Here is a 72,089-nt window from a genome sequence, read left to right on the forward strand (position 1 = left end):
TTGCTACAGTAAAGTGAAAAGATTTTACGTTGTGGTGAATAGTGATATAGAAAATTCAACATACAAACAGATAATGATACATAAATACTAGAATTTTTATGTGAAAACCCATGAAAAAGGAAAAAAATCACGAGATCTTGCTAGGTTGAAATGATTCAATAGTGTTTGAACAAATTACAATGTGCAACACCTAGAATCAAATTTGGAAGAATTGTCTATTTATCATTTTAAAAATATACCAGAGCTTCTAAAATCATCAATATAAATAATAACCAACGAAAATAACTAATAATTATATACCTTAAAATATTGCATTATATATTTATTCTCCCAAAAATCGATATACAATAGTCATGATATTAGTACAATCATTAATCTATCACAAACTCCTGATTGCAAAAAATAAAGAAAAATATAAAAAAAAATTAAAAAAAATGAGGATATCTGTCAACCTCACTCCAATTGGTCCTGACTCCTTCAATAAACTGAAATCATTAAAATCAACATAATGAGCTAAAAAGCCCAGTAGTAATCTAAAACTCACTAAAGCTTTCAATATAATGACTAAATAATCAATATGATATGCTCAGTCTAATATAATCAATATAAGTCAATATAATTAATGACCAAATATTACCAATAAAACTTAAAATGATTAATAATAAATACAGAGAATCATTATATTGAATTTAAAAATCAATAACTGATATAAAATTCAATAAATCGGTGAAATAATGATGCAAAAATCATTCATAAATCTTTAAAAGAATATATCTTATCTATTTTATATTATCAATGTATCTAATACTGTCAATGACATAAATATATTTGTCAATGTCATCTATGCTATCAATGTAAGATTTAGTAAGGCAAGACATCCAGCTTTAATGTGGTATTTTCAACATATTTTACCACAACTGATTCTCAGTTGGTCATCAATCATATTAATTATCACTAATCTAATTAATTATCACTAATCTAATTAATTAATTATCATTATTGAAATTACTAGATAGACAAGAGGGGGGGTGAATTGTGAAATTTTTAATGCAATAATTAAAACCTAAGCAAGAGTTCTAATTTTTTTGATGTTTTTTAAATTTTTAACATGAAAATTTAAACTACTACGAAGGCAAATAATTGAACTCAACGTGCAACAATATAATCCTTTTTCTTTCACAAGTTTTCACCAAGAAAGTATTATGAAAATAAAATGTACGTACGAATAAAAAGCGATAAGAAAAAAGCACACCATAATTTTTATAGTGGTTCGGTCAAACCATGACCTACGTCCACTCCCCGGAGTCCTCCGCTCCGGGAATTTCACTACAAACTATAGCTCTCCTTTTGCCCCCCTCGGCAAGGCGGAGAAGCCCTTACAATACTCTCTTTCACCAACCCGGCGTGGCGGAGTGCCAAGCGCTATTTTCACCCTCTTGGTGATGTCAGATAACCTTCTCTTTTCTCCCTCCTGGAGAAGGTAGAGTACCTTGGAGGTCACGGATGAAGAAGAGTCTCCCCCTTAGAGAGCCTCCCTCAAGTTCTTACTAGGCCACAAGAGGAGCAAGAGGCAGCAAGATCAGAGCAACCGTGTGATCTCCCTCACACCTCTTCTCCCTCACCAAGCTCACCTTCTCCTTCCTCTCTCAACCCCTCAAAACTTCTCAAGAGCTCTCTCCCAAGGATTTCCTCTCTAGTCACGTTCCCCTCTTTTTGTCTCTCTCTCCAAAAACATAACAATTTTGACACATAAAACAGGCTCCAAAACCCCTGAAATTTTCAAAGTAGCTGTTACAATCGTACAGTACAATTTCACATCGTACAGTACGACATGTATAAACAGGCTTCGTCCTGATACAAAGTTGTACGAACAGTTCAAAATCAATTCGTATGGTATGATACTAAATCGTACGGTACGATCCTCAACACTACTGCTCGTACAGGGTGATAGCGGGGACGATCAAATGTCGTCTCTATTCATCGTATGGTATGATATACATCGTACAGTACGAATGGTCAAAATCAAGGCATCATCCAGGACGAATTCCGAGACGATCAAATGTCATCTATGTTCATCATATGGTATGATAGACATCGTACAGTCGTACAGTACGATGAGACAAAAATAAGGGATCGTCCAAGACGATCTTCGGGACAATCAGAATTCGTCTCTGTTCATCGTATTGCACGAATGTGTTCGTACAGTACGATTTTCAATTTGTAATTAAGTCTTGATTTCTTGCACTAAGCACGGGTTAAATTAAGTAAGTATTTAAAATAGATCGTACAGTACGAAGGTTGTCGTACAGTACGAACGGCGGAGAATAACTTACTTAAGTTAATGTGACGGCTAGGGTTTTGGATTTGAAACACATCGTACATTACGATAGTAGTCGTACCGTACGATTTGTTCACAGAACACGTTTTACAATATAAGATCGTACAGTACGATTACTAGTGAAAGAAAAAATATATTTTTTACTTTTAAAACCCTCTCCCCCTGTGTGTGTGCATGGTTGCTCAAACTTATATGTAATTTGTGGCCAGACTCAAGAAAATAAAAAATAAAAAAAATAACAAATTATATTGTCAGACTCATAATCTTAATCTAACTAGACTTGAGTCTTCCCGTTGTCCTGAGTGGCTTGTGGTCTTCCTGAAATATTAGTACTCATGGACAATAGCAAAACATAAATGATATTTAATGAAAAGTAGTTCATGCGACATTATTTGTCATCATCAAAATCTCAAACTCGGGGTCATGAGTCGCAACAATTATAGATGGCTTCATTAAATCAATAAAGAGTCATTACTCTTTTACTGTCGGCGTAATCAGTCATATGTTACAGGCTACAACACGGATAACACCACAAACCATCTTTAAAGAAAATCATATCGGGCCACCCTCTTACATAGAGCATTATGTTATAGCATTCAACTCATTTTATAGAGTTAATAACCTGTCTTTCTTATTTATGCAAATGTCACAATAAAAATATTGTAGGAAATAGTTAATTATGTTCAATACAAGGAAATCTATATAATACTCAAAATCATTGACAAATAAAATGAGATTTGGATTACTTTCAATAAATAGAAGGAATTTATAAACAAATTAATGAATGTAAAAGCCCTTAATAACCTTCTCTCTATTCCATCTTTCTTCTTTGGCAAGGCACGATGTTGAAATTCAGATTATTATACAAAGGTTAACTTGTCTCTTAACTCAAGGATGATGATAATACAATATATTGGATAATTTATCGAACTTCAAACAAGTACTATTGATCTTGATTTAATAATAAATATTAGAAATCTAGTGGCAACAATCGAGAGAATGTTTTGTAGAGAGTTGGAGAGAGTTGGAGATCTAATGATAATCAATAAATGGGCGAAAGTCCTATGATGTTTAGAGATATGTTGATAATCAATAGACAAATGAAAGTCTGGAGATGTTTGGAGATCCGGCGATAGCCAACAAATAGACAAAAGTTCGGCGACGGTCGGTTGTTGGGAAGAGATCTAGCGGCTGGGGGTGCTGACTAGAATGCAAGAGAGCTCCTTAGCTTTCTCCTCCATTCCTCCTCCTTCGTATGAAGAATGAGGGTCTATTTATAATTTTTTTAAAGTGTCATGCCTAATAAATATGAAAAAGATCTAGGACAAATTAGGAGTGTTTCATTGGACAACGGATATTAATTCCCTCGATCAAGAAGCATTCTTCGAAATTTTATATGCCATAGCAAAGTTGGAATGAAGCGATCTTAAGCTCGTTAGATTTTTCTAGTCGAGCTGCTCAATTTGGCAATAAACATGTCATATTTGGATATCTTTTGGACATCCAATTAAAGCTTTGATGCTTTTAGGTAGCATTTGGTCCTTTGATTTGGGCTTATATGAGCTCGAATTGGAATGAATTGGTGTTATTAGGTTTGTCTCCCTGAGATTTTTAATTTAGATATAAGTTTGTTGAAATCAAAGTTTGGATGGCTCCAAATTTAATTGTATAAGCCTCTTAGTCATATTTGCATCGATAATTATGCCCGATTAAAATAATTTCTTGGTGTCATATTAGTCGCCAGAAATTACAGTGGTCAAGCACAAATCTTAAAGCTCATCTGAGTTGGCAACTGATAAAATTAAATTTGGGGTCATTCAAACTCTAATTTCAGTAAACTTATAATTCAATTGAACGTTTCAGTGAGACAAACTCAACGACACTAAAATCGATCAAATCCAAGCCCAAATGGGCTAATATCAAGGGCTTAAAGCATACTTGGAATCTCCAAAGCATTAAATGAATGACCAAATGATATTCAAATATGACATGATTACAAATCGAGCGGCTCGATGAGATGAATCCAATAAACATAAGATTGCTTAATTCTAACATCATTAAGGCACCTAAATATTGAACAAATGTTTTATAATCGAGGGAATCATTTTGGATTGTCTAATGGAGCTCTTTGAATTTACCATGAATCTTATCCATATTTAATTATTTATAAGACATGACACTCTCAAAATTTATAGATAAACCCACTCTTTGTATATAAAAAGGGGCTTGGACTTTTGGAGGCTTAGACCTTGGGCTTGAGACTCGAGTGAGCTCTGAGGCTTGAAGCATCCTGGAGCTCTACCCCGACACCACAACTAACGAATCTTAGCCACCAGCCACCTCTATTAAACCTCTGCCAAACCATCTCCATTAAACATTCATTTAGTAACCATCATCGAGCCTTCATTCAACCGCAGTCTCTCGCTGACCATCTCCCACCGACTACGGTCATTACGACCTTCATCTCTACGATCTCTTTAACCAATATTGCCCTAGATTGTAGTCCCTCTAACCCCCATCACTACCGACCAAGGTCCCTCCGATGTCCATAGCCCATCAACCACTTCCCCTCTAACCTCCATCGCCTATCGATAATGGTTTCTTCGACCTCTGTCTTACTTTGACTACGATCCCGGGGCCCCTGACCATCTTTGCCCAATGACTACGATCCCTCTGACCACCGTCACCCATCAATTATGGTCTTTCCAACCACCGTGGCTCGCTGACTATGATCCCTCTGACCATCATCACTTGCTGACTATGGCCCCTCTGGCCACCATCGCCATCCGACAATGGTCCCTCCAACCTGTCACCCACAAGTAAACTCTCTCAATCTTACGAAACTTTTTAATATTATTTTACAAACTTGAAAGATGCAAGATAAGTGGAGAAGGAGTGCGTTGATTTCTATTTTTAAGAACAAAGGTGATGCACAAAAGTGTGTGAATTGTAGAGGAATTAAGTTAATGTGTCATACTTTAAAACTATGGAAGAGAGTTATTGAGTATATGTTACGATGTGATACTAATATTTTTCAAAATAAATTTGGATTCATGCTGGGTAGGTCTATTTTGGAAGCTATACATTTATTGAGAGATTTGATGGAGAAATATAAAGAGAATAAGAAGGATTTACATATGATATTTATTTATTTAGAGAAATCTTATCAGAAAGTTTCAAGAGAAGTGTTGTGGAGAGTTTTAGAAAAGAAAGGGGTTAATAATGCTTATATTTAAGTCATTAAGGATATGTATGCATAAGCTATTACTTGTGCTCAAACACAATGTAGTTTAACCAAGTATTTTCCTATTTCAGTTGGATTACATTAAGGATTAGCTTTAAGTTTATGTTTCTACTTTAGTCATGGATGCTCTTATTAGACATTTGCAAGAGGATGTACACTGGTGTATGCTTTTTGCTGATGATATTCCTCTTGTGGATAAGATTAGAGAGAGAGTTGAAGGTAAACTTGAATTATGGAGTTCAACCTTTGAGTCTAAAGATTTTAGTTTGAGTATAATAAAATCAAATACTTATAGTGTAATTTTAGTAGTAATAGATTTAATGGGGGATTGTGACTTTGGCTGATCAAATCATTAATAAGAATATACGTTTTACATATCTCGGGTCTATTGTAGAGAGTGATGGTAAAATAAATGGTAATATTATTAGTAGAATTCAATTTGGATGGTTTAAATGGAAGAATGCATCAGGCTTGTTGTGTGATAGAAAAGTACTCCTCAAATTTAAAGGAATATTCTATAAGACACTGGTGAGACCTGCAATGCTTTATCGCACAGAATGTTAGTCATTAAAAGTGAAGCATAAAATTAAGTTTAGTGTTGCAGAGATGAGGATGCTTAGGTTGATGAGTGGCTTTACTCTTAAAGATAGATTGCAAAACAAGTATATACGTGAAAAGGATTGGAGTAGCTCTAGTGGCATATAATATTATAAATAATCACCTTAGATGATTTGGTCACATAAAACATCAGTCTTTTGATGACCTGATTAGAACAACAGAAGTATTAGATTTGACCTATGTTAAGAAAGGCAGAGGTATACCTAAAAAGACTTAGCTATAAAATATCAGAAATGACATTTTTTTTAGATTTAAATAAGAATTTGACTCTTGACATAACACAATGCAGAAAAAGGATTCATGTTGTCGAGCTCATGTACTTGGATAAAAGGCTTGATATTGTTGTTGTTGTTTTAGATATATCGAGTCTAATGTTCAAAGCAATGGTGACATAAATGAGGATATTATTAGCATAATTCAAGTTGGATGGTTGAAGTGGAGGAAATGTATTGAGCCTATTGTGTGATAGAAAAATACCTCTCAAATTTAAGGGAAAATTTTATAAGATAATGATAGACATGTAATGCTTTATAATGCAAAATGTTTACAATTAAAAGAGAAGCAAAAAAATTAAGTATTGCACAGATGATGATGATGTTTAGGTGGAGCAGCGGCTTTGCACTTAGAGTTAGAATGCAAAATAAGTTTATATATGAAAAGGTTGGAATAGTTCTAGTGGCAAAATAAGACTAGATATTCATCTTAGTCAATTTTTCATATTTAAATATATAAACCACATTTCCTCATCATTAAATTCAATTAAATTTTTCCAAAAAAATTGTACTTCATTCTAATTTTCGTAATTCCATTTCGGTTCCATTTGAGACAATTTTTTTACTGATTTCTAAAATAAAATTTTTAGTATATATATTTTTTGAATTAAACAAATATGTACTAAAAAATAATTTTAAAAAATTATAAAAAAAATATCACAAACTAAATCTTAAAGTAAAATATACCACATATACTTTTGTTAAGAGTAGCATCAAAATAAAATTTATTCATAATTAGAAAATGCCTATGGCTGAGGGCCAATGCTGAGGAACAAAAATTTCCGACCACTAACAAATATAATTATTTTTAAATATTTAATAACACATGAACGGACATCATTCTATATTTTAAATATATTTTCAGTCTATTTTAATAAAATTTTAAGCAAAATATTCTGATAGAAATTATTTTAAAAAAAGTAGAGAAATATTAGGTTTAATATTTATATCGATATTTAATTAGAATGTTGTAATTTTTTAATTTATTTTAAAAACCTATTATATATGATTAATTGTTATAGATTTATCTTATATTTATTTTGAGTAAAAATGGTGAATAAATTTTATTAAAAAGTATTTTTAATATATAACATTTACTTTAAAATTAGTGCTATATCTGTTATAATTTTTTAATTTAAAATTTGATTAGGATATTTTATATAAATTATATTATGATAGGTTCGAAAATTATTAAATTTATTTTAAATTAATAAAATAATTATTTATATATAATATTGATCTTAAATAAATATTATTTAGGTAAATTATTTCCAAATATCGTAAGTCGTAACATAATTTTTTTCCTTACTTTTAAAAATGGCAATTTAAGTTTCACGGTTTGGTGTTCCTCAGGAGCGCTTTAGGCCGTGGAAAACAGCTACTTGATTTTTCACCTTCGCAGTACGGAGGTCGGCGATGGAAATGGAGACCGAACATGTTAACTTCTACACGCAACACTAATAATAATTAGATTTGTCAATATTGAACAACGACAACATCAAGTCTTTGTCCCACTACATGGGGTCGGCTACATGAATCTTTTTCGTGTCCCACGTCCCGTGTCGACCTCGCGCGCGCACTGCGTCTCGGCCACGCCCTCGCTAGCCCCGCGTCCCACGTCAAGCACCAATTCCTCTACCCGGTTCAGGCACCAATTCCGCTACGCGTGGCTAGTTCTGCGTCAAGCCATCGCTTCTCCGTGGGTCGGGTCAGGTTCGGGTCCAGAAAATCGACCCGTTTATAAAAAATGGGTCAGGTCGACCCGAACCCGAATAATGCCGGATCAATTTCGGATTTGACCCGAACCCGACCCGTGACCAGAAATTGACAGCCCTATATTTTATGTTAAAATATTCTCATAAAAAATTAATTAAAGAAGATTTTTAAATTTTTAAAAATTAGTATAATACCTAAATAATTAATATGATGCTCATCTGAGAGCAGATTTATGAGCTTTAAAGCTCATCCAAATAAGAAATTTGATTAGGATATCATGACAGAATTTTTTTTTCTATTTAAAATTGAATTTAAAAGAATTAACAAGAAAATTTTAAAAATTAACAATATTTTCTATTAACATTAAAATTGGTTCATACACATTCTCAAAATTATTTTAAATAACTTGACTATCAAAATTTATATCTGTCAAATTATTTGGATTGACGAAATTAAGAGCTTAAAGATGGTACTCTGCCCTCTCTAATCGAATACTGCTAATTGTCTCTAATTTTTTGCTATGTCAGACTTCTCATATGTCTCCTTGGTAGCCCCCTATCTTATTAGGATAATGATCGAGTTGACCAACATTCATTGGACGGCTATAAACGTACAACGTCTCTAATTGTCTGACACTTTATTATTGGCTATCAACCAATGTTTGATGATTTCTATTCATCATCTGATCTTCAATGTTGTTGGATAAAGGCTTGATGTTGTTGTATCCGACCCCACGTAGTGGGATAAAGGCTTGATGTTGTTTTTGTATCTGATCTTCAATGTTCATTATCTGATGTCCACCATTGAATAATGATCATCATCTATCATAAACTTTATCATCCTTGTGCACCTTCTACCACCACTAGAGATATTCCTATAATATGAGTATTCTCTATTGTATTTATGCCTTCTCCATAAATGAGATAGAGTGAGTTTTTTTTTTTTAATTTTTGACTTAAACTAATGGAACTATTTAAGATTACTTAGGCCTTTGTTTTTACCTTATCTCAAATTTTCACATAAAAAATTCACTCCCTTGCATTTTGTGCAACTCTTATGTTTGAATGCATTATCTTCATATAATGTTAATGCAATAATTATCCCTTTAACATGCTAAATATTCTAACACGTGATAATGATAATAATCTTGAGTATCTCTTTCCTAGACGCTTCTCTCACTTTTGCTGATTAGGAATTGTTAATAGGAAACTACGTAGTCTCCTTACACAACTAAACATTTTATTGCCTCTATCAAGCAAACCCATCCATGCATTTTATTGTAAAATGCTTCCCCAATCTTGAAATTAAATAGCTATTCTTTGCTTCTCACTTGAATCCTCTTAAATTCCTTTTTATCTTATTTCTCAAAGTCCTTATCATATACTTCCTATAACTTTATTAGATTTCTTCTTGATTTCATTCTTGGTGCAAAGTGCATAGTCTTCTTATGGCACTTATGTTGAAGCCAGACATTGTTTATCCTTATTGTCAGCTTTTTTATCTTTTTAAAGAAAATTCATCAAAATCATTTCCTCTACATATGCACATTATTACAACTCCTTTAACATGTCTTATATTTAACATCTCCAACACAACACGTTCCCAACCTTTTTAATAGGCGGTGTATTTTCATAGTAGGTCTCTAGGAACATGTGCTCTTATTAAGCATCATTTATGGCACTCTCAAAGGGGATTCCCTTCCTTCTTCTTTTTGGGAGACTTTTCCTTTTTTTTCAAGAAGCACAATGCTTCATTTCTTCTTTTGACTTTAACACAATTAACTTTCATAAAAAAAAACATAGTTCTCCTTTCACGACATATTTCTCTTCATTTTTACTTGAAAACTCTATATATAATCATATGCATGTCTCAGCGTATAGTGATTATCCTCCTCTATTTGAAAAGAACATTAGAATCAATTGACAAATGGCTTTAGATTTTGATGTTTTATATTGTGCTTTTTTTTTTTCTTCTCTCCACTCTCAATATAAATACTTATCGTGATTGCTTTCAGAGTAAGGCTATTTTGGAGTCATTTTTAGACTTTTTCGTGAACTTGAATATTAGTCTTAATACTTCTCATACTATCCTTTTTTTTTCAAAAAATGGGGTAAAAATTATTGTTCATGAAAACAAGTGTAGCATTCAGTATAGTCAACATGCATGCAAGGAAGTACAAAATGGGCTTGATTGTTAGTTGATGAGCATCTCACTATGATGGTGCTGGAATGTGACATGGAAGACTATATATGTTAGTATATAATAGATAATGATTCATCATATGAAAGATATTTTAACATTGATATGAATTTTTATTTTCATAAATGAATGAAGTATGATAATGTTAAAGTGCATTTTGTGTTACATGTGATATAATGTAAATAACATATTTCAATTTAGCACCCTAATTCCTATCATAACATATATTATAATGAACATCAAGATATAATGTTACAAATTAATATTTATATAAATTATTATGAACATATAAAAGAAACATAACCACCTTTATGTTGATTTATAATTACTATGGCATGCACTATGCATTAATAGTAATGATTGACATATAACATATAATTAAATTTTAATGCATGTTCATGCATATTATTCTTCTAATCATCATGGAGTAATCTATTGGCTTTATTATTCTTTTACATATTTATCAATGCATATTTTTAGATAAAGATAAAATTAAGATGATATATGGACTGATTAATGTTTCAATTATATTATAATGAGGTTTTGAAGAGCATGAATTACAAGTTTTGGCTATGTCATAAGTTATGATATATTATAAGATTGATTTTTAGGGAAATCATAATTAGGAAGTCATGTCAATTTAATTCTTGAAGTATTTTTTTTTAATCTCAATTTATTAAATAAATAATAAAAATTATGCGAGAATATTATGATGTAAACACATTATGATAGGCTTTAAAATCATTCGATTTACGTTAAGATTAGTGCAATTTATGATATCATATAAAATACTAACCTTAATGCAAAGCTCATAATTTTGAAGCCGGCTTTAGCATATGAATATATTGATATTATTTTTTTCCTTAAATAAATCATTAAAAAATTTAAGAAGTAAAAAAAAAACTTTAATATTACAAGAATCAAATGAAATTTTAAGGTGTTCAAAATGGGTTGACGGGTTAGGCTCAGGCTGGACTAAAAATTAACCTGACTTGAATCCAGTCAATCTAAACTCAACTCGGTGAATAAATGGGTCAAAAATATTAAATTGAACCTGACCTGCTAGTAACCTGAATTATCCACCCAAACCTAGCCCATTACTTGTTTTGATTGTAAAAAAAACTTATAACTTATTAAGGTATTGTTTAGTTTGCTAAAAAAGGAATGCAATATAAAGAAGTAAAGAAAATACTTTGGACTTTGATAAGTGTAAAGTAAATTCATCTGAATAATGTTTTTTATTTGGTTTGAAGTAAAATCAATTTAGTGTAAAGTTCAACAATACCGGACATGAGTAGGCAGTTACCATCTTAGGGTGGTGGCGGTTGTCAAGCGGTAGCCAACGGTGGTGGCCTGAGGCTAGTGGAGTTGGACGACGACTGTCAAGCGAGTTTGCTTGAGGTAAAAAGCGTTCTCGCTCAAAACTGTCCGAACTTACTTTACCTCAAAAATAAATTCGAATGATTTACTCTATATTTACTTTACTTTAAATTCCTTTTTGATCTAACCAAATTCCAAAATTATTAAAATCACTGCATTTGAAATACTTTACTCTGTAAACTATTTCAATCAAACAACCCCTAAATAGAAAGTTTAAAATATTTGATAAAAAATAAGAAAATTATACCCATAAGTAAAAAAAAAAAGAAAAAAGAAAAATAATATTAAAGTAAAAAAAAATGAAAAATAATCTCAACTCTAACCCGTTCATTATTGACAAGCCCATTGAATTCCCATTCATAATTGCCATTGGACAGATGCAGATCGGGAGAGCGAGCAAACGTAGTCCGGCGGAGCACCCGAAGCGCTCAAATCTACCAATTTATTAATATAATATATTACCAGAAATTACTGGTTTAAACCCATGAGAAGCTAAAATATATAAGCATGGCGCAGTCATGCAAGAGAGAGAGAGAGTCAGGCAAGAGAGAGAGAAGAGAGATATAGATAGAGATATGTATTGGGACTGGAGAACCGGAGGAAGGAGAGAAAGGAGAGGACGAAGGGAAAAAAGATGGGAATTTGGATGTATGGGCTTTGAATCGGTTTAATCGGAAAGTAACGTAAACCATTGAACAGTCAGGTCTGCTGCTTCGATCGCTCCCCTTCATCGGTGGGTTGAGCGTAATCCGTCTTGGTTTTCTGTTTCGATTACTTGTTGCTGGTTTTGCGGTTGATTTCTGTGGGGGAAAGGGTTGGTTCTTGGTGGGAATGTGTGCCGTGGACGGAACTTCTTGAGTTATGTTGTTGGGATTGTTTGGTTTGGGAGAGATGGGTTTCTTCTTTTTTGCTTTTTATTGTTCTGATTTTTTTCCTGGGAGTTGATGAATCCCACTTTCCCTTTTCCTTATTTCTGGTGGAGTCGCGTTTGACTGATTTGGTTTTTTTTTTTTTTTTTTTGTCGATTTGAGCTGAAATGCTTTGATTGGCTTCTCTTAAAGATCAATCGGAAGTGGCGATGGTGCAGTTTTGTTTTGATTTTAAATTTGCAACGTTTTTTTTTTTTTTTTTGAAGGTTGAAGAATTTTAGGAGTTATTACGTTGTTTCTAAAATTATCCTCCTTTATGCTGGTGCTGCTTCTATTTTCTCCATACTTTTTTCCGCATCTGTCCATAGCAGGCTTCATGCGCTATGGATTTTACCGGCTTTAAAAAGATCTCTTTACTTTAATTTTTCTTTGTTTTCGCTTGTTATCTCTGGCATGGCAGTTATTTTTAGTAGCTCTTGATCGCAGTTGTACTGTTAAAATTATTCTATTTTGGGGCTATGCAAGTAGGTTTCCATAAATCTGGATTTGTATAACGCCACTGATCCTTTAATTGATCGAAACAACTAAAATATTGAGGTTTCTGTTCAACGACTGACGTGGTTCTTGGTCCAATCCATAATTTTTATATATTTTTTTTTCTGCTGTGCTTGCGATCAGATAATTTCCTAGCCATTACCGCTGGTCAAAACCGCAGATTGTCACATATTGTAACTTTTTTTCTTTTCAGTGTTGTAATTTGCTTTATGGAAAAACAAGGAGTTTCTGATGCCGCTTGCGACCATGCAATTGAAGCTTTGTTTGTGTCACAGCATTTGGATTTGATGAAGGCTTTGTGGCCAATCATATGGATACTTGATGGCCATGGCGCTTTATGAACAGGGCGATGTTCAGCTTTTAGAAAATTGAACCTAGGGGTGATTATATTTAGATTTGATCTGAGTTCATTCTACACTTCTGATTAAATAATTGAGCTGGACATTAGTGAATTGCATTTCCTATGGAGACATACAGTATAATTGAAGAGCACCCATATTTTCTTTAGGTTTTGGTACAGAAAGGGAACTTATAACTGCAGATAGTGTTCCATATATTTGTGATTGGGGATTCTCTACAATGGGGTTGCCTCAAATATCTCCTAGTACATCTGATGAAGTGGTGACATCACTGAGCACCTTAGTGTCAGTCCCATCTAGGTTAGGTGGTATTGATAGCTTTAATTTAGAAGGTTTGCTTGTAGGTTGCACAAGTAGTCGGCCATCAAGTGATTTTCCTTGCTCTTCTATCGGCGATTTCCATAATAAAACTACGTTGGAACTCCCAAAAGGAGCAGATGGACCATTCAAGTGTAAGAATGCCATTGATGGAACTACTGGCTTTCAAGGTCTTAAGATTGAGTGCAAGGATAAGAGAGGTTGGATAATGCCTAAAGTTGGACAGGATGCCCAAAGACCAGTGACGAGGATTGTTGGTTTTGAATCTGGCCATCAAGACTCTATCCCTCGGTTGGAAAAAGTTGTATCAGATGAGATTAATTGTGTCAATTCTTTTGACAATTTAGCTGGATCAAATGAGTCACAAGCGAGAAAACGGTTGTTATCGTCGCTGAATAACATGCTTCAAAAGCATTTACATGGTGAGCTCTTAGATATTGGTGAGAATGGTGATGTTTGTGTTCAATACAATGATAAAGTTGGTCGACATATGCTTCGATCAGAGGATTGTAAGAAAGCTAATTTTAGAAATGTCAGTGACTCTGATGCTTTGGTTTGTCCAAATTCACAGGGTCCACATTGGACTAGTATGTGTAAAAATAATAGGTTCAGTTCAGATGTATTTACTGATGGACCTTTGCTTCACAATAGGGATTCCTATTCTTTGTTACATCAGTCAGCTACTCATGGTGTCAGTAAAATCAATTGTACAACTGTGGCAAGGAAATCTGACACAATTGCCATATCACCTAAGCTGGTTAACTCCCCACCACTCTTTTTATCTCCTCTTGGTCCTAAATGGTCCGAAAGAATGAATATCGTGGGAGCATCGAAAAATATATGTGGCGAAATTGATAATGAATTTTTTATTTTAGAAGATAGCGCAGATTCTAGAAAAGCAACTGCGGCTGGCAACACATTATCATCAGACATCCTTGACTTCAGGACAAAGAATGCATTCGAAAATGACATTATGCTGCATGATGAATCTTATATGTCTACACCATATGGTTATCATTCAGGGAGGAATTGGGAGGGTCAAGAGTTGGCTGCATCACATTGCACTAAATCAGTAAGAAATTTAAATGTTCTTCCTGTCCGGCGGTCTCTAGTTGGTTCATTTGAGGAGTCCCTTTTGTCTGGTCGATTTTCATCTGGAAAAGTCAGTCAGGTGTGTGTGAATCCTTGGCCATTTTTTGTAAGCTTGGCATGCTTTTGATTCATAATTCCTATTAGATGAGTATCACATGCTTTATTGATTTTCCTGTTATGTTTGGAATCTTGTAGCAGAGGATTGATGGTTTTCTGGCTGTTCTGAATATTAGTTGTGGCAGTTTTTCACCACAGACTCAGAAACTTCCTTTTGCTGTAACGAGTATTCATGGGGACAGCTCATTGTTATACTATGCAGCTATTGACCTTGCGGATAGCTCATCTTCTAATAAGAACAAAAGCCAAAAGTTGAAAAGAAGCCTCAGCATTGATGATTCCCAAGCTGTCAAGACTCGCTTGCGCATTCCTATGAAAGGACGCATACAACTGGTACTTTGCCTCTTAGCTCTCAATTTTAGTTGTGTAAAAGTTAGGCTTGTTCTCTTAAGTAGTTATTCTTTGTTATCTCTATGAAATATTTCTATTTTGAGTTAGTTTAGTCACTTATGTCTCTTTAAAGGTTCAACTATAGCTATGCGGTTATTGGTGTCCATTTTTCAAACCCCATTTTTAAATAATATTTTTGATCTTATGTTCAAGTTCAGCTGCACATGGCATGAAAGTGCGAAGTGACTGTCAAAAACCCAATTGGCATAAAATTACAACACAGGTTTTAGCTTTAGTATTGTGCAAATTAGATATGAATATTGTCTAAGTTATTCACTACATCCATATTACCTAATAAGCAATATAGCAGATCACTGTTGGCTTGTGCAGTTGAAAATATGTTAAACCAAACATGTTTCTTGTTATCTTTGTTGTATGAATCGGAGAGTGAGATAGTAATTAAGGGATTGATGAGCAGGTTGAGCGTGGTTATATTTTGAATGATACATCTAAAAAAAATATATTAAAGGGTCATTGAAGCGACATCTATTAAATGTAATTTAGTGTAAAATAAATTTAGATGGTTTGAACATGTACAACAAAGAGTAGGAGATGCATCAATAAATAGATTGATCAAATTAATATTAAATAATTAGAAATGAAAATGAATAGATTAAGGTAAATTGAATAGCAGTTGCATAAAGAAATTTCTGTAAGATGGATTTCAAACCTTATGCAACACCTAATGAGGATGAATGACAAATAAAAATTGGTTTAGATGTAAAAATTCTGAAATTGGGAAAAATATAAAGTTGCCCTTAAGAAGTCTAAAAAAATAATATGCGATGCTAAGACTATATCTTTTAATGATTTATATAATAGATTAGATACTAAAGAGGGTGAAAGATATATATGTATAAGCTAGCCAAACAAAGATATAGGAGTAGTAAAGATTTAATTCAAGTGAAGTGCATTAAGGATGAAGATTAAAAAGTATTTTTTAGAAGATGATATTCAACAAAGGTGGATGAAATATTTTGCTAAGCTTTTCAATGAAGATTGTGAAAATACGATTGACTTTAGTGACCTTTGCACTCTAAATGAAATTAAAGAATTTTACTTTTATCAGCGTATTACTAAAATTGAAGTTAGAGAGGCTTTAAAGAAAATAAAGTGTTGGAAAGCAGTTGGGCATGATGATATTCCGATAGAGGTGTGGAAATGCTCAGGAGATGAAGGAATTTCTTGGCTTACTAAGCTTTTAATATTATTTTGAAGACTAAAAAGATGCTAGATGTGTGGAGAATGAGTGTGTTGATTCCTATCTTTAAGAATAAAGGTAATGCACAAGATTGTGCAAATTACAGATGAATTAAGTTGATGTGTCATACTTTAAAACTATGGAGAGTTATGGAGCATATGTTACGACGTGATACTAATGTTTCTTAAAATCAATTTAGATTCATGCCGGGTAGGTCTACTATGGAAGCCATTGAGAGGTTTGATGGAGAAGTATGATATTTATTGATTTACAAAAAGCATATGATAAAGTTCCATGAGAAGTGCTATGGAGCGTTTTAAAAAAGAAAGGGGTTAATAATGCTTATATTCAAGTCATTAGGGATATATGTATGTTGGAGCTATCACTTGTGCTCAAACACAAGGTGGTTTGATCAAGTATTTTCTTATTTCGGTTGGATTACATTAAGAATCAGCCTTAAGTCCATATCTTTTTGCTTTAGTCATGGATGTTCTCACTAGACACTTGCAAGAGGATGTACCTTGGTGTATGCTTTTTGCTGATGATATTATTCTTGTTGATAAGACTAGAGAGGGAGTTGAAGGTAAACTTGAATTATGGAGGTCAATTTTAGAGTCTAAAGGTTTTCACTTGAGTGGATCTAAAACATAATATGCTAAATGTTGGCCATTAAAAGAGAAACATAATACTAAGTTAAGTGTTGCAGAGATGAGGATGCTTAGGTGGATGAGTGGCTTTACCCTTAGAGATAGGATACGAAATGAGCATATACGTGAAAAGGTTGGAGTAGCTCTAGTGGAAGATAAGATTAGAGAGAGTTGCCTTAGATGGTTTGGTCACATTAAACCGAGGCCTTCCGATGACCCGGTTAGGAAAGTTGTGATATTAGATTTGGCTTATGTTAAGAAAGGTAGTGGTAGACCTAAAAAGACTTGGTTAAAAAATATTAGAAATGATCTTTCTTTATTAGATTTAAATGAGATTTTAACTTTTAACCGGACACAATGGCGAAAAAGGATTCATGTAGCTGACCCCATGTAGTGGGACTAAGGCTTGATGATGTTGTTGTTGTTGTTGTTTATAAGACTAAAGAGGGAGTTGAAGGTAAACATGAATTATGGAGGTCAACCTTTGAGTCTAAAAGTTTTTGTTTGAGTAGATCTAAAATTGAATACTTGGAGTGTAATTTTAGTAGTAAAGTGTTGACTTAAAAAAATACATAACAATTTTTTTTTTCAAAACATACTTGTCTCCGAGCCGGCCCCACACCACGAAGCGAAGCAACTCCTCGCTAAATAACCGTCGCTCATCGCTTAAAAATGACGGACAAAGAGAATAGGAGGACATTCGCATTCCTCCGCACTTCCTCCTAGCCGACAATCCCTTGCATCCTTCCGCTGGTTCGATTCCTTCATTGCTGTTCGAATCCAACCTCGACGTCCAACCCTGACGTCTATCCCGATGATCCAACCTCCGCCCGTCTCGGCCTCCCACGCCCGACCCGCCTCCAACTTTGCTGATCCCATTGCCACTCGACGTCGCTGCCCTCGGCTTCGTCGCTGCCCGACTTCGTTGCTGAGCAAGAGGAGAAGAGATTGCACCGGTCGCCTCCTCTCCCCCGTAGCTGTCTGACTTCATTCCTTCACAAGAGGTGCAGAGGTTGCACGTGACGCTCCTTCGGCTTCCTCCTTGCTGTTCGACCTTGCTTCCTCGACTCCCTGTGGCCGTCCAACTCCGTTGCTTAGTGGGAGAAGTAGAGATTGCACGACACTTCTTCTGCTCCTTTCTTGCTGTTTGGCTTCAGCTTCTTCGACTCCTCTATTGATGTTCGATTTCGCTCGGCTCCGCCTCCCACACAACCGAGCCTACTCAATTTTTTTTAATGTATATTATAAAATATAATATTATATAAAAACATATATATTATGATATAATTATTATATCGTAATATATTTTATAATTTATATAATATTATATATATAAATAAATGGGAAAAAATAAAGAAGCAAAAGAAATAAATAAATAAATAAATAAAAAGAAATCTTTCAAACAGGTGTTGAAGACCCTGGGCCGTCGTACCTTAGGTCCGGCCGGGATGGTTTAAAATTCAAAGACCCGTGTCATCGATCTTAGATATGGGCGGATGGCTTTAAAACTCGAAGACCTGCGCTGTTGATTTTTAATCTGGGAAGATGGTTTTGAATATGAAGACCTCGTGTCGTCGACCTTAAGTCCGACCGAGATGGTTTTAAATTTGAGACCTCACACAGTCGATCTTAGATTCTGGTGGGATGGTTTAAAATCGAAAACCCTACGCCGTCGACCTTAGGTCCGGGTAAGAAGAAATTACGGCAGTGCCGTCCCGATTTCTCCCTCAGTGGGGAGGAGATGCTGGGAGGTTGCCGAAATTTTGAGAAAATTAAATAACTTTTTTTATGGAGCAATTAAATTTAACCCTTTGATTAATCAATTAAAATTAAAAATTTTGGGCAGCCTCGCTGTAGAGTTAGGTTGTAAAACCCATTCTTGCGCAACTCGTAAATAGAGAAGTAAGCTTCAACCTAAATCTAAATACCTGGGTTGCTTTCTACGAAAGCTGTAAATCCCGACCTAAATTTAAATACCTGGGCTACTTCCTAAAGAAGCCATAAGACCCACTCCAAACTAAATTCTTGGGTTACTTCTAAACGAACTCATAAATCCAAAATTAAATAAATTTCTAGGTATTCTAATAGTTGTAAACCCCAAAACACCTAATCAAATTAAAACTCACACCTAACCACTTCAGTCTATTTGGTATCCCTGAGAGGAGGCAACCCATGCTGCTAATCAGATTCCCTGGACATTACGATCAATGATTGTTAGTGTTGGTAGACTGAAATCTACTATATACTCGGGATGACAGAACCATGGAATCTTGATCGGGTTTACCTCCATCTTTCCCATAATTGAGACTAAACACTTAAAAATTATTCATCATTAATCGAGAATTCTCTCTTACGTAGTAAGAGGGGTAATTAACTTTGAGTGCTTGCTCTCATAGGAAGTAAGGACCTCAGATCTTTAAACCCTGACACTACCCTCAGGGAAAATCTGGTTAATTTTAATCTGACTTAAGAGAAATGGAATCCTACGACTACAAAGCAGGATTCGTGCATTCGTGCCGTTTTTTCTTGATCCAACATAAAATATCTAGTGGGATGTTTGTGACTTTGAGCGATCAAGTCATTAGTAAGGTTTTCGTCTTCGACGCTTGTTTTACATTCTTTTTTCGTTGGTTTGGCAGTGCAGAGGGAGGAACAAGAGAGGGGATCGGCTTCAATTTGTGCGTCTGAGAGTTCGTGTGATAATGGGGAGCAGTTCATCAGAGGGGGTTTTGTATCGTTAGAAGCGACAGCTGCGAGTGGGGTAGTGGTATTGTGGGTGGTTGAGGCTAGTGGACGGTTAGAGGTCAACAGGTACCTACCACCTTTGTCGGACATTCTATTCATGTCTTTTGCATGCAACAATTTCTCTATGCATTTCTATTCAATTGTTACTTGTATAGCTCGATCACATATTCATTGGAAAATTTGTTAAATAAATGATTTATTTTCTATTTCTTTTGGTTTTTGATAAAGATTAGAGTTTAACATTTTGGTTAATTAAAAATTAAATTGGGTTGATCTTTTGCCAACCATATCTACTAACTTTGGTAAGATTCTATATATTAAGAGTATGAGGTATGTAATTGGTAACTTTATTAAATAAAATTTCTTTTTCTAGCGTCAACTTTATGTGTGGAAGTTGGTTGTATGTTTCTTTCAATTGCATTTTAAGTGTAACTACTTAATTTCGGGGAAGTCATCATCTCTCTATACTAATGTAAGACTTCGACATCTATGTTAAATTCTTTCTCTGACCTAATTTTTTCAACATATTTTATTATTGGCTTGTTACTTTTTATTTTGTTTAGATTTGACACCACCATGATTTTAATTATGGTGAATAAATTATTAAATTTCAATTAATTGTTTATTTTGTGTGGTTCGAATTTCTCATTTATTTATTTGACCATTATATTATCATATTGGTTATAATTCTCCTATTTAATAATTTATGTCTAATGAAAGCATGCTTTTAGTAATACCGGATTGTAGCTCTGGGACTGTAATAGTTTTTTTCGGGACTGCATCATCTTTGTTATGTTTTTCTTTCTCTTGGTGAGATTTTTATCATGAGATCTTGTGCGCGTGTACGATTTTTAAGTCACCATTCACAAATTGTTTGGTTGCGTACCTCTTGTCCCTACTTGTTGGATTTTCTATATGTGGGACTTTGTGCAGTTATTTATTTGTTCAGCTATTGAATTGGTAGATTTTGTATTGCTTGAGGCATCTGTTCAGGAGAAAAAATTGTTAAGCAGTGGTGTAATTCATGTTCTCTGGGGTTTGGATACGATAAAAGTTTAAACTTGATGGACAATCATATCTACTAACATATATACAAAAGTTTTAAAGGCAAAGTTCAATAGTAAGAATCCAAAGCTTTCCAAAGAATTATCTGCATGGCAAAATATCTTGTTAGTTATTATGTTCACCATCACTAGCCTTATATGAACAAAAAATTCCCTTATATACATAAATATTGAGAGCATTTTCTTAATGGCTATAATTTGTAGTATTTATGTTGGAGTTTGTTATGATGCATTGATATGTTATTAACTTGTTTCAAACCAAAAGCAGCTCCTTCTATGAACATGGTACTATAATATAAATAGCTTATGGTAATCCTTTTTGTGATATTATTCTGTGCATTTAATAATGGTATTGGCAGGTCCTTAGCAATCCAGAAAGGACTCCTGTCCACACATTCTTTTGCAACTATGATTTGAGTGATATGCCGCCTGGAACGAAGGTATGGATGGCCCAGAGCCCAAGCATTGTGTAAACCATTTTTTGTATAGAATTTTTATAAGCTCAACTACCATTTTGCATGTCACAATTATAAGACTTCTTTTCAAGTTATAAAGGACTTCTGAGCAATGGTGAAGGGACAGCTTGTGAATTATTTCATCTCTGCCTCACCTTGTGCAACTTCCTTAATGCTGAACAGCTGAGACTGGATTTCTTTAACCGTACTGAACCAAAGCACAAGCCATGCAGATTCAATTCCATGATTCCCAACTCCATTATTTGTGTTTAGATAAAGTCCAAGCACATCTGCTACAAGTTTTGATGCATATCCCTCAAAAATCGAAGCACATTACGTGAGTGAATTACTCTTATAGGAAAAACATAATCCTTTCTTTTTGGATCAAAAGGTGATCTCATTTATAATATAGCCTGAGATCTTCCTTTTTATTGATTAAATGGGCAAGTGAAATTTAATGTCGTGGTTTGGATGATAGGACCTGTGTTTCATTGATTGCTTTCTAATACGAGGTAAGTCAAAATTTGTTCTGTGCATTCAACTGATGTATAAGTTCTGTTGATATTTAAATTCTTTGTATTGTTTTGTTTTGATTGTTGTTGTATGAAATATTTTAAGAAAATCATATTAGGGGAATATCTTAGGGAATATGCATTATTTCTATAGTAAATTATGATTATTCTCCTCTGTATTTGTTTCTCATTGTATTATATTGTGTATTGGATCCTATATTCAGTTTATAACACTCTAAATTTTTTTTTTCTCAACATTGTATCAAACATGGCTAAGCCTTAGCTATCCTCGTAGCTTCTTGTATCCCCTCACTCTCTCTCCCCCCTATGGTTTCAACCTTTTTCTCTTCAAGGATTCAACCTTTGTGCTTGTGGGATTTTTGCTATCCTCAGTGGGTTTGAAATATTTTGTGACCTAGTATAACATAGAAAATAATATATCATTTTGGGAGATAAAAATATTATTTTGTTATGGACTCAATAACAAAATTTTCTTTTTTTTTTTATTTTAAGAAAGATTTTTCCCTATTATATATGTTTGATTGAATAAGATTTATCTTATTTTAGGGTACAAGTTCCCCCATAGGGGCAAGCACCTATAATTAATTACATCCAAAGGATATTTGTCATTTGAGAATTTTTTTTTATTAAAATAGTGGCTTATATCAATTTATCAAAATATTAGCTAACATTTTGTATGATTTTGAAAAATTCACATCGAAGATTTTGTTTTTAGAGTTTCAAAGAAGTTTGGATAAACTTAAAATTATTTTCGAATGGAAGCCAAAGGAGAAACTTGTAGGAATAATTTGAGAAGTTTAGAGTTATTTAAACTATTTTATATTTGACTTTATATTTTAAAATTAAATTTATGTTAAAGTTGATTAATTTAATTCAGAAAATGGGATTTTATATTCAAACAATCCATATCGGAGGAAATGCCTAGGAAGATGAGGGTTTACGATACTGAAAAGAACATCAACCTCAAACCTTAGATTTAAGGTGAGAATCACTCATAAGTAGTAATTTGGACCTAAATCTAATTAAATGTAAGAGACTTATGAGCTTGAAACCTTAGCTGGAGTTAAGTTAGCCCGACTTTGGACTTACAATTATGCCTGGAGAGGATGGCTAGCTAAACCCACTTAGGGGATGTTTGGTTGCATGAAAATGGAATGTAGTGTAAAGGAATGAGTTGTAAAAGGAATACTTTGAAGTTGTTTGGATTAGTGTAAAAGGAATGCATGACTACCTTTTTTTTGATTTGAAGTGAAAGTGAATGCAAAGTAAAGAGCAAAAAGGTTGTGGCCAAGGTGCCCAATGGGCGGCGGCCAGCAGCGGCGACAGTAGAGGAAGGAGATTGGCCATGGCCGATGGTGGCGTTTGGCGAGGGCGGTAACGGCAGACGACTGAGGGGCGGTAATTGCAGACGGCAGAGGGGAGGCAACGGAAGGTGTCGTTGATTACAGATGGCCAACGACAAAAGACCGCGACCAGCAGTGGCCAACAACGGTAATGGTAGTGCATTAGCAGTGTATTTGGAAATCGCCCAAATCTGAGGAATTTCAAATACACCCAAAATGCATTAGCTGGTGTATTTGGAATACACTCTTTTATACCATGCATTCCTTTTATTTCAAACCAAACCCCACTATGTCCAAAACCCTTGCATTTGGAATACTTTACACCCTAAATATATCAAACCAAACAACCTCTTAAGTGTTATTGACCACCAATCAGTCACTAAACCCCACCTCTAGACCCGAGCCGTTCTGCGCGATCCCAACCTCTTTCACCTTCATCCCAACCAGCTAGTTCAACCCATCTCACCTCACGACCCCCACCGCACGTATGATCTTTCCAAGCGACTTAATTGTTCATTCAAACAACACGACCACCCGCTCGTTTTTACAAAATCGAGCGCAGGAACCGTTCTGAGGCCATTCGACTCATCCATGGAATCACTCGAATCTCCCGTCTTTGATGTAGGAAAGGGGGGGGGGACAAATCAAACACAAAAAAAATTGATTTTGACTTCCCTTGAGCTTGCTAGCTCAATAAATTTTGAGTTGAAATTTAGCTCATTATGAGCCGGTTTTTAGTTCATTTATTGAACTAAAAGTTAGCTCATTATTAGCTAGGTTTTAGTTCATTTATTATCTTATTTATATAGTTTTTTATTTATAATTTTTTTTAAATTCTGAGTTTGTCCCTTGGGATTCCAAAATGGCTCTTGGATTTCCTATGTTGGCTGTTTTCCATGCTTGGCTCCTTGGCTTCCTCGGTTGGCTGCTGGGTGGCCTTTCCCGTGCTTTGGTGCCTCGGTTCCGTGCGGGCCTCTTGGGTTTCCGCGGCCTCCTCTTCGGGTCCCTAGCTGGGCCGTTTCTCGTGGCTGTGTGGGGGCTTTTTCGTGGCTTTGATGCTTTGTTTCTTGGACTTGACTGTTGGCTTTTCATCTCCGTCATTTAGTATAGAATGTGAAAGGTTTTTGGGGCTGTTTAGTTCCCCCTCTCTTGTCTATAAATAGGAGTTGTTTGTGGCTGTTTTAAGCATGTTATGTGAATGATTTTTGGAGCCTAAACCTGCGGTTTCTTCTTGGAAAAGCTTGCGAGCTTGTTCCATTCTCCTTCTTCTCTAGGAAAGCTTGTGAGCTTCTCCTCCTTCGTCTTGGCTTCTTACCTCTTTCGTCCTCCGCAAGTATCCACTCCATTATATCCTTCTTCTCTTGGAAAGCAAGTTTAGGTGTTTTATTTGAGGCCAAGTTGTAAGAGTCAATGTTTGTAAGTCATTTTATTTTATAAAGTGGAGTTTGTGTTTTGTTTTGAAAGTCATATTTTGTCTAAATTACGAAGGGTTCGTGCTTCCATTTTGATGAGAAGTATGCACCAGGCTATTAGTGTAAAAACTGCACACTCCAGGTTATTATGGTCTACGATGAGTAGGAGACCAACAACGAGGATCTAGTGGAGGAAGCAGAAGAAAGATGAGAACACCTACACCTTGATGTGGCAGAGGTATCTTTAACTCAGTGGGGGGATTTACTTCAAATCATACGATGAAGGTAAGGGTACATATTAGGGAGCGCCCAATGGTGCTTTTGGTGGATAGCGAGCTTACCCACAACTTCATATCAAATCAGGTCGTGGATCAGTTGGGATTGGTATTGACCGACATAGAGAGCTTTGGAGTCATGATGTCGATGGGGAAGGTGGAAAAGTGTAAGGGGATTTGTATGAGGTTGATGCTGACACTCTAGGACATATAAATAGCGAAGGATTTACTTCCCTTTGAGCTAGGGACATAGATGTCATTTTTGGCATGAAGTAGTTACAGACCTTGAGAGAGACTAAGGTGGACTAGAAAGCATTGACGATGGAATTCATGGAGGGAGGGAGGAAGGCGAGTATCAATGAGGATCCTAGTATGTCCAAAACAAGGGTTTCTCTTAAGGCCTTGGTGAGAGAAAGGCATGAAGAAAGAGGAGGAAGTTTCAAAGATAGTCCAACCACTCCTGCAACAATTCAGTGAGGTGTTCCATGTCTCAAGGCGTACCTCCCCCAAAGGAGCATAAGCATGCCATCAACCTGAAGGAAGGGGTATCCACTATCAGTGTTCAGCTTGACTCGTACCCACAGATTTAGAACGATGAAATTGAGAGGCTAATCATGGGGATGTTGGAGACTTGGATCATTCGTTCCAGTGCTGGCCCTTTCTCTAGCCCTGTGTTGCTACTAAAGGACGGTAGTTGGATATTTTGTGTAGATTATCGGGCTTTGAACAAGGAAACCGTGTTGAATAAGTTTCCTATACCAGTCATTAATGAGTTGCTAGATGAGTTATATGGAGCAATGATATTCTCCAAGATTAATCTGAAATCATGATACAATCAGATCATTGCGGCCTGCAAATATCTATAAGACGACTTTCAAGACTAAAGAAGGCCACTATGAGTTCTTATTGATGCCTTTTGGGCTAGCCAACACCCCAACTACTTTCCACTTGCTGTTGAATAAGGTATTTTAGCCCTACCTTTGCAAGTTTGTATTGGTTTTCTTCAATGACATCTTGGTGTATAGCCAACTTGAGGCAGTGCACGTGGAGCAATTTAGAGTAGTGCTAGTGACATTAAATGAATATCAGTTGTATGCCAATTTGAAGTAGTGTTCCTTTGTACGACTGAGGGTGGAGTATTTGGGACATGTGTCCAAATTAGGAGTAGTTGCAGGTCTTTCCAAGATAAAGGCTATGTTGGAATGGCTCTTACCTAAGACCTTGAAGGAGTTGAGGGGGTTCTTGGGACTCATAGAATACAACATGAAGTTTGTGAGGGGGTATTGCTTTATAGCATGGCCATTAATAGAGCAACTGAAGATGGATAATTTCAATTTGGGGGAGGCAGCCACTCAGACTTTTGAGCTGCTGAAGAAAGCCATGAAAAGTGTTCTTGTGTTGGTACTACTGATTTCAACCAGCTATTTTTAGTGGAGACTGATGCATCATGCAATGGGTTGAGGGCAGTCCTCATGTAGAGTCAGAGGCCCATAGTTTATTTCGGCCAGGTGTTGACCGCTAGGGCCAGGCTGAAATTGGTGTATAAAAGGAGCTGATGGCGATAGTCTTGGCAATACAAAAGTGGCGATCTTACCTGTTGTGGGCCTTGTGGCAACTCTTCATCGTCAAGACCGACCATAGGAGCTTGAAGTTCCTATTAGAATAGAGGATGATGATAGAGGAGCATCAGCGGTGGCTTTCCAAGTTGTTGGCTTATAACTTCGAGATGCAGTACAAGCCCGGGCTGGAAAATAAAGTAGTAGATGCTCTATCTAGGCGTAGTGAAAACCCTCTGGTCATGACTCTATCTCTTCTTATGGTGGTAGATTGGGAGGCATTAAAGAGTGAGAGCGAGCAGGATAAGGAGCTGTGTAAGATTAAAGGAGACTTACTGCGGGACAAAGACAACCATCTTGTTTATTCTTTAATGGGTTAGAAGCTGTTATATTAGGGATGGTTTGTGCTTTCGAGGACATTGCCACAAATCCCTCACTTGTTGTGAGAGTTTCACAGCACAACTATTGGAGAACATTCAGGAGTCCATAAGACATCATAAACTGGTAGGGGAGATCTACTGGGTGAGCATGTGGAAGGATTTAGAGGAGTTGGTGGCCAATTGAGATGTATACCAAAGACAAAAATATCTGGCTATGGCTCCAGGTGGTCTTTTATAGCCTTTAGCATTACCTGAGAATGTGTGGGAAGAGGTGGCAATGAACTTCATTGACAGACTACCTAGATCAGAAAGATTCAGTGTGATTTTAGTAGTAGTAGACATATTAAGCAAATATGCTCATTTCGTTCCCTTACGAAACCCATACACAACAGCATCAGTGGTAGTCGAACTCATTAAAGTTGTGATTCATTTGCATGGCATAAACGAGACCATTATGTCTATCAATACAGGGTCTTTCTAAGCCATTTTCTGAGGGCGTGAGGAAGTTATTCAAGATCCATGAGACTATCCTAAAGCAAAGTATAGCTTACCACCCTTAACAGATTGCCAGACAAAGGTGGTGAATCGCAGTGTGGAAACTTATATTTGTTTCTTTGTATCAGATATATCAAAGATGTGGGCTAAGTGATTAGCATGGGCAGAATATTTGTATGGTATTTCATATTATACAACAACCCATACAACATCATTTAAAATTCTATATGGGAGGGATCTACCTCATCTGATATATTATGGGCATGACAACACATCAGTATCATTAATTGAGCAGTACTTGGAAGAAATAGATCAGATTTTGGCAAAATTGAAGGAGCATTTGTGAAGAGCACAACAAATCATGAAGCAAGTGGATGGACAGAGACATGTAGTTTAAGGTTGGGGATAGGGTATATCTGAAAATTCGGCCTTACAAACAGAGGGCTTTGACCTGATGAAGGAACGAGAAGCTCTCCCCATGCTACTTTGGACCCTACGAGATAGTGAAATGTATTGGAGCAGTAGCATATTGCCTACAGTTACCACCGACCTCGGCCATCCATCCCGTATTTCATGTTTCACAGCTAAGGCATGCGATAGGAGATCACACACCGTCTCCACTAACCCCGAGTATGACAGAAAACTTGGAGGCTATTTTGAAGTATATGGCCGTAGAAGGGGTGTGTCAAGGAGAAACAAGAGCACTTGAAGTACTAGATGAAGCTAAATGGGAGTCATATGAGATAATGATGAGACAGTTCTCATCCTTTCACCTTAAGGACAAAGTGCATGTTTCGGGGGGGGGGGATAGCCGACGGTTTGTGGAGAGCCAATTCACCTCTCAAATAGTAGATCAATTGTAGCATTTTTTTTTAATGAGAAATCAGAAAACAACCATTATCTTTGTGTTCCTATATTTTTATTCTCTTTTGTTTTCTACTTTTACTTCCAAAATACATCAAATCCATTATGATCCCGATGGTAGCGAGACAAGACAAAGTTTGCAAGAACTTGGTGCAGCAGGGATGATCCAAACGAATGACAACGCTGCCTAACTAGATTAAGGACTTCCTTGTGGTGAATGATTGAGTGGTGTGTCGGGTTAAAATTAATTAGTGAGCTATAGTCTTCCGTAATTAAAATTATTTATTGATCCATATAAATTATAAGGTAGTTACATGGCAGTACACTTTTCATCTTTCGATTGCAGCTAGGAGAAGGTAGAACGTAAAGCATCCTATAATGTATTAGTAATGGAGAAGGTTTTGCTGAAAACTATTATCGATATTTTCCCTGTACATCTTCTACCTATCACCTTTTCCTGGAGTTGCAAGCAGCCTCTTATTGTTGGCTGTATCTCCTATGATTTATCAGTAAAATACATCATGTTGTTGCATATTCTTTTGGTTGTGATTATCATTTTTGTTATGTCAATTCTTCCATCCTCAATGAAACAGACATTCATGCGTCAGAAGGCTACTCTAGCTTCTTCTTCAACAACTCCCCATGTGGTAAAAGGAATGAGAAGTCAAGATTCAGTGATCTCCAACCAAACTGAAGGTACAGTATGAAATTGCGAAGCCGGTGAAATCAATGAATTTCACTCGAGGTGTATTGATCAAGACGTATTAAGTAACACTGAACACGAACCTACTGGTTTTGCAGGCTGTGCGAATATCACTACTGATCATCATTCTGAACCAGCAAGTAATTCCCCAACTATAGCAGGCTTTGATTCCATGTTCTTTTCATCTCAGAAAAGCTTTGAACAACCTAATGGCCTTACAACTGTTATAGACACTAAGTATTGTACGAGCAGGGAGGGGGATATAACTAATCAGAAGTCTAGTTATAGCTCTAACCCTGGTGCTCTGCGTTATGCTCTACATGTGCGCTTTCTATGCCCTTTTTCAAGGAAATGTTGCAAAGCAATGCAAAGATGCAAGTCGGATCCCTTTTCAGTGCCAAATAGAAACAGTGCAGACGTTGAGGGAGAACGACACTTTTATTTGTATAATGATATTAGAGTAGTCTTTCCCCAACGCCATTCTGATTCAGATGAGGGCAAGGTACGAGTCGATTTACTTTCTAAACTTAACTGAACTTGATATGATGATTTACAAATCTTGTGGCATTGATGTTATCTTTTTAATTATTGAGCAGCTTAAAGAAATAATTTCTACTTATATTATTTTAAATCTGTAATATTTTGCTAGCTCCGTGATTGGTTTTTGAGTTTAATGAAAAGCTTGTGTTAAATTTGTCATTTCGGATGTTACTTTCCATTACTGTTATTTTTAGGCTCTCTTTGTTAAGATTAGATATATCAACTCTCTAGCATATACTACAACAACATCAAGCCTTTGTCCCACTATGTGGGGTCGGCTACATGAATCCTTTTTCTCCATTGTGTCCTAAAATTCTCTGTTAAATCTAATAAGAAAAGCATATACATTTAGTTTAATTCTAGAAATTAATATAAGTTAGGCTCGAATGAGTAATATTAGGACTTTATATCAAGCTTACCATCAATTTCATGATAATCAAGGAAGACGCATAATTGCTTCATACTTCATATGGTTGCATTTTGGATGAAGCAATAATTAATTTTGTTCAGAGGTTCTCAATTTTGAAGAATGACAGTACCCACTGCTCTAAATTCATGATTCAAAGCTTTTAGTTCAAATCAAACATCCCAGCTTTTGAAATAGATTGCAGGAGAATATTTTTTCTCCTTTTATCCATATTTATTTCATTATTATTTTCTCCCCAAATTTAGAGAATGAGGTAGTTTTCAGCTTTCTCTGCCATCATTTATGCAGTTTCATCTTTATTTCTTGCCAATTTCTCAAACTTTCTCATTATTTAGTCTAAAGTTCCTAGATATGGCAAGTGTCGGGGCTGTTTGATTTGTTAAAAAATAAATCTAGAGTAATAGATGCAGCGGAAAATAAATAATAGCATATTTGAAACATTTTAGAGTTTGGTTGAGTGTAAAATAAATGTAGAAAAATATTTTTTATGTTTGGTTTGTAGTAAATTCAATGTAAAGCTTGACCATAGTGCCCAATGATATGGGCTGCAAATGACGATCGACGGCCAGTGATGGCAATGGCAGCATTCAGCAGAGGTAGTGGCCATCATTAACAGGTGGCTTTAGTAATAGTTTGTGGCAGTGAATGGCATAAAATTTACGGTGTATTTGAAAATCGGATAAATCGGTTGAAATAAATATGGATAAAAGGAGAAAATAAATTAAAGTATGAATTCTAAATTCACCATTGCATTTCAATGTAACTAATTAAATAATCAAAATTTTAAAGCACATGCATTTTGTTTACATTACATCAATAATACAGCAAACTAAAGAGCACCTTGATCATTTTGTAAGTTTTCCTTGTGTTAGTCTTATATGTGATATTGTATGCAATTAATATCATCATAATGCTATTCATCTGATTGAGATGTATAGTTTTATCTGTGATTCCCAGGTTGTAGTTCAATCTATAAGGCTTCACCTAAATTTAACATCTGCAATGAGTCTTTTGGTTGGTACATATTCTATTGTCGTTGGATATTTAAGAGTGTGATTTAAAACCTTAATCTCCTTTAAGCCACAATATTGCCATAAATTAGTCTGTGCGGACGCCAAACGCAGCTCTACATCCGGAGATCAACCAGAATGAGTCACATCAGCAATACTTAGTGCGGTACTGAGCCACGATACCGAGTAGTTCCGAGCCGCGGTACCAATATGACTCATTTTGGTTGGTCTCCGGACAGCGTTCGGTGTTCGCGCAGAATAATTTCTCCAATATTGCATATCGAACCAATCGGATACAAAGAATCCATTTCTTTTCAGGTTATATTTTTATTCTGAAGCATTCTTAGTGATTTTTCTGGCAGCTTCGCGTGGAGCACCATTTCCCAGCAGATCCAAAGTACTTTGATGTAAGCAACTGAACAGAAGATGGCTTAGATGGCTTCAATTGTATATAGCTTCTCATTTCCTCAGTGAAATCTGTAAAGAAACTCCATCCATTCCTTGTAAATATAAAGCCTTCACTATTCCATTGCTCTATTTCTATTTCTTCTTCCTTTTCTCAGTAATGTGGTGGTGTTCTTGGGAACTAAGCATGATTTATTAGAGTTCTTAGTGTCAACAGTAAAAGTAAGTCTGATTTGGATTAGCTAAGTTGATATGAAGCTGCATGTGGAGAATTTGTATGTTGGGCTGATTTGAAGACAATCTGGTTTGAATTGAAAAATGGTCATCATAGCTGACCTTGCATGGTTCTATGAGTAGGTCAAGATCAATTTTACTAAAGAAATAAGTGCAAATACCAAAATAAATTGCTTGGAAGAACAGGTCTGAAATTCTTCTATGTTGCAATATTGATGAAAGTTGTAACTATTAAGTTTGAGGTGTATTAAGTGTTTATTGATTATAGTGGGTCTTTAACTTGTAAATGAAGTGTTACAAGTTTGATGTGATGAAGATCATGTGGACATTTAAGATTAGCTATATTGTTGAAGGCAAATTTAAGATTGACTAGGCAAGTTTTAAAAATTATTTGGGTTTTGTTTTGATAACAATCATTCAAGATTTTAGGCATAAATACTTGGTTGGAAGTCTTATGCAAAATGTTCATTGCAAGAGTAAGCTAATGTAGTGGAAGAAGATGCTAAGCTAATAAAGTAGAGGAAGATTTTAGTGGATGTGAAGCAATAGATCAAAAGTCTATAGTAATAAGTTTCAGGAATAGAAATAGGCTAAAACACTTGACTTCTTTTACTCATAATTTATCTACCACAAAATCTTGATGCATCCTTTGGTTGAAAAGAAGATAGATTTAGGTTTTGTTTGGGATGTTTTTTTAACTGTTTCTTAAAGCGATTTTATAATACTAAATTTAAAATTTTTGTATTAGAAAATTGCTTTAAAAGTAGTAAAAAAGTTGTCTCAAATGAAATCTTAATCACTTATAAGACGTGTATTATAATATTAGTAATGTTAATCGAGTTCAATAATGATAATACCCATAATGATTGATGGGTGATACCTTTAAGCATCAAAAGGGGAGGATGAATGCATATGCCTAAATTGATGATCTTTTGATGGAGAGAAAATTCTAGCAAGGCTATCTAAAATACTTGGAGGAAACGTTTCCAAACCTATTGAGGTTCAACATAGCTTAGCAAAATATATCTTCATAGCAAAGTGGGATAAGTTTCTTAGCTATGATGCAAAATAAAATATAATCAAATCTATAGAAGAACAATGAGATCTTTTAGTAAAGTATGGTGGGTGTAGTTCAATAATTATAGAGTAGTTTATAGTTCCATCAATTAAAGAGCATGAAGTCATGGGGATAAGCAAGATGGAATCTTGGATTACACCATTGTATAGCTATTTAAGCTAGGTAGACTACCCAATAATGAAAATTAAACTATATTTCTCAAGATGTTGGCCTTAGCTTAATTTATAGCCAAATATAATAAGTCTTTCTTAGGTGCAAGCTTCAAGTACTATGATATGAAGAGTTGCTTTAGGAAGTACTTGAAGTGGTTTGCAATCGCTGTTGAATCGCTACTCAACAAGATATACATGTTCAAAACTTTGTGTGAAAGTTATCGCTACCATTCCATCCGACATCCACCAATGCAATAGCTTCTTCCAATGATGATTCCCTTACATTCAACCATATTCCACAAGCCTTTGCTAAGAGAACCATTTCCTTTTGATCTTTTCGACTATTTCACCAAGTAGGTGAGATTCAAGTTAGCCCCCTTTCTAGGCTACAATTCTACTACCTTGTTCTTACAATTACAAGTTTCACTCATTCACTTCTCAACCCAATGGAGAAGACCATCACATTTTATGCACTACCTATTTTCTTATTAATCTTTGTTTTTCTATAGGACTTTCTTAGCTTATAGATCTTTCAATCCCTTCTAAACAGAATTTAAAATTCTTTAAAAATTTTTCTAAATTTTTAATTGGAGTCTTGAGCCCATTATTGGGCAACTCCATACTCATTGGGACCCAAACTTGGGCTAAGCTTGAGTTCATGAGTTGACTCATATTAAGAAAGAGATAGAATAATTTTAATTTAAACATATATTATAATAAAATAATAAGAATGAAAAATTAAAAGATAAATGATAAAAATTCACTTTATATAATTTTCAAATACTTTAAATAATTTTACAACTAAACTAATATATTTTTTAATAAATTTGCATGCCTGAAAACACACTTTCATGTTGAAAATAGATACATATTCTCTCTTTAATAAAAGATGAATAAGCCAAACAGAAGAACGGTTACTAATGTTTCTAACGCTTCGTTAAAGCTTCGTTTGGGTTAAAGCTTCGTTTGGGACGACTTTTTTATTACTTCTTAAAACAATTTTTTAGCATAAGATTTTTTAATTTTGTACTAAAAAATTACTATAAGAAGCAATAAGAAAGCAAGCTTATTGCTTTTTTTAAATGATTTTTTTTATAAATTTTTCTTTACTAAAAAATCATTTTAGAAAGTGACAAAAAAACTATCTAAAATAAAGCATAAATTAAAACTAAATAAGAGAGTTTAAAGTAGCAGCAAGATTTAGGCTTCGTTTGGGACAACTTTTTTATTACTTCTTGAAGCAGCTTTTTAGTACAAAAAATTTATTTTTTGTACTATTCAGCTGCTTTTAAAAGTAGTAAGAAAATCGTCCCAAACGAAACCTTACTTTGGCATAAAAAGCCATTTTTGAGAAAAATATGACTAACATTGCTACTAAGCAAAATAACTTTTAACATAATATAAGCCATCTGAGAAGAATAAAAGAATTGAGTGATGAGCTTAAAAATTTAACACAACAATTCGATCATGTTTTAATTACATAAAATTACATAAAAATAAAAAAATAGGTCATAATTTTTTTTTTAAATCATCTGATAAATATTGAGTGAGCATATTATAAGTTATTTATATATTTTTACAATGATCACCACAACAAGTTTTAAAAAAATTACTTTCTCTACAGTAATTTTCCAATTATTTTTACAAACTGTTGCAAGTCCCAAATAATAGATTAATCATTTCAACGGTTACCTTTCTGCATCTTGAACCTGGAGACCGGCCGTGATGGCTGCTGCAAGCAGTACGAAGATTTTCTCAGGATCAGAAACGAAGAAAAAGAAAGAAAAATGAGGGATATTTCATCAGGATACTACCTGAACAGCAGTTGAATCGTTAGAGGAGGGTTTTGGTGGCAAAAGGCCATAACTATGTTCAATAACTGTGCCTGTAAAAGCCTGCATTGTAAAAATTAAGGTATCGTTTGGTAGCAGAACTCCTTTCATAAAATTTTGATGAGAAACAGTTGTTTCGAAAAGGTCTTTTTACTAATGAAGAAGCAAAAAATAAAAGCTTGGAAATCGGTCAGATAATGAGCACTTAAAAAACACAGTTTTACGACCAAAAGTATTTTTCACGTTTTGAAACGAAAACGGTGCTAATTAAGCCGTCCAAAACGAGGCCTAAAACAAGGTGTAATAAAGATTGATTATTGAGTCATAGCCCAATCATGAATCTTCAAGTCAATCTTTCATGCCACCTAGAGCTTTGGCTCAGAATGTTTTTAGAAGACACAATTCCATCTATATTAGTTGCAAAGAACAAATTTCATGATAAAGATACAGAGCACCACATAGGGAGGTGCTTTATCAGCTATTTTTTTGCTAATCTTGCTTTTAAGTATTACTTTCTTTCAAATTATCGGACCCATTTGGGTGAAATCATTTGAAAAAGAATGAATTTATTAGATCATTTGAATCAACATTATTTTTAAGCTCTAAAAACAGATCAAGATTTTCAAATCTGATTATTTCATTTACACACAAATAATACTGAGTGAAGCTTTAATCATCACAAAGACATGTTTTAATTCTTCAAGCACCAGATGAACCCTTAATAGAGAGGAAAAATGACTGAGATTTAGTACCTGAATGTTAGAAGCAGGGGACTTCTGAAGGATTTCTCGCGTTTCAGGAGGCAGCGAGGGGTGTTGTGTCGCGTGAGGTTGCTCGACAATACGTTTCAATGGACCTTAAAAATTGAACAAAACAATAACTTGTTAGTAGATAATTACTATTGGGGAGAAGATAGTTGAAAAACATAATTCAGCAACTGAAAACAAAACCATTTGATCAATAATTTTTGTTATAAGGAAAGAGACTATTTATTGTCGGCATCTTTACACTAAAATATTTGCAGGGATGGAAAACATGAAACAAGGAGAGCCAATTTGCTGGAAAAAACAAAGATTTCTTGATATTGAATGAATTAATCAACATTTGGAGATGAATGTCTAACAATTTCTAACATTGATAGTTTATCATAAGGAAGCTTCTATAGTAGGATTAAAAGTTACATGGAAGAAGATTACACGCATGGGTAATCATCAACAATTCTTCTAAAAGTGATTTCAGCTCATTTCCCAAGTAAAACCATCAAACAAAGGATACAAAAAAAAAAAAAAAAACAATTCCTAATAACTGGGGCTGCTGCAGTTTTCCTTACAGCTTATTCTTTGGTGTTAAAATTATGAATTTGGTATGATTTTATTATTAGAATTTAATTCCCCTATTATTAGATGGTCGTGAGACCTGCAATGCTTTATGGTGACGAATGTTGACTATTAAAAGAGAAGCATAATACTAACTTAAGTGTTGCAGAGATAAGGATGCTCAGGTGGATGAGTGGCTTTACCCTTAGAGATAGGATATGAAATGAGCATTTACGTGAAAAGGTTGGAGTAGCACCAGTGAAAGATAAAATTAGAGAGAGTTGCCTTAGATAGTTTAGTCACATAAAATGGTGACCTTCCGATGACCCGGTTAGGAAAGTAGAGGTATTAGATTTGACTTATGTTAAGAAAGCTAGAGGCAGACTTAAAAAAGACTTGGTTAGAAATATTAGAAATGATATTTTTTATTAGATTTAAATGAGAATGTCTTTTAACAGGACACAATGGAGAGAACGGATTCATGTAGCCAACCCCACGTAGTGGGACAAAGGCTTGATGTTGTTGTTGTAGTATTTATAGATTTATGTGTGCGCCTAATTTTTGTTACTTAAGATTTTCAGGTTAATCCTCATGAAGTTACACTTCTTTATGAGAAGCATTTCTCTTAACATTATTATAATTTCCACTTGTGTTTAATAAATTGCTGACCATACCTTATTTAACTGTAGTTATTCTATTATTAATATTGATATGATATGTGATGTGCAGTTAGTTATAGCATGACTATTGCTGCATAAATTCGACACTCTTGAAATGAACTATTTGTTAGGATTCTCAAATTTTACTTGTATATGTAGCCTTTTCCCTTGTGAAGTTAAATCTTGAGAATGCAATTCCTATTCTAACAATTATTACTCCTTGTCCATGCCATAACATTTATATTATTTTAACGCGAATGACTAAAAACACAAATAACAAGAACATCAAAATGCATTGTTGTGTATTTAATATAGAACTAAGTGATTAGAGGATGACAATAACCCAAAGCTTTGCAAGATGATTTGAAGAACTAACAAAGTAGTCCAAAGAAGGATTCCTTCAATAAAATCAGCGAACTTCATGTGGGCTCCGAAAATTCGGCCCCGGCCTCCCCGCTGCGCTTTTTCTTTTTATTTGAGCGAGGGAGTTTTAACGAAATAAGTTCCGGGGTAAATTTTGGAAGGCAGATGGGTTTGTAGATAAGACACTACCCAGAGATTTCGCCCTCATTTTGCGAGGACTTTATGATCTGAGTTCTGGTTTCCTATAGGCGCAAGCCCCTATAGTTAATTATCTCTCCCGATCATGAGAGAGAACTTTCGATTAAGGCTAGTCGTCGATCAGATACGTAGAGAATACGTAGTATCTGGCATATAGTAGCAGCAATACATACGGATTTGGAAATATTTGGAAGTTTGGAAATTTGGGTTGAAATGGTTTGATATTTAAAATTTGAAATTTCACCATCTTGCACTTAAAGCGGATGGTGGGGGAATGGATGATAGACCCGATCAAGATCCCATGGTTCCGTCGTCCCGGGCCATCGTGGTCCCTGGTCTACTTAGTCAGAGGAGGTAGTCGACCCAACCTGACAGAAGGATCCTTGTTAGCAGCCATGGGTTGCTTCGTCCAAGGGGACCTTGTAGACCTGGGGTGAATGCTTGTCTAAGGGGACAAATCTGAATCCACCTTAGCTAACAGAGGGCTTTGTTCCCTATCGATCATATCCTATTAATTCATATCTCAAAGATTTGATGCCAATAAAGGACGTATTGGCGCTGGCCATAACCGGTATTTCGTGGTGCCATTTGGCGGCAAAACCACTCGGTTCAGAGGGCCCCGGGTCATAACCGTTTATCCTGCGGTGCCATTTGGCGGCGAACCGCCGGTTGGAGGACACGTACCACGTCCTTATTGGCAGGAGATTGTTTGAGGATGAATCCTAGTGATTCGACCATCCATATAGGCCCACAAGAAATTAATTTAGTGTTTGAAATCTCAACAGCAGGTGCATTCAGGTTTATAGGATGATCATTGAACTTAGCAGACTAAATTTTAAAGGACTTCAAAGATCACATAAGAGGAACCTTAATGGAGAAAATTCTTGGGAACAAAATGCAAAGTCCAAGTGTATAAAATTATAGAGAAAAAGCCGCAAAAGGAACCGTAACGGAGACAATTCTTGGGAACAAAATGCAAAGTCGAAGTGTATAAAATTATAGAGAAAAAGCCTGAAATAATCCCTGACTAATTTAGTCTCTGAATTTTGCATTGCCTCAATTTAGCCCCTCGGCTATTGAATATTGACCAAATTTAGTCCTAAAGCGGTAAAAAATAATTAAAGTTAACACCAAAATTAAATACGATGATATTGTAAACCGTGCAAGTTATATGATATTACATTACTTATGTTGCTATATTTTATCATTTCATAAATTATAGTAAAAATGTTGTTATTGTCAGGTCTTAAGTCCTACAACAACAACAACAACAACATCAAGCCTTAAACTCCAAAACTAATAATCGATGTTGGGTACATAAATTTTCACTCGGAATAACTTTACAATCTTTGCAATCTAAACGATTTGATTTTCTAATAAGAAAATAGTCAATCTAAAAATTGAGGGTTGTGTTAGGTAATCCATAACCAGCGTAAAACTTACCAAATAATCATAATATGAATCCTTTAATACGTTGTGTTAATATTAGGGCGTTCTCTGAAAGCGACGCATATTATGACTTGAATACAACGAAAAGTGTGCAAGGGCAACTACATTTGTACCCAGGTGCAATGTTAAATAGACAAGAGTTCCCACATCATGGACGGATATGGGCAAAGAAGCTAGTCCATGGAAGAATTAATTCAAAAGATACCTCTTGAAGAAAGAATTTTTATTGGAAGAGATTTAAATGAATATATTGGTAGAGAGGTAGATGATTTTAAAAGTATTCATGGCGGCTATGAGTTTGAAGCGACTAATGAAGGTGGTAAGATTATATTAGATTTTGATCTAACTTAAGATTTTATAATTGCTAATATCTTATTTAAGAAAATAAATGTGCATATCATCACTTATAAACATAGATATAATAAAACTCAAATTGATTATTTTCTTATAAAAAAAACAGATCGTTTAGATTGCAAAGATTGCAAAGTTATTGCAAGAGAGTTTATATAAGCAACATTGCTTATTAGTTTTAGACTTTATGATGAAAGGGAAAAATATAGTAAAATGTTATTATAAGATTAGATATGGGCATTTAAAGAACACTAACAAAAATATTTTTGAGAGATCTTAATATTTTGTCTTTCCCCATAACATTATAAAGAATGTTACAAATGATGTGATTGGAGTTTCAAAAGAAAAAAGCTTCTAATAATAAAAATAATTTGTGGTGTAATCAAAATGTGCAAGAAAAGATAAAAAATAAAAAGCTATATTATAATAATTGATTTAAATGTAAAAACTCCAAAAACAGGAAAAGATATAAAAAGGCTTGTAAGATGTCTAAGAAACTAATTTGTGATGCAAAAAAATTTAGCTTTTATGATTTATATAATATATTAGATTCTAAAGAGGACGATATATTTATAAGTTAGCCAAACAAAGAGATATGAGTAGTAAGAATTTAGTTCAAGTGAAGTGCGTTAAAGAAGAATATCAAAAAGTGTTTTCTTAGAAGAGGATATTCAACAAAGGTGAATGAGATATTTTGCTAAGCTTTTCAATGAAGATTGTGATAATAAGATTGACTTTAGTGATCTTAGCACTCTAAATAAAAATAGAGATTTTTTTTTATTTTTATCTACGTATTATTAAAATTGAAGTTAGAGGGACTTTGAAGAAAATGAAGTGTGAAAAAACTAATGGACCTGATGATATTCCAATACATGTGTGAAAATGCTTCGCAGATGAAGGAATTTATTAGCTTACTAAACTTTTTAATATTATTTTGAAGACAAGATTTCAAATGAGTGGAGAATGAGTGTGTTGATTCCTATTTTTAAGAATAAAGATGATGAACAAGATTGTGTGAATTATAGAAGAATTAAGTTGAAGTGTCATATTTTAAAACTTTGGGAGAGAATTCTACAGCATAGTTTACGACGTGATACTAATGTTTTTCAAAATCAATTTGGATTCATATCGGGTAGGTCTACTATGTAAGTTATTCATTTATTGAGAGGGTTGATGGAGAAGTTTAGAGAAAATGAGGATCTACATATGATATTTATTAATTTAGAGAAAGCATATGATAAAGTTCCAAGAGAAGTGCTATGGAGAGTTCTAGAAAAGAAAGAGGATAATAATGTTTATATTCAAGTCATTAGGGATATGTATGCAGGAGCTATTACTTTTGTTCAAACATAAGGTGATTTGACCATGTATTTTTCTATTTTAGTTGGCTTATAACAAGGATCATCCTTAAGCCCTTATCTTTTTGCTTTAGTCATGGATGTTCTTACTAGACATTTGAAAGAGGATGTACCCTAGGATATGCTTTTTGCTAATGATATGCTTTTTGCTAATGATATTCTTCTTGTTGATAAGACTAGAGAGAGTTGAAGGTAAACTCGAAATATGGAGGTCAATCTTAGAGTCTAAAAGTTTTCGTTTGAGTAGATCTAAAACCAAATACATATAGTATAATTTTAGTAGTAATAGATCTAGTGGGGGGTTTGTAACTTTGAGCAATCAAGTTATTAATAATTATACTCGTTTTAGATATCTTGGGTCTATTGTTTAGAGTGATGGTGAAACAGATGGGGATATTATTAGTAGAATTCAAGTTGCATGGTGGAAGTAGAGGAATACTTCGGGTTTGTTGTGTGATAGAAAAGTACCACTCAAATTTAAGGGAAAATTTTATAAGATGGTGGTGAGACATGCAATGCTTTATGGTGCAAAATGTTGGCCATTAAAAGAGAAGCATAATATTAAGTTAAGATGAGGATGCTCGGGTGAATGAGTGTATTTAGTCTTAGAGACAAAATACAAAACAAGCATATCCGTGTGTGGACTTCGAAAATTCGCGCCCTGGCCTCCCTGCTATGCTTGCTTTCTGCTTTTGGGGGGAGTTTTAATAGATTAGGTTCCAGGGTAGATTTTCAGAAGACAGACTGTGTTTGTAGATAAGAAACTACCTAGAGATTTCACCCTCATTTTGCGAGGACTTCATGATCTGAGTTCTAGTTTCCTATAGGCGTAAGCCCCTATAGTTAATTACTCCTCCCGATCATGAGAGAACTTTCGATTAAGGCTAGTCGTCAATGAATACATCATATCCATAGATACGTGATATCTGACATATGGTAGCAGCATAGGTTCAAGTATTTGATAATTTAATATTTAAAATTTGAAATTTCACCATCTTGCGTTTAAAGCGGATGGTTGGGGAATGGTGATGATGAGCCCGATCAAGATCCCATGGTTCCATCGTCCCCGGCCATCGTGTTCCCTGGTCTACTTAATCAGAGGAGGTAGTTGATACAACTTGATAGAAGTATCCTTGTCAGCAGTCATGTGTTCCTTAAACCCTAAACTATAACGAATATAGTTAACTGCTATCTCAATAGGAATCAAAAACTACCTGATTTTAGTTATGACGTGCAGAAACTGCTATTGAATGAATTATTTTCATATGCTCATAGAAGTTAATATGGTCATGATTGTAATATTATATCATGACTTAGTTACTGTATGTAACATGCAACACTAATAGGACACCTTAAATTTATTAAACATCAGAAAACATTTTGCAACTACATAATGCAGTCTCAGCCTAACCTTCAGGTGCAACTTGCATTTTTGGGCTTGATACCTGTATGTTTAACAAAACCAAAATAAGTAAACAAATATTGTGAAAATATAATTCTACTCGAGCAAATAGTATAAAAAAGAAGCAATGAAAACAATGTACGCCTCCAAGAGATGAATGTTAAAAGAACAGCCAACATGAAATAATGGTTTCTTACAAAAGATTGATCAGCAGGATGCTGTAGCAAGCCTATTGCGTCGTGTTGCATAGATGTTGGGAAAAATGTTCCTGGGCCCGTTGGCTTTGACACTAGACCCTGTGATAGGCTCAAACATTTCAACAATAACTAATGAAGCCAATAAACACAACAATAATTCAAAGCTTCATTTTCATTTAAGTCAACGAATAATTGGATAAACTAACTCTTAAGAAGACATTTATCGGATATCACCTTGAAATCCGTGTTTACTAACTGCAAAAAAATGTTGAGTTCTCTGCAAATCTGAAACCAGTTTAACACTCACCTCAGCATCAGTTTCAGAAATGTTTTCAGCATTGTTATTCACATCTTCGTCTTCATCATTCTCTTCCTCTTCATCCTCATCTTCAACAACCTTCAAATAATTTGTGTTTTCATCATCTTCATCTTCATCATCATCATCCTCTTCCTCATCATCCTCGTCTTCATCAACCTTCAAATAACTTGCATTTTCATCATCTTCAACCTCATGGTCATCTGAAGAACTAGCTGTTTCATCATCCTCATCATCATCCAAATCACTCACAGCTTCTTCCTCTTCTTTCTCAAGCTCATCCAGCCTTGCCATTAATTTAGCATCTTCATCTTCTTCATCAGGAACTAAAGAATTATGTGCTTTTGAAGAGCTCACAAAACTTGTGTTTGAAAGACCTGTGCTTTTCAAAGAAAAGGCTTCAGAGTTGTGATGAGGGAGGCAAAGAAGAGAATGAGAGTTTTCAAAATTTTGGATTTTTCTTGTGGACGAGTGTTATGAGGCAGGGAAGGTTGTTTGGTTGGAGAGATGAACTTTTCCACGATACCAGATGTTTCTAAAATGATGGCATGTGCATGCTAATCTAGCATCAAAACAACCTGGATTTTTTTATGCAAAAACACAAGGGTTCAAATTTAAATCAAGAGTATTTAGGGTCGATATAATAATTTATTTAAATCATTGCTTACCATTCGCAAGGTATGCAAATTCAGCTCAATTAATAATTCCAGCCAGGAATATCATTTTCAGGGGCAGTTTCAGTCACAGAAAACTTAATCTAAAGTACAAGAAGTAAATTTTGTCAGTTCGGTTAAAAGTTGATGAATCTAGTTTACATTATAGTTCATTGTGTTCAAAATCTGTGGCCTAATAAATACAACAATATTTACAGCAATTACTTTACAGGGAATTATTTCATACTGTGTTACATATGTAGCCAACTAAACAGACACCTGTTAAGAATATAAACTAAACACACTTGTTAACAATATATACTTTACCTTTTAGGATGTTTCTGCACTGCACTTAACACTTTCGATTATAATGCACAAAAATCACAAACATATATATGGCTGTAATTTGATCTATCGCATCAATAATAACCATAACATTCTATACTAGAATTTTGCACATAAGACTAGCTCCTCAAATCAACTAACTAAATATTCTTAAAAAGAAATCTGAAGTATAAGCTGAACTGTAAACTTAGCTCTCTCTCCCTCACACTAACAAAACCAAATATTATTTAAACAATAATCATAAAAAAATAGTACAACAAAATTACATTAACTTTGTAGAGATACATGAGAGACAGTATAATAGTCACACATCGAAAGTTAAACGAGAGTTGAGCTTCCAATACTCTAGTGACAACACTAACCCATTGGCTTAAGTATTTGGCTTGATAGGTGTTTATCATGTTTCGGGTTCAACTTAAGTTCCTAATATCCAATCCCACCTAACAAGTGATATCAGATTTAATGATTTAGCTAGAATAGAGGTTTCATGTGGCCCATGGCTCCCAAGAGTTTCAACTTTATACTATGATAAAGCAAGATTATCCAAATGTTTAATTGGACTCTTGTTGAATGACATTTAAGGGTGTTGAAAAGTTTATATTGTGATGACCAATGTAGATTACTCTCATGCATAAGAGAGATTGTTAAAACATTCATTAAAGCGGAGTATAATGTCACATTAGAGGTGCAACAAGAGTTGAATTCCTATTATAATAATAATGACCCATACTCTAGCCTAAGCCTTTGGACTGATGGGTGTTCATCCATTGATCCAAGTGTTTAGTCTTTAGCCATTGATATCATCCCCCAAAATTGAATGTTGTTTTAATAATTAATAAATATCATCAATAATCAAATTTATAAAAATAATTCAAGTATTTAGGTTCAAATTAGGCTCTAATATTCCCCACCGCCCATCAAAGTTGACTATTGTTCAAAAAATCACTAAACATCATTAAAAAAATCAAATTTATAAAAAAATAGAGCTATAATTATCAAATTATGATACCAAATATAACAAGCAAAACCAAAAGCACACATTACACATCCCTTCTCATTTGGAAAAAAAACTTCATATCTTCTATTCAACAAATCTAAAGAAAACTGATAAAATCAAGTTTAATACTAGAATTTACCTGTTTTAGGTTCCTCACTTTGAGTTTCCTCAACATACTCTTCTCTTATTTCCACTAAACCTTCCTGAACAAGAGAATAAAAAAAATAAATGCTAAGTAAACAAATTTAACATAAGAGCGTATAAAGAATCAACAGTTAAAGCCCTGACATTAACAAAATACATCTTAGCTATCATACACTTTGATGGAAGAAAAAAAGTCAAAGGTGGCATTCAGATCAATTTCTAAGAGCACATCAAACATATACATAGTCAGCAGATATACTTTTAGTTAATGTTGCCATAAAGTAGCCAGAGTCGGAACACATATGAAGGTCAATTGACAATTAGAGAAAGTTTTCACATATTTTGGCAAGTTAAATGAGAGAATATATTTTATACTCTCAAGTATATTGCATGTGGTGATAGGCAACAACTTTCCTTGCAAATAGCAAATCCTACCTAGATATGTAAACAATATAGAAATCATTACTTCCCATGCATCATCATGACCCTACCAAGAACATATAACGACAAGGTTCATCAACTCTAATTGTGTTTCAAAAGTATTGCATTTTCATCAACAACTTGCATTAAAAAGAATAGAATAAGCAATGATTATACAAAAGAGTTGGTGGATAAAAGTAGTGAAGAATAAATTAATTAGATTGGTCATATACAGCAAGATGTAAAGATGCATCAATAAGGCAAGTAGATAGAAAATGTTAAAGAAAAAAGAAAAAAAAAAAGGCTAGAACTTGTATTTAAAGATTAAGACTTACATAAACTAGAGTCAGCACTCAATAGGAATAAGTGGAAAAAAATAATCCATTAGGCCGGGCATAAATAGTTGGGATAAGGTTGGAGCTAATGATGATGATTTATGTCAAAATTTTCATTTGCAGTACATTAGACCCGAGAAACTTGGAAAATTATTTCAAAAATTAACAACGATGGAAACACCTTAGAATCCAGAAAACGCGTTGACATTATAAATGTTGAACATAAAATAGATAACCCAAGGAGGAACAGAGCCAATGGAAGAACAAAAGTACTTACAGCAACTTCAGCAGCAGTTGAATCAAAAAACTTTGCCTCGGCTTCAAGATCCTTCATTATCTTGTTCAACGACTCAACGTGCCCCTCCAGAGACTTCCCCCTCCGCTGAAGGATCTCCACCGTTTGCTTCGCAGTCCTCTCTGCATAGTAGCTCTCGCCCAATAATACCTAACCAAATGCGAATCCCCAAAACTTCAACCAAACGCCCAGTAAAATTGATGGACAATCACCAATTTTTTACAAACTCATACCAAGAACTCATTAGTGTGGATCAAACGACCAGGAAAGAAGGCAGCGCCGCCGAACGGCACCTGAGCGTGAATCAAACAAACAAAAGATGCAAGCATGAGAGTGAAAATAATGTGTTGGAAAAGAATCAGAGAAGGCGCGTGCATGTGAGAAGTGGCGTGCCATGATGTCGTGGGATAGCTCGTCGGGGAGCTTCTGGACTTGGTGGATCAAGGCGGAGTTGTCAGAGATGAATTCGCGAAGGCGGCATAGCTCTTTCCGGCGGTCCTCTATGGCCTCCTCCCCCCGCCGCGCCGCCTTCTCCGCTTCTTCAGAAGTGAACAGAGAGTCCAACGATGTCACAGTGCCCATCTTCGCGCCTTCCGCCATTGTGATACCGACCGCACAGCGAAGTTGGCTGACGATCAAACCGGCTGAGGGCTGAAGCCCCGCATCCTCCGCTCAGCAATTTAAATAAATTGGACAATATTTTTGTATTTATATTTAATTTTTTATTTATCAAACTGAATATGAGTTTATCATAAATATAAATTTTTTATTTATATAAATATTATAATATATATTATATATTTATATAAATATATATTACCAAATAAGATATATTTAAATAAATGCCCAACATTTTATAAAAATGAGAAAATAACTTATTGAAAAATATACTGGAATAAAAAAGCAAAGCATATAAATAATAATAATAATAAAAGAAATCAATAAAAAATTTTATCTAAATTCACATAAATTTCATTGAGGTAACTTTATTATTAATTTTTAAAATAATTTTTTTATATAAAAGTTGATTTCTTTTCAACAGCTTTAAAAAAATCATAATTTTATTTTGGGTACATTAAAGTTTTATTTATATGTATTTATAATGATTTTGATGCTTTAAAATACTCTTTTATTTTATTTATTGAATAATGTCATTTGATATTCAATAAAAAATATAAAATTAGAAAAAAAATTATAAAATAAAAGTCATAATAAAATTTGAGATTATAACAATTGCATATCTTCCGTGATCAAAATATTTCGATAATTTTCATTATTCAAGTATACTATTAATGGGTCGGACATGGGCCCGACCCGCCCGATGAGATTCTCCGGTTCAGCTTCTCTAAAGAGCCACTATATAAGGCATTCTACGGACCGCGCCGCTTTACCCTGTGATTTTCGTCGACATTTCCTCGACGTCGCAATAGCTTTCAGGTACTTCTTCGTTCATCCATCTCGCCCTTTTCATCCAAGCAAAATGATTCATAAAACAAAATTTCCCCTTCATAGATCTGATAACCAGTTTTTACCTCTCTGTTATATGCCAATTGATCTTTTCTCTTCAGATCTTTTTTTTTAGTGTAATTGTTCTCTGCGGAATGGTATTAGTAGTGATAGTTGGTTGAAGGCTGATCTTAAGAGCTTTTAGATGTGAAAATTGTTGTTTCCGTCTATCAATTACTGGAATTTGCTTGCAAAACAAGTTTTTGAGAAATTACTTTTTTTCTTGTAGAATGAAAAAGGAGTGAAGGGATCATTAAACGTTAATAAATCGAATCTCTTGAACTGTTGGTTATCAAGATGAATAGAATATTTCATTTTTTGCTTGTGCTTATTGGATTAAAAATCTCAGTTTTGTGGCTAGCTCATGCAGATGTTGTCTGGTTTGGAAATTTGTTTCTTTCAACTGTTGGAGTTCGTTCTGAATTTTGAGTTTGTGATTACTGATTGGTGATGGTGTGTTCATAGTTTATGGGGGGTTTTAATTTGTTGTTAATGTAAGTGGGATTACTAACTGATGCAGGACTAATTAGATGCGCTGATTATGTAGTCATTTAGGCATTGCACAACTCTTAGATTAGAATAAATCCAGGAAACAATTACTTAGCAATTCTCAACAAAGATTCAAAACAAATAAGGAAATGATTTGCTCAAGTGAGATTACATGCTCTGAACTTTGAAACTTACAAAATAAATAAGAAAATCACACAACGCAAACAGTAGGCTTCAAATTAATCCCTAATCTAACAACGAGACGTAGGATGCATAGAAGATTACACTCAATTCCTACAAAAGACTAAGCTTGGCAAGAGCAATTTGAAGGAGCTTTCGTGATTACAACCATCCAATGAGAATTTAGATTTAGAAGAAATAATATGCAAGTGAAAAGGAGAACCTTTGCTTAAGGAGATGCGGAGATCCTCCACGATAGCAACTACTCTTGAAGAATGTCCAAGGTTGGAGAACTACGATGTTCTCTTCAAGGTGTGCTGAAGAAATAATCCAAGTCCTTCCAAAATCTGAGAAAGTTCTCAGATTTTCTAGCCAAAATCTGGATGGTCCTTCAGGAAATAGTTACGGAAGTAATCCACATGTGAAACCAAGGTGGAGAGGAGGTATGAGAGGGAGGAGGTGATACGGATAACAGAGGGAAGGCCGGCGGGATTGAAGGCTTGGGAAATTTTATTTCCTAATGTCACGTTCTCACTTAGGAAATAATTTAGAACTTGGGCTATGTGAGAGTTTCGGCCAAAAGGTGAGAGAACAGGATTTGAAATTGTTTCCAAATTGATGGGTTTAGAGTTTAGGAAATAATAAATTGAAAATTTCTGGGTTATTGGAGAGGAGCCGGCGGCAATATCATGGGAGATTGGGGTTTGGTGCCATGTGTACAAGCTTGCCTAAAATAGATCGGAACTTAGGAAAGTATTTAATTGACTCTATTTAAATTTGAATTCAAAATAGTATCAATTTAGAAACTTTCCAAAAATAGATTAACTAATTTAAGAAAGATTTCAAACTTGAAAATAAAACAAAGGGGCTTTAAATAGCCTCATACAAAAGACTCTAACTGACATGACACAATTGCCCTTAGGCTTACACATGACCATTCCCATACAAAGGGGTACAAAGGGAAATAAAATAAACACTCATAAGCAAATAATAAAATGCATGAAAACAAAATACATCGACTCAAAAATATAACGACTCGATCGTGGCCATAGATTGGCGGCCACGTCGCTGGTAAACTCTCCATGATGATCTGATGTCCCCATCACTAACCCTAGAGATTAGGTATTCTTAAAGCTGAAATAAGAATTAATGCAATCATCTTTGTCTGGTTTCAAGAAGGGCGAGGTTAACACATGGCCGTTACAATAGCATCAAAATCTGGCGGAGGATGGCTTAGGGATAGGTAAAATTACCAAATTGACTTAGTTAATCATGATTTGATAATCTAATCAGTCAAAAAAAAACCTCTTATGCTAGATTAAGCATGACATTCATATGTAAGCCTAAATTAATGTTGAACCAAGCAACATCTTTATACCTGTGCGTGTGTACACGAGCATACGCACTCACACACAAAGAGAGAATTAACTTTCACTTGGTGGCTATGGCATGAAGGATTTCTTTGCTCCTTGCTTGGGTTTAAAATTGTATATGGCCGTGTGCTGTGTTTTTTAAATTTCATTTGTGACCACATTACTGATGTAAATAAGTTGAGTCAAGCTTGAATTAGTTCGTCTTGAGCTTGATTAATTAGTCAAATTTAAGCTTGAGCCCGAGCTCAATTTTGAGTAGGCTCACAATTCAACTCATTTATTATGAAAGAGATAAGCTCCTATTTCTAGTTGTTGTGGCAATTAAATTTTAAGAAAAATAGATAGATTTATGTGATTTGGACGAGGAAAAAAAATAAGAAAATGTTCCCTTTAGATTGATAAATTTAATGTTGAAGGATTAGGGAGGAAGAGGGATATATGAAAAGTAAAATTGATAGAAATTATACAGAAAGGCTGTTAGATTAAGTTTAAATATCTTGAATTACTTGTAGAAATGAGTGGATAATAAAGATCATAATGCCACCCCTAAATAGGTGAGGCTTGGCTAACTATGATGATGACATAGGTGTATGAAATTGACAAGGATAACATTTAATTCAAACATAAGGGAGAATTGCTAGGTCATTTGCAACAGCTGATGGTAAAACATAAATTCAAATAGTGATAAGTGCAATTAGCAATGTTTATTGACGCTAGCATAGCAATTCAATAATTATGCACTCTAGAAGTTGATGTGGATACCACATTCATACAACTATACTATAAATAATAAGCTGGCATGATTTCTCATCAATCCTAAAGTAGGTCTGAAAAATTATATTTCTTTGTCAATTTGCATCAACTTTAGGGTGGCATGGACATTAAGAAAGTCCAATGAGACAATCTCAGCATCACAGATATTTTGACAAGGTTCATGAATATCCTCATGTTCATTAACTTATCATCAACATGAATACTATGTGCTTTTTCGCGGATGCAATTTGAATGTATGATACTTTCCAACAAAGATCAAAGATGTTCAATACAACTCAATAATTGCATAATTTTGACTCATATACAAAAACCTCACCACAAGATCATTCCAATAAAGAATTGAACACACCGCATTTCTAATGAGTATAAGCTCGGAGCTTTGGATAAAAAAAATTGTGTAGGTTCTAAGGAGGGGATGCGCACAAGATTTTCCTCTCCATTTGTACAGTGGTGATTTTCATGACTCGAATATGAGACCTCGATGTTTGTTGGAGTGAACTCAACCACTAGTCCAGGCCCACCCTCCTTTGAGCTTTGGAGAAGAGGACCTAATTATAGTGAGGTTGAAATTTATATTATAGGTGTTTATTATTTAAGTCAGTTTAAGCAACTGCTGATGTTAATCAGTGGTAAATTGTATACAACATGGTTTATGGATGGTGTAGATTTATTTGCTTTTATAAAACTTCAACGATTCTCTTCATATAACTTTACAGAACTTCTGTATTTAATTTGACATATCTGGCGCTTATCTTAATCTTTTGGTTTATGTTAGCAGACTTAGTCATGGAAGAAAACAACTCAAATGGCCTATCATCTGGAGAAGCTGTGCTGTTGGGAGCTTTGGCATCCGGTGTTAACGTGTGTATAATTTCTACACTAAGAATCTAATTAATTTTACTTGTGAAAACTGTGTTTTTGTTATCTATCACCAATCTTTACCTCAACCTTCTATTTTCTTATCGTATTAATGGTGTTCTTCCTGTATTAGTGAATCTGATCGTCATTTAAATCATTTTATCCAGGCTCCAACTTGGGCTGTTCTGAAGATTACGTTTATGATGCTTGCCATTTGTCTTATCGCCATGCTTTCCTTAGCATTCATATCCAGCGATTTTATTATAGTTGGTCACGTCATCTTGCTTGTTATCATTGGGGCTGTGCTTTTCGTGCTCCTAAATGGGTAATTCACTCCACTTCATAATTTTATTTGTACTTGGCGCATGTTTTACGTTTGTAAATATCTTAATCATGCTATATTCCTGTGAGCAATTTCTTAAAGTTATTTAGTTTATTCAATCATTTGGATTATCCATTCTGTTTATTTGTTTTGGTTATTGTAATGTAACGAGTTTGATTGTACTATGAGTGATATTAAAACATTTGAAAACACTCCGCAATAATCTTGTGTTAAAGTACATTTGTCGTGCATGTTAGGGCAAAGTAGATAGCACATTCAAATATGTTTATTCTGTCATTTCATTTGATCTAATTCAAAATATCCCTACTTGGATTACCAAAAATATCTTTTTGATTAAATTCAAGTAGAACTTCTTGAGCATTAATGATGATGGTGATGATGATATAATGATGGTGATGATCATCATCATCATTTTCTTTACACTTATTGTTATCATTTTATCTGTGTCAGCTCTATATGAGGCTTTGATTATAGTTTACCAAGCGTTCTTTTTTTTTTTTTTGGTTATTTCTAATCTAACCTATTTTGCTTACCATTTCATTCACATTGATTGCATGCCTTATGGTTGCTTCTTCAACCCTTTTTTAGTCATTTTGATACATTTGTCTTTTTTAGGGATAGAGGTTTGTGACTATGGGAAACTGATGGACCGGAGGGGAGTATTGGTGGACCGGCTAATTTTATTGGTAGAGAATTGAGAAGTTTCCTAATCAAGAGGAAGCTGTTTAGGAAGGTTCTTAATCAAAGGGAATTAATTATGAGATGTTTCCAAATTGAAGAGGGCTAATTTTGGGGCTAATTTGGAGGGGATTAATTAGAAAATATTTCCTAATTGAAGAGGGCGGATTTGGGGGCTGATTTGAGGGCTGATTTTGGAGTGGATTAATTAGGAAATATTTTCTAATTGAAGAGGGCAGATTTTGGGGCTGATTTAGGAGGGAAATAATTAAAAAAATTTGGCAGATTTTGGAGTGAATTGGGGGAGCGCTGTTTGGGTATTTACTTACTTTAAGTAGTTGATTTACCCTAGGGTTATGGTTATATTTTGTATGCATAATTTTATGAGTTGTTATTGTTCATTATTTTTGTGAGGAATTTTAGCGGTGTCTAGGATTTAAGAGAGAATGTTCTCTCGAAAGAGGATCATTATATCTTGCTTATTCATATTTCTTGTTTTATCAATAAAATTTGTTGGTTTTGCTGAATTTTAATGTTTGTTCCCTGATTTTTTGTGGTCAAAACCTATCAAATTGATGGAATTAGAAACTTGAACTCATATCTTAAAGTTTTCACAGACGATGACAAAACATTTGGGTAATGTATTATCTCTAATCAATCTTCCTTCTAGAATTTAGACTCGAAACTTAATAAGTTAAAACTAAAACTTTTCTTGAACCATGCGAAGAGGCTGGGGTATGAGCTTTTCGGAGCCTACAGTTTTTAGATAAGTACTATGTATCGTGCATGTAGTAGTAGCAAATTTAATATAGGATTTGAAATTTACAACCTTGCACTTAAGGCGGATGGTGGTGGAGTGATGATGAATTTGATCAAAATCCTATGATTCCATCATCCCGTGCTATTGTGGTCTTTTCCCATTGTATCCACTGTAGGTTTTGCTATGATGATGATGATGATGATGTTTTTTTCAAGTGAAATTTCTAACCTCTTGTTTATAGCTCTTTTTTATTTATCTCTTAAAAGAAAAACTAATAATGATTCCCCTGTTACAATGAAATATTATGACAATTGATTATATATATGGAATCCCCAAAATATCCTTGATAAAATAACTCTCAAATATTGAGAACTTTTTGCAAACTCGAATCCCTCTTCTAACCTCTACATTGGTGACCTTTCCAAGAAGCTTGATCTGCATTCTGAGTCTATGTATGTTGTTCCTTTGCAGGACATTAATTAGGGTTCATAGCTTAAGAGAACCTTGAATGAACAATAAAAAGCACACAAAAATATCTAGTTGCACATCATGTATCTTCCACTGATATCTTTTCATAGACTAAGCCGAAAGAAGCAGATGGAGGTGACATTTTTGGAGAGAATCATAAGATATATTGTTCCTTCTCCCAATATGGAATACCTAAATTTATCTCGAGCAAGGCCACGTGACCTTATTTAACGGTAAAAACTTAATGCTGTTATCCGTTTGGGATCATCTTGTATATTGGAAATGAGTCATATAAGCCTTAATGAAATTTTAAAAGGAATGCAAAATCTAAGAGGAGCATTTTGAAAATTGTGGTCAATAACTCAGACACGAGGGCAATTTATCTTTCTTTTTTTTTCTTTGCTTACTACATGATGGTGAGACCTGCAATGTTTTATGGCGCCGAATGTTGGCCATTAAAAGAGAAGCATTTAATTGAGTCAATTATAAAAATAAAAAATAAATAAAAAAAAAAAGAGAAGCACAATACTAAGTGCCTCAAAGATGAGGATTCTCAGGTAGATGAGTGGGTTTACCCTTAGAGATAGAATATGAAATGAGCATATATGTGAAAAGGTTGGAGTAGCTCCAGTGGAAGATAAGATTAGAGAGAGTTGTCTTAGATGGTTTGGTCACATAAAACTGTGGCCTTCCGATGACCCGGTTGGGAAAGTAGAGATATTAGATTTGACTTATGTTAAGAAATGTAGAGGTAGACCTAAAAAGACTTGGTTAGAAAATATTAGAAATGATCCTTCTTTATTAGATTTCAACGAGAATTTGATGTTTAACAGGACACAATGGAGAAAAAAGATTCATATAGTCGACCCCACCTAGTGGGATAAAGGCTTGATGTTGTTGTTGTTGTTGATTGTTTGTTTACTACATGATTATTTTGATCTCCCCCACATAACTTGCCACTTAGATAAACAATGCTTACCATCTGACTCTCAAATCACCCTGATACAATTTTATTTCTTTTTTTTTTCCTGCAATATCATTTTATTATTCTTTTTCCTTATCTTAACAACTCTTAAATTATAAGTCGCAACTTTTTTTTTTTTCTCTCCTTTGACATCCTTTATGCCATTCTAGAATTTATGCTTCCTCTTTCATAAGTCTCTCTTATGAAAGAGAGACTTAGATGATTTGGAGTAGCTCCAGTAGAAGATAAGATTAGAGAGAGTTGCCTTAGATGGTTTGGTCACATACAACGGCGGCCTTTTAATGACCCGGTTAGGAGAGTAGAGGTATTAGATTTGACTTATGTTAATAAAGGTAGAGACAGACCTAAAAAGACCTGGTTAGAAAATATTAGGAATGACATTTCTTTATTAGATTTAAACGAGAATTTGACCTTTAATAGGACACAATGGAGAAAAAGGATTCATGTAGCCGACCCATGTAATGAGATAAAGGCTTGATATTGTTATTGTTATTGTCTTTCATAAGTCTCTCTTTAAGCCACAACTTCAGTTTTATTATTAAATTCTACAATTTGAAGGCTATCTTTATCTCTCTTTAATTCAATGGAATTTTTTTCTCGTTATTGTTGTTACATAGAAATTGCTAGTTGGAGATATCCATATTGTCTTTAAAAATAGAATTTCTAACCTTTAGTTTTATTTTCATGAAGCCTTTCACTTCGATAGCAAATTAGGCTTAGTTTGAGACAGCTTTCTTACTGCTTTCTAAAGCAATTTTTTACTATAAATACATATTGAACTAAAAAAAAATCTCTTAAAAAGCAGTAAGAAAACTATCCCAAACGAAGCTTTAATTTGCCTCGGAAATCAATAATATATCCGAACATCTCAAACCTAAACAGATAATGAATTTTATTTTGCAGCTTTCTGGCACAGACCGGGCTGGTATCAGTAGAACAACAAATTGAAGAGATGGGTATCTCTCAAAATGATAGACACTTGAAAGACAAGAAAAAGTAACTCGATGAACTGCACATTATCAAATAAAAATCATCCAGAAAAAGAGAACTCAGACCATTTTATAACCAACACTCGCTGAATAATGTCTTAGATAACACTGTAAAACTACACTGTAATCAGTCTTGTTTGGCTTCCTTCTCCTTAGGCTTGCTTTGCTTGGTCTTCAAGAAGCAGAAGCAAGAGCAACACGGGCATTGAAACATGAACTTCATCTCTTCTCACCTCTTTCAACTCTTTACAGAAAAAGAGAAAAACTCTTGAGGAATTCTTCTTCTACACTGCCATTTAAATGCTCTGGAGAGGTTCCTTTCTGAAGGAAAGATGCGCACAGGAGTTCGACTGTAAAAGGAGGTATGGCCTTCTGATTGCCCCTCTTGGTCTGTATCTCTCACTTCGAGGTTGTTATTCGCTGCTGGGGAAATTATAGTCCTTGATATAGTTTTTCTTTTTGTAGGGCATCTTAGGTTGAGTAGTAGATATTCAGTAGCAGATCTTCGTGTCTATTTGTCAGGCAAGGGAATATTTCCTTGCTGTCCAATGGCTGCTTTTGAAAGCAGATTTTAGGCATTTGCTTTCATTAAGCAAGTGAGAAATTATTCTGTGCGGAGGCCGGATGCAGCTTTACATCCGGAGACGAATCAGGTGTAGTCACGTCAGCGGTACCGAGCTGCGGTACGAAGCAATACTACGTTGCGGTACACAGCGAAGGGGTGATGTTGCACATTCTGGTTGGTTTTCATACTGTGTTTGGCGTCCGCACAGAGTAAATAATCCAAGCAAGTAATAAATTACTCCATAGGGTAAGTTTTGGGTTTGCTTGTAAAAATAAATATGAATCATTGAGCGATTTTTGTGTAATAATTATAAAATTGTTATATTAAAATTAGTTTTTTAAAGATTAAATAAGATTTTTTTTTTTTTTTTTTTTGTTAATTAGACAGCAGCATTCTTACCACTAATATAGTAAATATATTTGATAATAAAAAATAATTTTTATTATAAAATTTTTTAAAACTAATACAAAAATTTGGCCAAATAAATTTATGGTTGTTCAATAAAAAAAATAAATCTATAAAAAAGTTGTTGCAAACATTCTCTTAAATAATAAATATATTATTACATGTAAATGTTGGACACAGAGAACCGTTCTGTCTTATTTCTATGAACAATAAAAGCATAATGGCAGCCCAGAGACAAATCTGATGGTTTTCTATGTCTGATCTCTGGATGTAATAATTTCTCTAAACGAAGATTTAGCCCAATTGTGTGAATTTTCTTTGATAAAAATTATGAGAAAAGAATAGAAATGGTTCTCTAACTTATTATAAATGATCAAAATAGTTTTTGATTATATAAAAATATTGACTTTATAAATAAAGATTAAATAAAAATAATTTATTTTGATCTTTTATCTCTATAAATAATTAACATGGTTGAAATATAAAAGGTTGGTAAAGGTACGATGGCAGGCCATGGCTGATGTAATACCGTAGCACGTACCTTAGCGATTAATATGTAGGAAGGATTTGTCCAACTGTGGGAGTCACCATTGCACATGGCCATGCTTGCTGGCCTTACAATTCATACTTCTGAAAAAGATCCCTAGGCAAATATACCATGTCACGTGTTTCTGTTATTTAAATTTTAGGGTTTAGGGAACATTTTTCCATGGTCGCTATTCCCAAGGCTTAGTAACCTCAGATTTTTTTTTCATGCTATTCATTTTAGTTACTTCATTTTATTTTGGAGTGTTTAGGGCATCTGGAATTGAAAATTTTAGTTTTCACTCTAAAATGTGATTAATTATTCTGTGCGGACGTTGAACATATTCCGAAGAGCAATCAAAATGCGCCACTTCATATTTTGCTCTGTATCGCAACTTGGTACTGTTGATGTGACACATTCTGGTTGGTCTTTGCACAGAATAATTTCTCCTAAAATGCGGTGACTCTTCTCCAACAAAACTCTATTTCATAACATCCAAAAAGAATTTTTGGGTATATTTTGTAAAGTCCATATTGGTTGTTAGACATATGCTAATGTCACAAGGCTAATCAAGAGGGGGGAGGGGGTGAATTGATATTTTAAAAATTCTCTTGATAAATAAGGTAAATTTGATTTTTATATTTTTTGCAAAATTAATTTTTCAATCACAAATACTAAAATGTTGAGAAATAAAAATGTGAAACACTCCCACAAATACTCTTTCACTTGCTCTTGAAAAATCATGAAGAACAACTCTTTTCACGTTAGTTTTAATAGACTTGTTATATCAAAGACACAAAAAATTAGTCAGAAAACCGAAAATTGACATTTTGAGCATGTTCAATCGTGCTTCGTACGTACGAGTAGTTCAAAATTTTTCATGTACGAAGCTGTACGAAATATTTTCGTACACACTAATCATCCAGTATGAACTGTAAGAATTTTTTTTTTATTCATCGGGACAAAAATGTTCCCCACATCGTACTCTAGACGTCGCATGTACGAATAGGGCATCGTATAATATGATTCATTAAGAAAAAAATTGGCGTTCGTCGGGACGAAAAGGGACCCTTCAAATTCGTACTCTGGACGTCGTCTATATGAACAAGGTATCGTATAGTACGATCCGTTCAAAAAATTTGGCGTTCATCGGGACGAAAAGGAACCCGTCCAATTCATACTCTGGACGTCATCTGTACGAAGAATCCTTCGTACAGTACGATCAGATCTTAGAAAAATTTTCTTCTTGCAGTTCCTTAATCTAATCTGATTTGAAGTCTTCAACAATCTTGAGTATGATTTCTCTGAAATGTTAGTACACACAAACAACAAAAGCAATACATCCAAAATATGTTAGGAGAAACTGTAATTTAAGCAATAATATTTTGAATCATAAAAAATATACATGTTGCAAGAATCTCAACAATCCAAAAAACTAAGTTGCAATAATCTCAACATATTTTTCTTTCTCCAACCAAAAAATGGCATTTGTGAACAGTGCGAGGTCAATATTGGGGTCACACTGTTCACGTTACAAGAATAACATAGGTTTTGCTTTCATGTGGAGCACCTTGCGAATGGCAAACGTTGATTGGTTGGAGATGGCCTTAGACAAACCGAGCTAATCACTTGCTTGTGTTGTTGTTGTCGTTTTTTTTTTTAGGTTAAGTTTTTTTATTTTTATTTTAATCAAGAAGGTTCTATCCCTTCTTTTTTGTGGATTTGAATGTTCTTCAATTGATACTCTTCATCTTTAGGATTAATAAAATCTTTTGAAAAGAGAAATTATTAGAATGGTCTCTTCTGGATGATTTATTTTAAAATTAATATAATGTAAGACTAATTTATAATATTTTAATTTGAAAGTAAATTTAATGATTTCAAAGTTTATATTGATATAATTTATATTAGCATAATCTGAATTGCTTTCCCTAAGATTTTTCTAGATAAGTTGTTGATGTGATTGTTTGTATGATTAGAAAAGTATAGTTGAAGTATGTGAGTTCATTTCCCAAAAAAAAAAAGTATGTGAGTTCTTATGAGTCAGGTTAGATGTGATAGAAAAGGGGTCCTATGACTATGAGAGGTGGAGTGGGATTAATAATCTTATGGGATGTATGTTGATGGAGAGTTAATTTCAAAGTTGTAGAGTATAGTTTACGAATAATTATTAGGTGCAGAGTGCAGACGGGGAGAGCACCGTCTGCACAGACACAGGGTACCAAGCGGTACCGAACGGTACCTAGCTGGATTTTATACTAGTGTGCAGACGGTTCTCCCCGTCTGCACTCCGCACATAATAATCTCTCATAGTTTACAAAGTGTGTTAATTACTAATCATGTTCATTTTTAATATTAAGAAGTTTTTTTTAATATTTGATTGATTACTACTTTTAAATTATAAAATATTAAATTCCCCAAAAAATAATAATAATAATAAAATATTCTATTGCATATTGTAAACATTCTTATCATTTGCTTGAAATGTCATATATGATTATGTCTTGCATGTTAGTCAAAAGAAAGTAAGGAAATGAACGTTTTAGTATGGGTTATGCATTTTTCCATAGGATCTTTTGGAGTCAATGCTAAGGCTTGGCTTTGAGGTGTTGACCTAAGGAACTATAATGGAAACCCTAAGGGCACTTTGGATAGTGTTGACTCCTATAGTCAAATAGTTTTGATAATTAGAGAAACATGATTTTAAATACCTCTAAAATGGATTAGTGTTACTTAAAATCAAAGAAAAATTTTCAGGTTTAGGTTTGAATGTTAATGTTCAAATTTATGGTCTTAGTTTTTTTAGGTTAATCATGAGTTGACCATGGTTAAAGGGCTTGACCATGGGTCAACCATTAATCAAAATAATCCTAATATGAATTAGAATCATTATGATTTTTTTTTTTTTTATGAATCAGAATCATTATGACTCAGGACTAAAGCTACATGCTTAGGTTTGGGAACTTGTATTGGATTTAGGATTCTTTGAGGTTTGGGTCAAACTTCTATTAACCATTATTCGAGGGATTTAATCATGGGTCAATCTTACATAAAAAAATTATTAATATGGATTAAGTGTGTTAAACCTCGAGTTCCAAGTCAAATGATCATATTTGAATATTTAAGATAGGTTTTAGGTTAAGTGTTGACTTGGGTTAAACCCCTTCTTGGTCAAAGTGGTTTATTAAGACTCCTTGACCCATGGGGTGGGCATAGGAGTTGGTTCAAAGTCTCTATGGTAAGTCTTAGTGTTAATAATAAACTAGGGTAAAACTTAGTGTTTAGGTTATTCAAGCAATTTTAGTTTAATTTTTTTTTTTTTTTTGGGTTTGACATAGGGTTGACTTTATAGGGTTCACTACATACCTAGTGTCTTAAAGCGCCTATGCAAAGGGTCCTAGACACCTTCAAAGGCAAAACTAGGTTTGTCCTAGCATAAAGGTTTCAAAGATCCCATGGAAAGAAATATTCTAGGGTTTTAGCTTTTTAAGGCTAGCCCAAGCTGAATTTTAATTCCTAGAATAGAGGAAATTTATACCTCTAGTTGCTACCTTCTTAAATAAATAAATAATAATAATAATAATATGTATATGTATATGTAGATTAGGAATTTGATTAATCTAATGCAATTAGATCCTTGAATAGAGGAAATTTATATCTCAGTCCATTATAAGCCAAAAGTTATAAATAAACCCTTCTTTAGAATCAAGAAATACATAAAAATTTAATAAAAACAAAATAATAATGTTCTAATGTACAAGGTTTCATAAATAATTAAGTGATCAAAAGGACTCTAAATATTTTTATAATGATCTCTTATGATAATTAATTCATAAACTAGAAATGAGTATTTATAAAATATATATTATAGCTTTTAAGAAGTATTATGAATATCAATTAAAATATTGTTTAATAAATTCCTAAGTAAATGTGTTGGTTGATAAACTGATATATAAATAAATTAAGTTTAACTTGAATTAATTAATATTTCATTGACTAATAATTTAATTTGATTCATTAAATAATAGAATTAGTTGAATAAATAATTTTTTATTCCATAAGTGACCTCAAAGTTTCCACATTAAAAATAGAGCATTAACATATTTATTCTATATATTTTTTCAAAAAAAAGTAGTATGGCCTATAAACTTCAAAATAAATAAATATAATTTTAATATTAAAATTTATTTCAGATCATCAGATTAAGAACTAATCATTTTATTTATCAAAAGATTAAGAGTTACAATCAACAAAAAATGATATAATATAAAAGGATGATATTATATACTCAATGTGATAATAAATAGCCAACTAATTAGGGTTTCCTCTTAAGAAGAAAATGGGCTACAAAATCCATGTGGGGATATAGAAATTAATGCAATATTGTAGTTAAAAGAATGTTAAATAATTGGTCCATTTGTCACGAATTTTCCGATCGATAGTGTTATAACTAATTAAACCCACTGACAAACACATGATCTTTTCCAAAAGAATTGAAACTGAGGCTTCGTTTGGGATGATTTTCTTATTGCTTCTTAAAGCGGTTTTTTAATATAAAATTTTTAATTTTTGTATTAGAAAACTGCTTTAAGAAGTAGCAAGGAAGCCGCCCCAAACGAAACCTAAGACTTTCAAATCAAGGGTTCAAGTTGCGTAGGAGATCCTAATATTTCAAGCTCGCAAATATGTCTATGTAGTCCACTTGAATTAAAAGACCTAGATATAAAATTTGCCAAAATAATTTTCCTTTCACCTTCAAGCACTACATGAAAAACATCATTTTCCGGCAGCCATTTCTGCCGAAAAATGAATAAAATCCATCAGAAATTTATATTTCCGGCAGATTTTCGATGATAATTCACACGTTAAAAAACAAACACCGTCAAAAAAAAAAAAATCCGCCAAAAATTGGAAGATGCTCTTCTCTCTCTCTTTCTCTCTCTCTCTCAACTTGCCTAGCTGCTCTTATACTGTCTCTCTGTTTCACATGAATAAGCCGTTAGATTTCCTACAAGACTATATAAGAAGCTACAGAAGAAATAAACTTATTAGCAACAAAAAACAGAAAAGAATAAAACTAAATATAAGTACAAATTAATAAACTAATCCATGATTAATATTTGATTCAAACTTAATTAAAAAGTTAATTAACAGATAGCATATAACTATTAAAGCTCCATAAGTCCAGTAATGTCAGTCTGCAAATCTATAATGAAGCTTGTTAAGACTACTTAAAAACATATATCACTCGATTGCTACTGTTAGTTTTTGTGCTTAAGGATGAAGGTAATTTTTATTAAATTTGAATGCCGATTAATTTATTCCAAATTTTTTATTCATTTTATCTATTAAAATAAAATCATTATATTTGATAAAATAAATTAAAATATCAAGGTTTCTTTGTCAATTATGCCTTCTTGTGGAGTGAAGGGATAGAGAATAGATCTATGAAAAGCTCTATGTCGTTCTAAGAACTCCTAAGCAAGGAAAGAAAAGTACTTTTCTTCCCTTTTCTTGGGGTTCTTACAACGACATAGAACTTATCATAGATCTCCCTCCAATTCAAATGGAAGCAGATCTGAGGCATGTAGAGAATTTAGAAAAATAATATAATGGAAACTATATTAGAGTCATGAAATGAAATACCCGCACACTGTCTGCATAGACCTGGGAAAAGCCATATCATGCTTTCACTATCAATTTCTATATGTTTGGTACGAGCAGGGAAGATTGAATTGTTTGTTAATGCTAGTGCTAAAATGTTGTCACGATAAATTAGAGTAGGTGCTAAAATAAATATTTTAAATTCAGTGAGTAATAGATGTAGCCATGGGCAGATCCCCCATGTACTCAGGGTGGGCAAATTAAATATTTAAAGAGGATATTTTGAAATATTTTGAGTATATTGGGTATTTTTCCCCTTCAAAAATCTTTTTTGCCCTAATTTTATCAATCATAAGCGTCTTTGCACATCTCTCACAAAAAAAAAATCCCACTCTTAAAAAAGAAGCTGGATCCACCCCTGGATGCGGCCACATGATATCACTGGAAATTGAAGCTAGGGCACAATATTCAACTTTTGTGGATGATCGTGCAACTGTGGGTTGCTTCTTTACGGACCAGAATAATAAATTGTTGTTTAGCAAAGCATAGAAGCCAGAAATTGATCAACGATCCATGGGTTTAGCTGCCTAGTTGGAATTTGCATAAACATGAAGCTCGAAAGGTGTTCTAGTAATTGATAGAGCATGGTGTATGGTACCACTTAAACATCGCAGCGCTCTTTTCATCTATTCGAAGTGAAGAAGATATGGTTTATGCATATATTGGCACAAGTGATTGACAACAAATGTGATATCTAGTACAGTAATCGTCAGGTATTGAAGTGAGTCAACCAGTTGTCGGTAGAGTTCAGGTTGCTTGAATAATTTTGAAGTTTTTATAAGTGATGGTAGTTTGGAGGGCAAAGGGCTTTGAACAACTTTACAATGCAACATTCCAGATTTGTTGAGTAGTCAAATGGTAGCAAATTTTTCCATCGGGCGGGCTTAATGTATTAGTATAATCAATGTCATAGTCCTGTTTAAAATATAGTGCCACAAGTCGAGCTTTGTGATGAGCAATAGACCCATGCGAGTTACACTTAGTTTTATAAAGCCATTTGCAACTGAGTCCATTTTGTTCAAGGCTACTAGGAACTAAAGACCAAGTGTCTTGCTATTGTAAGGCCTGATATTCAATGGATATGGCAGATCTATAAGCACAATGCTGATTAGCTTTAGAAAAAGAAGTTGGCGATAATGGAATAATTTGATGATGTAAATTAATGAATTGCTTTAGTTTAGCATGTCCATTTTTTAGACCAGTAAGCATGTGGTGACAGGTAGGAGGAGGTGGCTCACGAGCCAGCTCGAGCTTGGCTCAATAACGAGCTCACAAATTCAGTTTATCGAACGAGCTCACAAAACAAACTTGATAATGCTCGGCTTGTGAGCTCGCAAGCTCGCTCATAATTATTTAATTAATTGAATAATTTTACTTAAAATAATCAACATATTAAAATTTTACTCTAATAAAATCAAAAACATACTTCTATTCTAAAAAAAAATACATGAAGAAGCTGCTCTTCATTAATGATATTATAATAATTAATAATAATAATAATAAAGTATCGGTTCACCAGTTTATTTTTCCAATAAAAAGATGTTTTACTTAGGGGTGTAAAAATCGGGTTTCAGGCCGAGTTCGGGTCAAATCCAGAACTGACCTGAGTTCAATCGGGTCGACCCTAACCCAACCCGGATAGGTAAATAGGTCCGATATTCGAACTCAGACCCGATCCAACTAATTTTTGGTTTGACCCTACCCGACAAAGGATGGTGGGCTGCAGGCGGTCGCGGACACAGGCGCGGAGGCGAGCGAACTGGGTCGGATGCGAGCAGGTTGGTGTGGCAGCTGGCGCTCTGCCCGCGCGGGTAGCCTCGGGCATGCGACTCACTGTAGGCATGCGCGGGCAGGGAGCGGGTAGGGGGCGGGCAAGGTCGGGCAACCAGGTAGGGGGCGGGCAGGCTAGGGCAGGTCCGCGAGCATTCGGGCAGACATTTTAAATGGGTTTCTAGGTTGTCCCGACAACCCGTCGGGTCAACCCGAGCCCGTCCTATTTTTCAAATGAGTCGAACCCGTGTACCCGAATACGACCCGTTTTGGAAACGGATCGAGTCTAACCTTGATTTTTGGGACAAACCCAAAATTTTGGGTCGGATTTTTATGTCGTGTCAAATATTGACACCCCTAGCTTTACATCATCTTCTCCTAGCAACCTTTTCTCCCATTCTCACGCAATAGCAAAATATGCAACAACAACAAGCCTTCATCTTCTCTGGTGGAATAGGGTGAGGCTACTTGCATGCTACTCATGAGCCCATTCATATTATCACGAGTTGAGCTCAAGCTGGCATTTGGGCTCGACTCGAGTTCAAGTTCGCAATTTAACTGACAAGTCGAGCTCGAGTTAATTATGACTCGAGCTTGACTCGACTCGACTCGTTTACACCCCTAGCTTATGCATTCAATTTAAAGATACATATGAAATAACTCATTTAAGTGGATGTTCTTAAGAATAGCATGCATGGATGAACCACACATGAAATAATATAGTTTAAGCATTTCCATAATCTAGAGGCGATGTGGCAACTTATGGCTAGTGGAGGGGTTGTCGTTTGCTCGAATCTCGATGGAGAAGAGGTCAATCGACTGTAGATCTGCATGGCTCGAGCAACTTAATAGGGAACTGAGGCACATATACTCCTATACATTAGGTTTGCAACTCAAGATCTCATGATGGGAGAAAGCACAAAACTAAGGTGAGCTTCAAAAAGCTAATAATATTAGAGACAACAAACTAGACTATTAATGTATGTGATTCAGTTTATCCAAAATATTAGAATTAAAGAACAAAATATTAAAACTACTTCTTTAAGTATAAGTAAAAAAAAGGGTGTTTTATGCATTTAAAATTTTATTATTCTAATGAACACATAAGAAATAAATCTGAAAGTCCAAGATGCGCTAAGAGAGGGGGTGAATTGGATATTTAAAATCTTCTTTAACAAAAAGAAAAATCTTTTTATAACTTGATGCGGAAGCGAATTACATTCACAATAAAAGATAAATTATCAATTTCACTCACACAGTTAATCACAACTAAAATGAATGCGGAAATAATAAAGGAAAGAACACATCAGATTTATAGTGGTTCAGTAAAACTATGACTTACGTCCAAACTCCGGAGGCACCCTCCGAGTATTACACTAAACCTTTAGTGACTCTCCTTTAGCCCCCACAGTTAGGCGGAGAAGCCCTTACAAAATCACTTCCACCTTCCCCGATGCGGCGTAGGAGCTAGGTTCTTTGTCACCAAAGACGAACCTTGAATTCAATGGTACTAAGGAGCAAGCTTGCCGGACCAACCGTGTGAAACCCCCTCCACACTCCCTTGAAACCCTCTCCAAGGTTCCTCTCTCTCATTCAAACTTCACCTTTTCCTCTCTCCATTTCAAGTTCTCTCTTCAAATTTTCTCCACAAGAACAAAACTTCAATGGCTGCCAAAAATTCATACAAAGTCTTATGAGAAAGCTTAAATAGAGGGCTTAAAAAAATCTTAAAAAATCAATTCAGCTATCAAAGATCGTACAGTACGATCGCAGGATCGTCCAATACGCTGTGTAAAATTTAACCTGTTAGTACTATACGAACAGTTCAATTTGCATGTTTGTATTGTACGATGTCCAGTTAGTACTGTACGAACAGTTCAATTAAAATGCAATTCGTCCAAGATGAAATATGGGATGACCAAAATTGTCTCTCGTGATCGTACAGTACGATCCAGTTCATATAGTACGATCAAAATATCAAAATTAAGTCGTTTTGATTGACTAATCACAAGATTAAATTAGGCAATACTTTAAATATCGTACAATATGATTAGAACAACTTTTTTAAATTCAATTTTCTATATAATTTAATGGACGACATGCTTTCTAATTATAATAGATCGCTAGTAATATGTGGTGTTTGTACTGTATGATTAATTATATTTCAAAAATATTTTTTTTAGAAAAATAAAATATTTTTAATTAATTTCTGTAACACTTGATCGTACAGTATGATCCATATCGTACAGTACGATATACAAAAAATTAAAATATTTAAAATCATTTTTGTTCCCCCTATATGTGTGCACTGTCACCAAGCTAACATACATCATTACAAGAATTGAGTCAAAAAATTAAAAAATAAATAAATAAAAATTATAGACTCATTTAACATAACATATTCTACCCAATCTTGAGCCATGAATCTTCAAAGAACAGTATATGACATACTTGAACTATAAGTCAATACACAAACAAATATGCACTGCAAATAATAGGAGAAATGAAGAGTTAATCAGTAATATTTGTTATCATCAAAATCATAAACTCGGAAACCCGAGTTGTAACAAAATCATCTCTCCTCTATATTTATGACATAATAGGTAAAAATTTCAATTTGCTTTCTTGCTACCTTTGTCCCCTTGGTTATCTTGTAGTGCCCTATATCAATGGCAGTCGGAGAAGAACAGTCGAGTAAGGGAAGATAATGGATCATGGTGTAAAGAAGTATTTCATTGGTGAGGAAATTGATGAGCTAATTTGCTAATCTCAGTGTGACTTTGAGGCAATGTATGTTTTTGTTAGAAAGTTTTTTACTTTTTTTTTTATCCTACTGGATTTGAAAGCGTAGATCGAGGCCTGCTTCTTCTATTGCGGACATGATTTAATTTTTTGTAGTTGTTCTTTTCTGTAATGCATTTGGAACTTTGTCCTTTTGGGGTTACGGTATAAGTTATATGACCGGTGTTATTTGCTCAATTCATCTTTTTATTAGTTTTTTCACTATTTTTGCTCCCTTTGCTCAATCTTTTTTTATTTTTTTAACTTTGTGCTTTCATTTTTTTGGTCAAAGGATCAGGTTCTTAGAATTTATTGTATTTCTCTTTTTTTTTAAAGGTATTTCCCTATATTTGATAAGTTTCATGCAACTACTTATCAAATATAGGGAAATGCCTTGAAAAAAGAGAAATACAATAAATTCTAAGAACCTGATCCTTTGACCCAAAAATGAAATTATAAAACTTAATAGTGAAAAAATAGTGAAAAAACTAATAAAAAGTGGAATTGAGCAAATAACACCGGTCATAGAACTTCCGTAACCCCAAAAGGGCGAAGTGCCAAATGCATTACAGAAAAGAACAAATTACAAAAAATTACATGGATAAAAAATCCACTTTGAATTAAATCATGTCCGCAATAGAAGAAGCAGGCCTCGATCTACGCTTTCAAATCCAGTAGGGTTAAAAAAAAACAAAAAAAAAGAAAAAATGATTTTGATGAAGACTAGCAAGAAAAGGACATGCAAATAAATTTTCTCTTTGCCCTTCAAAGCATAAATATTTTGTGATTATAGAAAACACAAAACTAATATGAGCTATGTAAAGCTAATATTAAAGACAAAAAAATTGTAGTATTGAAGATAGTGGTTTAGCTTCCCCAAAATGTTTGAGAAGAGAACTGTTTTTTCTTGCATTGCATGATGAATTACATGATATATATACACATTTGCATTCAAAATAGTAAAGGGGCTATAATAAGAACTAATTGAATAATTATATTTTTTTCTAATTCCTTCTTTCTATATTGTGTGAGTCAATATTGAATGTTATGAACATCTATGGAAAAAATTTTAAGAATATACTTAAAAAAAGCACATTTGGCAATATTTAGCCTACAAATAGCAATACAACGAATTTTCCCATTGGTGAGTTGTTTTATTTTAGGTTATTGAATCCACATAATATTTCAGGAAATAACTCCTAAAATTATGACCTGACACCATCGTGCAACTCTTGATGCTTTCCATTAACTATCATTCAATAATTGCTAGTGATTGATAGTATCCATCAAACATCAGTGTTAGAGGTTCATCTTATTAATTATTAAGTCTTCACATATGTTAGCAAATGACAAATGATCGTCCATCACCACTTCATACATTTCCTATCAACCATCATATGATGGTTACGAACAACTCATATCCATTACCAACATTTGATTATTATATTTACAATTGCTCAATCTCATCATTTATTAGGAGAATTACATAACTAAAAGCTCATCGTCACCAGACCTCCCTCATCATATATGAGTCATAACATAATGTATATTAATAATTAGTGTTTAACATTAGTCTTTATAGTCAATTGCTACCCTTTATATCAGGAGATGAATCAAGTTGATCATCTATCATCACTTGATAATGACTCTAACATCACAAAACTCCTACTCACCATACAAGATGTTTTCAATAGTTTTTGTCTATTATATTACATAAGTACTTTATATTATGTTGATGTGATATGCCATGGTAATCCTAAACTCACTTTAGTAGAGTTATTTCAACTAGATAATGCCTCATGTTCTTAGTCCATGCAAGTTTCACGTAAAAAATCTCATATCTTCAAAGTGATCTTTTTAAACTAATTTGTGTGAACAAGTTATTATATAATGCTAAGATGATAATCTCTCTCTGTCTCTCTCACATTTTGCAATGAATATTTTTAGTACTCAATAACAATAAATAAAACACATAATCATATTTATGAAAATAGATTAAACAAGAAAATTTATACAAATAATTTGTACATTGTTGTGTTTAATAGAAAAGTATTAATGCATTAACATTACAAAAGAAGATATCATCATAATTGTATCAAAAGCTTATGTCTAAGGTTTCGTTTGAGACAACTTTCATATTTCTTCTTAAAGTAACTTTCTTGTTCAAAAATTAAAATTTTTGTACGAAAAAGTTGCTTTAAAAGTAGTAAAAAAGTCGTCCAAACGAAGCCTAAGCTAATAAGTAAAAAAGAAGCTTTGTAGTGCCAAACCTTCTTTAAAGAAGAAAAAATAGTAGCCAAATATAAACTATGATTGTAAAATGAAAAACAAAACATTTAGGATGTAATACAGTGCCTAATATTTGATAAATTTTACTAAATACTTTTTTTAAAAAATTATTTATGGTGAGATGGATTTAATCATGCTTTCTCAAGATCAAAATAATTTTGATTGAATCAATTTTAATCGTCCATCATGTAATGTGCGGCTGTGATGAGAATAATTACACATAATTATTAGGGTTAACATTTAAGTTTTAAATTTTTTAGTGTGCCATAATTAGTTTTTTTTTTTTAATTAATCATCCTAATAATTATTGATCAAACTAACCATCATGTAATGTGCGGCTGTGATGAGAATAACTACACATAATTATTAGGGTAAAAGTTTTTTAAATTTTTTAGTGTACCATAATTAGTTTTTTTAATTAATCATCATAATAATGATTGGTCTAACTAATTATTCACAAAGACAACTAATTATTATTCATAACAGTTTGATTAATCATTTATAATTGTTGGGGTTATGAGAGATTATTAGATAGTTCCGATTTTATTTATTTTACCATGGATCAAATTATTCATAAATTCAAATTGATTTAGAGAATAGGCCCGGCCCATATTAGCTTTTTGACGAGGGCTCTCAGGCCCATCATGAATGTTGGTTATTAAGACAAGAAAGTAATCTCATGTAATGCAAGAGAGAGAGAGACAAAAATACTATTGTCATTGATAGGTAGGTCCTACTTCTACACACTTCAGATAATTTAGAACTCTGTATGTCATAATCGACCGTCATCATCACCAATAAGGTCGACGCTAACTGTCGACCTATCATCAACATCAATGCGAACGTCCAACATTTTTGTCATTGCCACTCCATCGTTGCCACCAAGGCCGATACTTATCGAAACCATCAAGGCTGAAGTCTATGATTGCTTTCCATTTTAAACAATCGCTTGTGATTGTTGTATTTATGAGAGTTTTGTCCAAAATATTTCCAAAAGTGAAATTATTATAGAAGTTGAAAATACTTAATATAATGATTTACAAAAAATTAACTTGTATGTATGCATGTATATAGTCATAATGCCTTCTAAGTTCTAACATAGAGAGATTTTTTAGGAATACATTATGGGGAGATTATTGATATGTCATCAAAAATCATCTTGATCATGCACAAATCTCAATGCATATTTGAATTGGATACTTATAAAATTAACTAAATTCAATACAATCTAAACTATAATTTGAACAATCTTATAGTCAAATTGAATGTCTCTCGACGAGAAGAACCCAACAAGGCCAATATATTGCAATATGAGTCTAAATGAGCTTAGATTGAGCACTTGAAGCGTAGCTAAAAACTTCAGGGCATTAATTGAATGATCATATAATATTCAAATATGACATGCTTATAAGCAAATTGAGTGTATCAATGAGATTAATCCAACAAGCCGAGTATTGATTAATTTAGATATTATTAAGGCACTTAAATGTTGAAGAATGGCTATTATCCAAGGAATCAATAAGGATGATCTAATGGAGTGTTTTGGATTTAGGTTATATTTACGGGACGTGACACTCCTAAAAATCTATAAATATGCCTCCACTCTTTATATGATGAAGGGAGACTAGAGCTTGGACTTTGACTTGAGATTCATGGAGCTATGGGGTTTAAAGTATCCTGGAGCGTCACCCAAGCACTACCATCGGGCTACCATCCAACCATCATCATCGAACCACCTCCCGAACATCATCATTAAACTGCCACCTGACCGTCATTATTAGACCAATATTTGACTATTGTCCAAACACCAGTCGATAATTGACATCATATATAATCCAACTATAATCCTCCAACCACTATCTTCTAATAACACTCACCTAACTACCATCGTCTAACAACGGTTCCCGAACCTCTATTGCATGAATACAAGGCACCACTCACTATCACCAGACTATAGTCCGCCAACCACAATATCCCAACTACAAGCTGTCAACCACAATTGCTTAAATAGAGGCTGTCGACCATAGCCGCACGACTATGGTCCTCCGACTCCCATTAACCAACTATGGTCCAGCAACCTCTATCATTAAACTACAGTCTACTAACCCCCATCAACCAATTATGATCCCTTGTCCACCGTCACTCGGTTACAATCCGTTAGACCACCATTATCCAACTAGAGTCCTCCAATAGTTGTCACCCAAATGCAATCCTCCGACCATCATCACCTGACTATAGTACACTAGCCTCTATCATCTAACTACTATTTGCGAACAAACGTCCCCTGAATATATTCTTTCAACCACTATCACCAAACTTAGGCTCCTTCAACAACTACGGCCCGCTAACCACCATCCACTAAATATTATCATTTAATCACTATCTCCTGACTACGATCCTCCAACTATCGTCACCCAACTACAATCCCTTCAACCATCATCACCAAATTTCTTGGTATGACCGTAGTTAAACTACAATCCTCCAACCACTGTCACCAGCTTATAGTTCTCAAACCTCCATCGTTTGACTACGGTCTATTGTCCTCCATGGCCCAATTATTGACCTACAAAAATCATCGTATAACTATAATCCTCTAAGATCACTGTTTGACTATAATCTTCCAACCATTATTATTTGGCTACTCCAACATATGTTCAAGTCATTACTTAGATTAATGTACACCATCAGCACTAGGATATATATGAAATTTCTTACTCTAATGTCTCCCCTCCTTAAAGTAATACAACCAAATATATAGTAAATGATCTTTTAAAGATAAATCTTATGCCACATGTCTTTTCTATCTTTCATCATTGAGTTCATTTTATGTAGCTTATATATAATATATTGTATCGAATCCTTTCCAAATTACACTAAAGGGAATCAATTCTAACCTATGACAAGAATTAATGGAGTTATTATTCTAGTCCATCCCCATGATTTTTCCTTTCATGAATTTTCTACATAAAAATGTTAGTATCTCTTATCATTCTTGCACTCCACTCTTATCTCTCTATGTATTTTAAATCTCCGTGCAAAACTAAGACATTAAACTATATATCTCTCTACC

At 34.1% G+C, this 72,089-nt stretch overlaps 3 protein-coding genes across 11 annotated transcripts; 2 read left to right on the forward strand and 1 right to left on the reverse strand.

The window, feature by feature from the left end:
* The first annotated feature begins 12,258 nt into the window (after window positions 1–12,258).
* On the forward strand, window positions 12,259–31,670 carry LOC110103465. 3 transcript variants are annotated; one of them, XM_020832199.2, is made up of 7 exons: window positions 12,259–12,500; window positions 13,385–15,039; window positions 15,156–15,410; window positions 21,484–21,564; window positions 29,031–29,133; window positions 29,239–29,642; window positions 31,480–31,670. In XM_020832199.2, the coding sequence occupies exons 2-7, from the start codon at window positions 13,771–13,773 to the stop codon at window positions 31,534–31,536; spliced, it is 2,169 nt and encodes a 722-aa protein (XP_020687858.1). In that variant the 5' UTR covers window positions 12,259–12,500; window positions 13,385–13,770; the 3' UTR covers window positions 31,537–31,670. The 3 variants fall into 3 exon arrangements, with proteins under 3 accessions (XP_020687858.1, XP_020687859.1, XP_020687860.1); XM_020832200.2 differs by having other exon boundaries at window positions 12,259–12,470; XM_020832201.2 differs by having other exon boundaries at window positions 12,260–12,500; window positions 15,159–15,410.
* A 2,997-nt stretch (window positions 31,671–34,667) lies between these two features.
* LOC110103455 (RNA polymerase II subunit 5-mediating protein homolog) lies at window positions 34,668–46,292 on the reverse strand. The gene is made up of 10 exons (XM_020832184.2): window positions 46,010–46,292; window positions 45,850–45,909; window positions 45,599–45,766; window positions 44,562–44,625; window positions 42,419–42,804; window positions 42,112–42,210; window positions 41,924–41,957; window positions 35,571–35,674; window positions 34,801–34,881; window positions 34,668–34,718 (listed from the first exon to the last, which is right to left on the reverse strand). The coding sequence occupies exons 1-10, from the start codon at window positions 46,214–46,216 to the stop codon at window positions 34,668–34,670; spliced, it is 1,254 nt and encodes a 417-aa protein (XP_020687843.2). The 5' UTR covers window positions 46,217–46,292.
* A 696-nt stretch (window positions 46,293–46,988) lies between these two features.
* LOC110103450 lies at window positions 46,989–55,926 on the forward strand. 7 transcript variants are annotated; one of them, XM_020832178.2, is made up of 6 exons: window positions 46,994–47,053; window positions 50,717–50,799; window positions 50,964–51,121; window positions 54,934–55,026; window positions 55,176–55,381; window positions 55,485–55,926. In XM_020832178.2, the coding sequence occupies exons 2-5, from the start codon at window positions 50,725–50,727 to the stop codon at window positions 55,342–55,344; spliced, it is 495 nt and encodes a 164-aa protein (XP_020687837.1). In that variant the 5' UTR covers window positions 46,994–47,053; window positions 50,717–50,724; the 3' UTR covers window positions 55,345–55,381; window positions 55,485–55,926. The 7 variants fall into 7 exon arrangements, with proteins under 7 accessions (XP_020687836.1, XP_020687837.1, XP_020687835.1 ...); XM_020832177.2 differs by having other exon boundaries at window positions 46,989–47,053; window positions 50,714–50,799; window positions 55,176–55,926; XM_020832176.2 differs by having other exon boundaries at window positions 55,176–55,926.
* The last annotated feature ends 16,163 nt before the right edge of the window (window positions 55,927–72,089 follow it).

This window comes from Dendrobium catenatum, unplaced genomic scaffold (genome assembly GCF_001605985.2).
Source record: "Dendrobium catenatum unplaced genomic scaffold, ASM160598v2 fragScaff_scaffold_1456, whole genome shotgun sequence".
NCBI lineage: Eukaryota > Viridiplantae > Streptophyta > Magnoliopsida > Asparagales > Orchidaceae > Dendrobium > Dendrobium catenatum.

Bases quoted from the DNA above. Each gene is read 5' to 3' on its own strand.
- LOC110103465 (XM_020832199.2), top strand. From the start codon at position 13,771: ATGGGGTTGCCTCAAATATCTCCTAGTACATCTGATGAAGTGGTGACA. The intron at 15,040-15,155 runs GTGTGTGTGAAT...GGAATCTTGTAG, and splicing joins CATCTGGAAAAGTCAGTCAG to CAGAGGATTGATGGTTTTCT. The intron at 21,565-29,030 runs GTATGGATGGCC...TCAATGAAACAG, and splicing joins ATATGCCGCCTGGAACGAAG to ACATTCATGCGTCAGAAGGC.
- LOC110103455 (XM_020832184.2), bottom strand. From the start codon at position 46,216: ATGGCGGAAGGCGCGAAGATGGGCACTGTGACATCGTTGGACTCTCTG. The intron at 42,805-44,561 runs GTAAATTCTAGT...TGAAAAGCACAG, and splicing joins AAGTGAGGAACCTAAAACAG to GTCTTTCAAACACAAGTTTT. The intron at 34,882-35,570 runs GTACTAAATCTC...TTTACAATGCAG, and splicing joins CCCCTGCTTCTAACATTCAG to GCTTTTACAGGCACAGTTAT.
- LOC110103450 (XM_020832177.2), top strand. From the start codon at position 50,725: ATGGAAGAAAACAACTCAAATGGCCTATCATCTGGAGAAGCTGTGCTG. The intron at 50,800-50,963 runs GTGTGTATAATT...CATTTTATCCAG, and splicing joins CTTTGGCATCCGGTGTTAAC to GCTCCAACTTGGGCTGTTCT. The intron at 51,122-54,933 runs GTAATTCACTCC...TTTATTTTGCAG, and splicing joins CTTTTCGTGCTCCTAAATGG to CTTTCTGGCACAGACCGGGC.